This window comes from Heptranchias perlo, chromosome 43, assembly GCF_035084215.1.
Source record: "Heptranchias perlo isolate sHepPer1 chromosome 43, sHepPer1.hap1, whole genome shotgun sequence".
Classification (NCBI taxonomy): domain Eukaryota; kingdom Metazoa; phylum Chordata; class Chondrichthyes; order Hexanchiformes; family Hexanchidae; genus Heptranchias; species Heptranchias perlo.
Genome location: NC_090367.1, coordinates 7,915,663 through 7,986,770, shown reverse-complemented (window position 1 = coordinate 7,986,770; position 71,108 = coordinate 7,915,663). Strand labels below are relative to the sequence as shown.

Sequence of the window (71,108 nt, the reverse complement as noted above, 5' to 3'; positions counted from 1 at the left end):
CAAAAATGTATCCGCCTCCCACTCAAACTTGATAACCTTCTCCGCATCCCATGCTGCGCTGTCCCAGCCCCTGCCTCACCTCTCCTTGTTTCAGCTTGAATCTGATTCCCCTTGTCCTACAGCTTGTGCTAATCTTGGAATCTTCCAGCACAGAAGGAGGCCGTTTGGCCCATCGTGGCTGGGCCCGCTCTTTGAAAGAGCTCTCCCACTCCCCGCTGCTCTTTCCCCGTAGCCCTGCAAATTTCTTCCTTTTCAAGTATTTCTCCAATTCCCCTTTTGAAAGTTATTATTGAATCTGCTTCCACCGCCCTTTCAGGCAGCGCATTCCAGATCATCACAACTCGCTGCGTAAAAAAACATTCTCATCTCTCCCTCTCTGGTTGCTCAACCAATTATCTTAAATCTGTGTCCTCAGGTCACCGACCCTCCTGCCACTGGAAACAGTTTCTCCCTATCTACTCTATCAAAACCCCTCATGATTTTGAACACCTCGATTAAATCTCCCCTTAACCTTCTCTGCTCTAAGGAGAACAATCCCAGCTTCTCCAGTCTCTCCACATAACTGAAGTCCCTCATCCCTGGTCCCATTCTAGTAAATCTCCTCTGCACCCTCTCCAAGGCCTTGACATCCTTCCCTAAAGTGCGGTGCCCAGAATTGGACACAATACTCCAGCTGAGGCCTAACCAGTGATTTATAAAGGTTTAGCATAACTTCCTTGCTTTTGTACTCTGTGCCTCTATTAATAAAGCCCAGGATCCCAGATGCTTTTTTAACAGCCTTCTCAACTTGTCCTGCCACCTTCAAAGATTTGTGTACATACACCCCCAGGTCTCTCTGTTCCTGCACCCCCTTTAAAATTGTCCCATTTAGTTTATTTTGCCTCTCCTCATTCTTCCTACCAAAATGCATCACTTCACACTTCTCTGTGTTAAATTTCATCTGTCATGTGTCTGCCCATTTCACCAGTCTGTCTACGTCCTCCCGAAGTCTGTTACTATCCTCCTCATTGTTTACTACATTCCCGAGTTTCGTGTCATCTGCAAACTTTGAAATTCTACCCTCTGTACCCAAGTCCAGGTCGTTAATATATATCAAAAAGAGCAGTGGTCCTAATACTGACCCCTGGGGAACACCACTGTAAACTTCCCTCCAGTCTGAAAAACAACCGTTCACTACTCTCTGCTTTCTGCCCCTTAGCCAATTTTGTACCACTGTCCCTTTAATCCCATGGGCTTCTATTTTGCTAACAAGTCTATCATGTGGCACTTTATCAAACGCCTTTTGAAAGTCCATATACACAACATCAACTGCACTGCCCTCATCAACCCTCTCCGTTACTTCATCAAAGGACTAGAGCTTGTGCTAATGCATTTGCACAATGGGCTGAATGGCCTCCCTCTGTGCTATATGATTGGATGCTTAGAACCCTCCCCCCCGAGATTCCTTTTGTGTCACTTCCTTCTCAGCCCCCTTTGCACAGTTGAGCTACACTGCACTACACTCCCACTTGTCCGGCCCTGTGTGACTGGCCTGTATCTGCCCAGCAGTGCGTCTGGGAGAGGCTCCCAACAGAAGCCGTCCATTAATCGAGTCGATTAATGCTTCAAGAAGGAGCTGCGCAAATACCTGAGCACAGGTGCGTGCACGTGAGCGCATGAGAGATCAGGGCTGAGAGGTTCGGGCACGCCCATTTTTGGGCGCGTGGGGGAGGGGGTGGGCGCAGGGAACGATCCCTGTACCTGTGTGGTGAAGCCCGGGCTGCGGGCCTCATTTCCATCGCATAGACAACGTGTGTTGGAAGATCACAGCTGCCCTCAGGTAGGGGAAGGGATGACCGGACCAGGATTAATGGCGGCCTGCAGCAGTCCCTTTTCCGGATTTGGCACAGGAGGCCTCAAACAGGCCCCTAAATTGCATCCGCAAAGGGCCTGAGGCCTGTTTCAGGCGTGGGCGCTGCAGGCCGATTTTTTTTTTTTGTTGGGCCTTTACCAATATGGCGTGCGGCGCACTTCCGGCTGGTAACGAGCCTGTGCTTCCTGCCCGCCATATTGGAGGCTTAGGCGGCGGTTTAGCGCCTGAACAAAATGGCGCAGGGCTCCCGACTTTCTAGGCCTCGACAGTTTCGAGTACTTACGAGGTCTTCATCCTCTTTGAAGGAGCTTTCATCGGGGTCGGCCATTGACTGTAGGAAGGTGTAGGTGAAGAAGACGCAGATTATAGAGAGTCTCAGCATCGTGACAAAGCTCCAGACAGCACAAGAGAAAAAAACCTGGCATGGGAAACAAGGAACACAAGATGCTTTAGTAACACGAAAAGGGGCCCGGAGACCCAACGAACCTGCCCCTTCAGTTAAATCAACCCCAACTCCAGAATCGTCACCTGTGCTACATTGGGTATCTCTCTCTCTCTCTCTCTCTCTCGGAATCAGAAGGTCATGGGTTCGAGTCTCACTCCAGAGACTTGAGCCCATAATCTATGCAAGCCCCCACTAAGTGCACCGCTGAGGGAGTGCTGCACTGCCGGAGGTGCCATCTTTCAGGTGAGGCAGTTTAACATCTCATCTGAAAGGCGGCAACTCCGACGGTGCGGCACTCCCTCGGTACTGGCACCGGGAGTGTCGGCCTGGATTATGGGGCTCGAGGTTCTGGAACGGGGCTCGAACCCATGACCTTCTGACTCAGAGGAGAGAGAGAGAGAGCCACTCGGCCAAGGTGGCTATTATCTAGGTGCAACTCAATGAGGCATTTTGATCGTCAAGGGCGGCGAGGCAGTCCTCATCCGCTAGCCATACAGACCAATTGCCCGTTCTGTCTCCTCACTCTCCGCTCTCTCTCTCTCTCTCCCTTGCCCGTATGGACCTCAGGTCGCCAACTTACCAGTGTTCCTTCAGTCGGGTCCCAGGAGGTTCGATGGAGTTGGTGGAACTTACCGGATCTTTTATAGTCAAATGAGCACGCCCCTTCGCCCCGCCCTGTTCAGTCGAGTGACCAATGGAGGCATGAAGTCGCAGAAAGCATCGAACCCGGGGGAGGGGAGAGAAAGCCAAAAATTGCACCATCATTTTTCAAAAAAAAATGTGCGACCACCTTCCTCATTTTTTATCTGTACTTTCTCCAGGTTCGTTTGGACCTCTCGCTCCCTCTCGTGGCAAGACACGCATTCCCCTCAGAATTGCCTGCGTAAGTCGGACTTTGCCCCTCGTGCGATCGACTCCCCCTCAGGAAAGCGATCGGAAGGACATTCTCTCGGACCGTGGCTGAAGGATAAAACTAACAATAAGTGTTACGGAAGACGTCTTTACAGCCAATGAAGTGTAGTCACTGTTGTAATGTAGGAAACGCGGCAGCCAATTTGCGCACAGCAAGATCCCACAAACAGCAATGTGATAAATAACCAGGTAATCTGTTTTAGTGATGTTTTTTGAGGGATAAATATTGTCCAGGACTCCGGGGAGAACTCCCCCCTGCTCTTCTTCCAATAGTGGCCGTGGGATCTTTTACGTCCACCTGAGAGAGGGGCAGACGGGGCCCTCGGTTTAACGTCTCGTCCGAAAGACGGCACCTCTGACAGTGCGGCACTCCCTCAGTGCCGGCACTGGGAGTGTCGGCCTGGATTACGGGGCTCGAGTCTCTGGAGTGGGGGCTCGAACCCACGACCTTCTGACTCCGAGGCGAGAGAGAGAGAACCACTGAGCTATGTATTCAAACGGACCTGGGTAAGCCCAAGATGGTCCAGTTCAAACCATCCAATTGTCACCGATGTCCCTTTCAAGCTCCTATACGTGATGCAGGAGACTAACACCGATACAAGTGAGTGTCCCAGGCCCTCTGGTTCCTGCACATCAGCTAGACATAGGAACATAGGAACAGGAGTAGGCCATTCAGCCCCTCGTGCCTGCTCCGCCATTTGATAAGATCATGGCTGATCTGTGATCTAACTCCATATACCTGCCTTTGGCCCATATCCCTTAATACCTTTGGTTGCCAAAAAGCTATCTATCTCAGATTTAAATTTAGCAATTGAGCTAGTATCAATTGCCGTTTGCGGAAGAGAGTTCCAAACTTCTACAACCCTCTGTGTGTAGAAATGTTTTCTAATCTCGCTCCTGAAAGGTCTGGCTCTAATTTTTAGACTGTGCCCCCTACTCCTAGAATCCCCAACCAGCGGAAATAGTTTCTCTCTATCCACCCTATCTGTTCCCCTTAATATCTTATAAACTTCGATCAGATCACCCCTTAACCTTCGAAACTCCAGAGAATACAACTCCAATTTGTGTAATCTCTCCTCGTAACTTAACCCTTGAAGTCCGGGTATCATTCTAGTAAACCTACGCTGCACTCCCTCCAAGGCCAATATGTCCTTCCGAAGGTGCGGTGCCCAGAACTGCTCACAGTACTCCAGGTGCGGTCTAACCAGGGTTTTGTATAGCTGCAGCATAACTTCTGCCCCCTTGTACTCCAGTCCTCCAGATATAAAGGCCAGCGTTCCATTAGCCTTCTTGATTATTTTCTGCACCTGTTCATGACACTTCAATGATCGATGTACCTGAACCCCTAAGTCCCTTTGGACATTTCGAAAGTATCCTTTTTTGATCCAAAGTGGATGACCTCACATTTGTCTACATTGATGGGGTCATTTGTTTAATGAATCTGGCTTTAACCCTGGATGTACCGTCACAAGAAAGAAAGGAGATTGTAGCGAGGCTTTGGTGCTGGAAAAATGATGGTGGAACTCAGACTCAAAACCTACTGAGTGAGAGGGAGAAGTGCTAACCCCAGGACCGATGTGACAGCTGTGGCTCAGTGCCTGTCTCTCTCGCCTCTGAGCCAGAAGGTCGAGCCCCACTCCAGAGACTTGAGCCCATAATCCAGGCCGACACTCCCAGTACTGTCGGAGGTGCCGTTTTCCTGATGAGACGTTAAACCGAGGCCCCGTCTGCCCCTCTCGGGTGGATGTAAAAGATCCCACGGCCACTATTGGAAGAAGAGCAGGGGGGAGTTCTCCCCGGTGTCCTGGGGCCAATATTTATCCCTCAACCAACATCACTAAAAAAACAGATGATCTGGTCATTATCACATTGCTGTTTGTGGGATCTTGCTGTGCGCAAATTGGCTGCCACGTTTCCTACATTACAACAGTGACTACACTTCAAAAAGTACTTCATTGGCTGTAGGAATCATAGAACGGAAGGAGGCCATTTGGCCCATCGAGTCCGTGCTGACTCCATGTAAGAGCAATCCAGCTAGTCCCGTAGCCCTGCAAATTTTTTCCTTTCAAGTACTTATCCAGTTCCCTTTTGAAGGCCATGATTGAATCTGCCTCCACCACCCCCTCGGGCAGTGCATTCCAGATCCCAACCGCTCGCTGTGTTAAAAAAGGTTTTCCCTCATGTCACCTTGGGTTCTTTTGCCAATCACCTTAAATCTATGTCCTCTGGTTCTTGACCCTTCCACCAATGGGAACAGATTCTCTCTACCTACTCTGTCTAGACCCTTCATGATTTTGAACACCTCGATCAAATCTCCTCTCAACCTTCTCTGTTCCAAGGAGAACAATCCCAGCTTCTCCAGTCTGTCCACGTAACTAAAGTCCCTCATCCCTGGAATCATTCTCGTAAATCTCTTCTGCACCCTCTCTAAGGCCTTCACATCTTTCCTGTGAAGTAAAACGTCGTAAAGCGTTTTTGTGACGTCCGGAAGTTGTGAAAGGCGCTATATAAATGCAAGTTCTTTCTATCTTCATTTTGGCTTGCTGGATATACCACATGCCCTCATGTGATCACCGTGACCTGTGTTGCCTGGTTTCATGACTTCCTTCCTGTTCCCCAGATCTTTTATTGGGGGGGGGGGCGAAGATTCAGATGCAATGCCCCTCCATCTTCATTATTGCTCCGAGTATTAACTTGGAATCTTCCAGCCTGGAAGGAGGCCAATCGGCCCATCATGCCTCTTTGAAAGAGCTATCCCATTAGTCCCAATTCCCCCCTTGCTCTTTCCCCATTAGCCCTGCAAATTTTTCCTTTTCAAGTATTTCTCCAATTCCCCTTTCAGGCAGCGAATTCCAGATCACAACAACTCGCTGCGTAAAAAAATGTCTCCTCGTCTCCCCCCCCCCTCTGGTTCTTTTGCCAATTATCTTAAATCTGTGTCCTCTGGTCACCGACCCTCCTGCCACTGGAAGCAGTACCTCCCTATCTCCTCTATCCAAACCCCTCAGAATATTCAATATTTTTAGAGCCAGTATTGGCGGCTTCGTTCCATGCTCGTGATGCTGGAAATTCATTTGGAAGCTTTGCCAGTTCTTATAGTTCCAAGAATGGCTCAGATCAGCTCTGGATTTGGTATCTGACCGTTAAAAGCCCCACAAGATCAGGGCAATGAATGGACGCAAACTTCGTAGAAAACTGAATAACTCATTGGTTTGATTAAAAAGTCAAAACTGCGGCTCGTAAAACCACGACAGTCCTGTCAGCGATCCTATCCTTGTGTCAGAGGTCAACGTATGATGAGTTCGTAGAAGCGTAGAATCATAGAAAATAGGAGCAAGAGTAGGCCATTTGGCCCTTCGGGCCTGCTCCGCCATTCAAAACGATCATGGCTGATCGTCTAACTCAGTACCCTGTTCCCGCTTTTTCCCCATATCCCTTGATCCCTTTAGCATTAAGAAATATATCCATCTCCTTCTTGAATATATTTAATGACTTGGCCTCCACTGCCTACTGTGGTAGAGAATTCCACAGGTTCACCACCCTCTGAGTGAAGATATTTCTCCTCATCTCGGTTCTAAATGGCATACCCCGTATCCTGAGACTGTGACCCCTGGTTCTGGACTCCCCAGCCATCGGGAACATCCTCCCTGTATCTAGTCTGTCTAGTCCTGTTAGAATTGTATATGTTTCGATGAGATCACCTCTCATTCTTCTAAACTCTAGTTAACCTGTTGGGCTATAGTCAATCTCAGGATGTGGGTGTCGCTGGCAAGGCTGGCATTCATTGCCCAACTGAGTGGCTACTTCAGAGGGCAGTTGTCTTCGGTCCCTGCTACAAACTCCCTAGCCACCGACTCCATCCCTCTCCTTGGCCACTGTCTGAGGCTGCGCCAGACTGCTTGCAAACCTTGGCGTCCTGTTTGACCCCGAGATGAACTTCCAACCACATATCGTCTCCATCACTAAGACCGCCACCTTCATAACATCGCCCGTCTCCGCCCCTGCCTCAGCTCATCTGCTGCTGAAACCCTCCCGATCCGTGCTTTTGTTACCTCTAGCCTGGACTATTCCAATGCTCTCCTGGCCTGGCCTCCCAAATCCCACCCTCCATAAACTTGAGCTCGTCCAAAACTCTGCTGCCCGTATCCTAAGTCCTGTTTACCCATCACCCCACTGTGCTTGCTGACCTACATCGACACCTGGTCTGGGAACGCCTTGATTTAAAAATTCTCATCCTTGTTTTCAAATCCCTCCATGGCTCTCGCACCCCTCCCTATCTCTGTAACCTCCTCCAGCCCCTACAACCCCCCCGAGATCTCTGCGTTCCTCCAATTCTGGCCTCTTGCCCATCCCCGATTTTAATCGCTCCACCATTGGCGGCCGTGCCTTCAGCTGCCTGGGCCCTGAGCTCTGGAATTCCCTCCCTAAACCTCTCCGCCTCTTTCTCCTCCTTTAAGACGCTCCTTAAAACCTACCTCTTTGACCAAGCTTTTGGTCGCCTGTCCTAATATCTCCTTATGTTGAACTCACCATCTCTGGATTACTGGTCCCAGCAGCAGAACCACTAAATCTCCATACCCTGCGAACCTAGTCCCAATACAAGCATAGACAGTGCAACCCTGTCCTTGTAATTTAACTCGTTTAGCCCCGGTGTCATTCTGAGATCTGGGTCCTGGTTTTTAGACCTACAACATCCAGGGCGATAAGCCAACAAGCCTTTGGCACCATTTTGGATATTTATTTTGCCCGTATGTGTTTGTGAGACTTTATCTACTCTTTTTTTCAGTTTACCGCCTAAGTTCCTATCTTATCTTGTGGGCCGCTGGTCTTGCTGAGTCACAGGCATGCAAGATCGAAGAGTTCTATGCTGATTTGGTAGATAGGGAGGCTGGAATCATCTTAAAACTAAATCGCCTCATCGTAGGCCTGAAGGGACACTAGAAAATTCTCGAAGATTAGCAAACCCATGTTTGTTTGGGGTGGTGGGCTGGGGGGTGGGATTGAGAATTATGTCGCAGTTTAAGAAATAACGCTGAGGTGGCACACTTACTGACCTTTCACCCCCTGCCTCTCGCCACTGAGTCAGAAGGTCGTGGGTTCGAGCCCCACTCCAGGGGCTCGAGCGCAAAACCCAGGCCCTCCATGGCCCTCGCCCCCCTCTCCCTGTCTCTGTAACCTCCTCCAGCCCCTACGACCCTCCGAGATCTCTGCGCTCCTCCAATTCCGGCATTTTGCACATCCCCGATTTTAATCGCTCCCCCATTGGCGGCCGTGCCTTCAGCTGCCTGGGCCCTGAGCTCTGGAATTCCCTCCCTAAACCTCTCCGCCTCTCTCTCCTCCTTTAAGACGCTCCTTAAAACCTACCTCTTTGACCAAGCTTTTGGTCGCCTGTCCTAATATCTCCTTATGTGGCCCGGTGTCGAATTTTGGTTTGATAATCGCTCCTGTGAAGCGTCTTTGGACGTTTTACTGCGTTAAAGGCACTGACTCCTTTTTTTACTGTTATTTTTAACCTCTGCTGCTATGTTTTGACCTGGATCTCTTTGCACTTCCGATTAACCCTTTACCTTGTTTCTGTGTTATCTTGAGTCAGCCCTTTCTTGCTATTGGACGTATCGAGGTCATATTCTCCTCCTGTTGTAACACTTTAAATTAATTTGTGAACCCATTTTAGGACGACCTCCGGATGTCCCAAAATGCTTCACAGCCAATTAATAACTTTTTTTTTTGAAGTGTAGTCACTGTTGTAATGTAGGAAACGCGGCAGCCAATTTGCGCACAGCAAGATCCCACAAACAGCGATGAGATAAATGACCACATCATTAGTTTTGGTGATGTTGGTTGAGGGATAAATATTGGCCCCAGGACACCGGGGAGAACTCCCCCCTGCTCTTCTTCCAATAGTGGCCGTGGGATCTTTTACGTCCGCCCGAGAGGGGGCAGACGGGGCCTCGGTTTAACGTCTCATCCGAAAGTAGGGCCCCTCTGGGAATCCCGTTCCGTGTTCACAATGGGAATCGAGTCCCCAAACGTGCCGTGCGTGCCCCCCTTTTCCGATTGCGGCCTTGCTCTCCCCCCGATCTCTGGCTCCCTCCCTCCCAGTGGCCGGGGAACCCCCCCCTGCCAAGGATCTCCCTCTACGGCCTCCTGCCGCTGGTTTTCCCTCCTGGCAGCCGTTAAATTCGGCAGGCCCTCCCCATCCCCGGGGCCTTGCCGGGTTTCCAACACCCCTACGCAACGCGCTCCCGCCCCGCGCCCACCCTTAAATATCGGGGCCCTTGTCTCCAAGCTCCAATTGAGCAGCAAGGCAATGGCGGATAGGTACCACAGGTTGTAATCTGTCCTGAGCTGGGCAGGTCACCATCTCCCTTACTTCTTACGCCTCACATTCATCGCAGGCACGATGCACTACTGTCCACCCTCAGGCATCAAACAATGAAACCCACTCCCCCCCCTCACCCTGCCTCTTGTGTCCTGATACCTAGTTGGTGAAACAGGGGAATTGGTTGTAGGCCCACTCTGCCACTTGCTCACGAACTCTGGTTCCCAGTTCATGTCTCTCCTTTGGGCTTCCTTCCACCAAAATGTCTAGGGGCATTTTTTCCTCATCAACATCCTGCATTTATATAGCGCCTTTAACATAGTAAAACGTCCAGAGGCTCTTCACAGGAGACAAAATTTGACACCGAGCCACATAAGGAGATATTAGGACAGGTGACCAAAAGCTTGGTCAAAGAGGTAGGTTTTAAGGAGCGTCTTAAAGGAGGAGAGAGAGGCGGAGAGGTTTAGGGAGGGAATTCCAGAGCTTAGGGCCTAGGCAGCTAAAGGCACGGCCGCCAATGGTGGAGCGATGGAAATTGGGGATGGGCAAGAGGCCGGAATTGGAGGAAGGCAGAGATCTCGGAGGAGGTTACAGAGATAGGGAGGGGGGCGAGGGCCATGGATGGATTTGAAAACATGGATGAGAATTTTAAAATCGAGGCGTTCCCGGACCGGGAGCCGATGTAGGTCAGCGAGCGCAGGGGGTGATGGGGGAACGGGACTTGGCACGAGTTGGGATAGCCCTGGCAAAAGCTACCAATGGGTTAAAGCGCGACCTTTTCAAAAATCGTTTACCTCCCTGTGACTTACTTACCCTTAAGTAGCTACCCCTCTCCAGTCCCCCTTAGTAGGCCCCCTCACCCCTCCCCTTAGTAGGCCCCCTCTTTCCCCCCCCCCCCACTTATTTGGCCGAATCCCTGCAGAAGGCCAAGAAGCACTGGACATGGAGGTGACCATTGGGTGCGTTCAACACGCCAACCCCTCTGGCGAGATTTGCCCCATTCTCGGGGGGCTGGATAGTCTTCGCCTGTTCCTATCCTAGACAACTTAGCAGGACTCGGAAATCCACACTCAAGTGGATGAGCTAGTGAGCAGCAATGGAAAATTCACTGACAACACGCAGGTCTAATATGTGAGTGCTTTTTTGACAAGTGAGGTGGTCGTTGGTTGATTTCAACGCTACGAGCTATCAGATTCTCATTTCTGTGGTTGCGGTGGGAGACAGGAAACTATTTTCACAAATTAATGCTGAATCATAACGAACTGGCTGCATAATCTTTCTCAAAGATCATTACAAACCAGCACACTTGTAAAAGAGGAAGGAGTTCGGTTCTCGGACTCAGGCCTGTCTCCGTAGGCCCCGTTTGCACAGGCCTGGATTTTTGCTGCCGAAGTCAGGGCCCGTTTGACGGCACTCGCCGTTATTAATGCGAAAGTTAAGGCTGGTAATTAAGAGCGTAAGGTCACTCTTAGCGATGAGATCTACGGTCTTGCTATGCAACTCTCCGGCCCAGATAGGGAACATTTTAACCGGGGAGTCTCAGTCCTACAGGTAGTAAATTGTAAGAGATTTAACATTTTTTTTCTTACTTTTGCTGTCTGTCCCTTTTTTCTCTCTCACTCTCTCTTAATCCAATCTTTCTTTCACAGTGTGATACAGCACAGAAGGAGGCCATTCGGCCCATTGTGCCTGTGCTGGCTCTTTGAAAGAACTATCCAATTAGTCCCACTGCTCTTCTCCCATAGATTTTTTTCCCTTCAAGTATTTCTCCAATTCCCCTTTTGAAAGTTATTATTGAATCTGCTTCCACCGCCCTTTCAGGCAGCGCATTCCAGATCATTAGAACCATAGAATCATAGAAAATTTATGGCACAGAAGGAGGCCATTCGACCCATCGTGTCTGCGCTGCATAAAAAAATGTTTCCTCATCTCCCCCCTCTGGTTCTTTTGCCGATCACCTTAAATCTGTGTCCTCTGGTTACCGACCCTCCTGCCACTGGAAACTGTTTCTCCTTATTTATTCTATCAAAACCCCTCATGATTTTGAACACCTCGATTAAATCTCCCCTTAACCTTCTCTTCTCTAAGGAGAACAATCCCAGCTTCTCCAGTCTCTCCGCATAACTGAAGTCCCTCATCCCTGGTCCCATTCTAGTAAATCTCCTCTGCACCCTCTCCAAGGCCTTGACATCCTTCCTAAAGTGCGGTGCCCAGAATTGGACACAATACTCCAGCTGAGGCCTAACCAGTGATTTATAAAGGTTTAGATAACTTCCTTGCTTTTGTACTCTACGCCTCTATTAATAAAGCCCAGGATCCCCGATGCTTTTTTAACAGCCTTCTCAACTTGTCCTGCCACCTTCAAAGATTTGTGTACATACACCCCCAGGTCTCTCTGTTCCTGCGCCCCCTTTAAAATTGTACCATTTAGTTTATTTTGCCTCTCCTCGTTCTTCCTACCAAAATGTATCACTTCACACTTCTCTGTGTTAAATTTCATCTGCCATGTGTCTGCCCATTTCACCAGTCTGTCTACGTCCTCCCGAAGTCTGTTACTATCCTCCTCACTATTTACTACATTCCCGAGTTTCGTGTCATCTGCAAACTTTGAAATTCTACCCTCTGTACCCAAGTCCAGGTTGTTAATATATATCAAAAAGAGCAGTGGTCCTAATACTGACCCCTGGGGAACACCACTGTAAACTTCCCTCCAGTCTGAAAAACAACCCTTCACCACTACTCTCTGCTTTCTGCCCCTTAGCCAATTTTGTATCCACACTGCCACTGTCCCTTTAATCCCACGGTCTTTACTTTGGTAACAAGTCTATTATGTGGCACTTTATCAAACGCCTTTTGTAAGTCCATATACACAACATCAACCGCACTACCCTCATCAACCCTCTCCGTTACTTCATCAAAGAACTCAATCAAGTTAGTCAAACACAATTTTCCTTTAACAAATCCGCACTGACTTTCAGTTATTCTCCTATAGTTTTCCAAGCGCCAATTAATTTTGTCTCTGATTATTGTCTCTAAAAGTTTCCCCACCACCGACGTTAGGCTGACTGGCCTGTAATTGTCGGGTTTATCCCTCTCCCCTTTTATTGAACAGGGGTGTGACATTTTCAATCCTCCAGTCCTCCGACACTCCCCTATATCTAGTGGAAGATTGTGGCCAGATCCTCCGCAATTCCCACCCTTACTTCCCTCGGTAACCTCGGATGCATCCCATCCGGACCGGGTGGCTTTTCCACTTTGAGCACTGCCAATCTTTTAAGTGCCTCTTCTTTATCCAGATTGTATCAGACTGTAGATCTCCCAACCTTCCCTTACCATGTTCAACAATTGTCTCCCCCGGCCCTTCAAAACTGCCGCCATTCAAGAGTGTGCACTCAACCCCATCTCTAGCCTTCCTTTCCTCTCTGCGGTCCTTGTGCATGCCATTGCTGCCCAGATCCATGCGTGCGTCTCCCACATACCTCTGCTTCAACCACCTTGGTCTGGCCTCCACCCTACGCACTGAGGCCATGCTGGTTAAAGGAGAAAGAAAGAAAGAATTTTCATTTATATAGCGCCTTTCACGACCTCAGGACGCCCCAAAGCGCTTTACAGCCAATGAAGTACTTTTTGAAGTGTAGTCACTGTTGTGATATGGGAAACACAGCAGCCAAATTGCGCACAGCAAGATCCCACAAACAGCAATGTGATAAATAACCAGGTAATCTGTTTTAGTGATTTTTTTGAGGGATAAATATTGTCCAGGACTCCGGGGAGAACTCCCCCCTGCTCTTCTTCCAATAGTGGCCGTGGGATCTTTTACGTCCACCTGAGAGAGGGGCAGACGGGGCCTCGGTTTGACGTCTCATCCGAAAGACGGCACCTCCGACAGTGCAGCACTCCCTCAGTACTGGCAGTGGGAGTGTCGGCCTGGATTATGGGGCTCAAGTCTCTGGAGTGGGGCTCGACCTTCTGACTCAGAGGCGAGAGAGAGAGATACCCGCGGAGCCAAGCTGAGACAATAAGGTCATGGATGGCAAGTGTGTAATCAGGACCCATTTACAGTCTCTCTCCTCAACCAAAGAGACTTAAGGATTGAGAAAGAAACAGAGGAACGACGGATAAGGAAATGGGGTGAATTCAAGTCAAATAAAGTAGGAACATAGGAACATAGGAACAGGAGTAGGCCATTCAGCCCCTCGTGCCTGCTCCGCCATTTGATAAGATCATGGCTGATCTGTGATCTAACTCCATATACCTGCCTTTGGCCCATATCCCTTAATACCTTTGGTTGCCAAAAAGCTATCTATCTCAGATTTAAATTTAGCAATTGAGCTGGTATCAATTGCCGTTTGCGGAAGAGAGTTCCAAACTTCTACCACCCTTTGTGTGTAGAAATGTTTTCTAATCTCGCTCCTGAAAGGTCTGGCTCTAATTTTTAGACTGTGCCCCCTACTCCTAGAATCCCCAACCAGCGGAAATAGTTTCTCTCTATCCACCCTATCCGTTCCCCTTAATATCTTATAAACTTCGATCAGATCACCCCTTAACCTTCGAAACTCCAGAGAATACAACCCCAATTTGTGTAATCTCTCCTCGTAACTGAACCCTTGAAGTCCGGGTATCATTCTAGTAAACCTACGCTGCACTCCCTCCAAGGCCAATATGTCCTTCCGAAGGTACGGTGCCCAGAACTGCTCACAGTACTCCAGGTGCGGTCTAACCAGGGTTTTGTATAGCTGCAGCATAACTTCTGCCCCCTTGTACTCTAGTCCTCTAGATATAAAGGCCAGCGTTCCATTAGCCTTCTTGATTATTTTCTGCACCTGTTCATGACACTTCAATGATCGATGTACCTGAACCCCTAAGTCCCTTTGGACATCCACTGTTTTTAACTTTTTACCATTTAGAAAGTACCCTGTTCTATCCTTTTTTGATCCAAAGTGGATGACCTCACATTTGTCTACATTGAATTCCATTTGCCACAGTACAGAAAGAGAAGGAACGGGAGCCTGAATGCCTTTTATAAACATATAAATAGTAAACGGGATAGTCAAAGCAAGGGTGGGACCGATTGGGGAAAAAGAGGGAGATCTTGTGGAGGCAGAGGGTATGGTTGAGGTACTAAATGACTACTTCGCAATGGTCTTCACTAGAGAAGAGGATGCTACCAATGTAGCAGTAAAGGAGGAGATAGTAGCGATATTGGATATAATAAAAATATATAAAGAGGAGGTACTTAAAAGATTGGCAGTGCTCAAAGCGGAAAAGTGACCCGGTCTGGATGGGATGCATCCGAGGTTACCGAGGGAAGTAAGGGTGGGAATTGCGGAGGCTCTGGCCACAATCTTCCAATCCTCCTTAGATATAGGGGAGTGTCGGAGGACTGGAGGATTGCAAATGTCACACCCCTGTTCAATAAAAGGGGAGAGGGATAAACCTGGCAATTACAGGCCAGTCAGTCTAACGTCGGTGGTGGGGAAACTTTTAGAGACAATAATCAGAGACAAAATTAATCGTCAATTGGAAACATATGAGTTAACAACTGAAAGTCAGCACGGATTTGTTTAGGGAGAATTGTGTTTGACTAACTTGATTGAGTTCTTTGATGAAGTAACGGAGAGGGTTGATGAGGGCAGTGCGGTTGATGTTGTGTATATGGACTTTCAAAAGGCATTTGATAAAGTGCCACATGATAGACTTGTAAGGAAAATTAAAGCCCGTGGGATTAAAGGGACAGTGGCAGCATGGATATAAATTTGGCTAAGGGGCAGAAAGCAGAGAGTAGTGGTGAAGGGTTGTTTTTCAGACTGGAGGGAAGTTTACAGTGGTGTTCCCCAGGGGTCAGTATTAGGACCACTGCTCTTTTTGATACATATTAACGACCTGGACTTGGGTATAGAGGGCATAATTTCAAAGTTTGCAGATAACACAAAACTCGGGAATGCAGTAAACAATGTGGAGGATAGTAACAGACTTCAGGAGGACGTAGACAGACTGGTGAAATGGGCAGACACATGGCAGATGAAATTTAACACAGAGAAGTGTGAAGTGATACATTTTGGTAGGAAGAATGAGGAGAGGCAAAATAAACTAAATGGTAAATTTTAAAGGGGATGCAGGAACAGAGAGACCTGGGGGTGTATGTACACAAATCTTTGAAGGTGGCAGGACAAGTTGAGAAGGCTGTTAAAAAAGCATCTGGGATCCTGGGCTTTATTAATAGAGGCATAGAAATGCAAGGAAGTTATACTAAACTTTTATAAATCACCGGTCAGGCCTCAGCTGGAGTATCGTGTCCAATTCTGGGCACCACACTTTAGGAAGGATGTCAAGGCCTTGGAGAGGGTGCAGAGGAGATTTAATAGAATGGGACCAGGGATGAGGGACTTCAGTTATGTGGAGAGACTGGAGAAGCTGGGGTTGTTTCTCCTTAGAGCAGAGAAGGTTAAGGGGAGATTTGATAGAGGTGTTCAAAATCATGAGGGGTTTTGATAGAGTAAATAAGGAGAAACTGTTTCCAGTGGCAGAAGGGTCGGTGACCAGAGGACACAGATTTAAGTTGATCGGCAAAAGAGCCAGAGGGGGGGAGATGAGGAGAATTTTTTTTTACGCAGCGAGTTGTGATGATCTGGAACGCGCTGCCTGAAAGGGCGGTGGAAGCAGATTCAATAATAACTTTCAAAAGGGAACTGGAGAAATACTTGAAAAGGGAAAAATTTGCAGGGATACGGGGAAAGAGCAGGGGGGGAGTGGGACTAATCGGAGAGCTCTTTCAAAGAGCCAGCACAGGCACAGTGGGCCGAATGGCCTCCTTCCGTGCTGGAAGATTCGAAGATTCTATGATTGTACTGTGCACAGAAGCTGCAAAACTGGGTGCTGTAGATTCTATCTTACTTTATCTGAAAAACAGAATTGTTAGTTCCTTCTCAGTATCTTCTCTGCGGCCCTTGAGGGAACTATCTATGTCAGAACTAGTTCAAACGTTGCTTGTTTAATCTTGATTATTACACAGCTACACACATACACCCAGATTAATTTCCAGAACACTGTTACCAGCAAACGCAGGAGATAAATCAAAGATAGTGGCATTAAAAAAAAATGTTCTTTTATTTTCTTTGAAGACTTCTGTTTATTAATTATTCAAAATGTTGGGGTTGGAATAAAGGCTGTTTGACTGAGAGTCTAGACTCATCCAGTCGGGCAATAAAGAGTCTATTCGCTCTCCGATTGGGCGCGGGAAGGTGAGCCACCGTGATGGTGCGACAGAAGGAGGCCATTCGGCCCATTGCGTCCGTGCTGGCCGAAAAAGGGCTATCCGGCCCAATCCCACTTTCCAGCTCCTGGTCTGTAGCCCTGTAGGTTACGGCACCTCGAGTGCACATCCAGATACTTTTTAAATGAGTTGAGGGTTTCTGCCTCTCCCACCCTTTCAGGCAGTGAGTTCCAGGCCCCCCACCACCCTCTGGATGAAAGGATTTCGTATGGGTGACCAATGGCGGGTGGCGGGACGGTTGGACGCAGGAGGTCACATTGGCACCCTAATGCGGTCCTGTGAATGGCTTTCTGGCCTAGAAATTACTGTTGGTAATTGGTAAAGTTGGGAACTTTAGAGAGGGTGCAGAGGAGATTTACTAGAATGGTGCCAGGGATGAGGGACTTCAGTTATGCGGAGAGACTGGAGAAGCTGGGATTGTTCTCCTTAGAACAGAGAAGGTTAAGGGGAGATTTAACAGAGGTGTTCAAAATCATGAGGGGTTTTGATAGAGTAAATAAGGAGAAACTGTTTCCAGTGGCAGGAGGGTCGGTGACCAGAGGACACAGATTTAAGATAATTGGCATAAGAACCCGGGGGGAGATGAGGAGAATTTTCTTTACGCAGCGAGTTGTGATGATCTGGAATGCGCTGCCTGAAAGGGCGGTGGAAGCAGATTCAATAATAACTTTTAAAAGGGAATTGGAGAAATACTTGAAGGGGAAAAATTTGCAAGGCTACGGGGAGTGGGATCAATTGGATAACTCTTTCAAAGAGCCGGCACAGGCTTGATGGGCTGAAAGGCCTCCCTCTGTGCTGTAGGATTCTATGACTATTAACCGATGAATAATTAATGAGATTGTATGACTTTCCCTCGTCCGCTATTGTAATCGTGACGCAACCCCAGAAAATAACAGGCAGAGAAATGTCATGGAAAGTGATAGCCGCCATATTGCTCTCTCTGGTATCCAGGTAGATAAAGAGACCGACACACAGCAAATGAATGAGGGAGGGAAACACGCAAAGAAAGGGAGAAAAAATGCCAGAACTTCACACGAGAGCGAGCAATGCCCAGGAAAGCTGTCAGCTGTGGCTCAGTGGCCTCGCGAGCTGTCCCAGAGGAGGCTGCAGTGGAGACGAGACGCGCCTTTGCAAAGAAGGTCTGGAGAGAGATGCAGTGGTATCTGTCCAGGTTCGTCCCGAGCAGTTCCGTAACACAGGACTCTGTGCTCTACGGGCTGTTCCCGGGGACGCACACTGAGACGGACATCAACTGCTGCTGGAAGACCATCAACTCGGTGAAAGACGCCCTTTGGTCTGCCCGAAACTTGCTGGTCTTCCAGTGCAAGGAGCTGTCCTCGACCGAGTGTTGCAGACTGGCACATTCCAAGGTCCAGGACTACGTGCTCAGGGACGCACTGAGGACGGGTGCGGCCGCCGCAAAGGCCCTGTGGGGAAAGGCAACCGTTTAGAGCCTTCCCGCCATTGTATACCGAGGGGCTGAAATCAGGGAAAAACCCCCTCGGGCAGAATGTAAAATTCTAATTGATGTAATGTACCCGTAATAAATCTGTAATGAATCTGTAATGAATCACCTGTATTGATTGTAATGCAATGAGGCACCCAAGAGTGTCATGAACTGTAATTATGTCCAGTGTGTTTCATTGAACTGTACTTGATGTAACCTGAAAATTGCATAATCTGTATTGTGTACGTTTGGAATGTAATATGACAACTGTATTGTATGTACTGCTGCAAATTTTATGAATAAAGTATATTTTTTGAAAAAAAAGCTGTTTCTCTCTCGCTCTCTCCCTCGTCTCTCGAGTCAGAAGGTCGTGGGTTCGAGCCCCCACTCCAGAGACTCGAGCCCCCTAATCCAGGCCCGACACTCCCAGTACCGGTACTGAGGGAGTGCCGCACTGTCGGAGGTGCCGTCTTTCGGATGAGACGTTAAACCGAGGCCCCGTCTGCCCCTCTCAGGTGGACGCAAAAGATCCCACGGCCGCTATTGGAAGAAGAGCAGGGGGGAGTTCTCCCCGGTGTCCTGGGGCCAATATTTATCCCTCAACCAACAGCGAAAACAAATGATCTGCTCATTTAATCTCACTGCTGTTTGTGGGATCTTGCTGTGCGCAAATCGGCTGCCATGTGAATACTTCATTGGCTGTAAAGGACTTAATTGGCTGTAAAGCACTTCGGGACGTGCTGAGAACTTGTGCGACTAACTTGACGATTTCTTCCTGATGGCTGTTTGCCAATGTTTGTGCCATCTACAAATTTTGATACTGCTCTCCCAGTTCCACTAATCCAAATTATCGATTCATACCGAGAACGCATGCGGACCCTTAACTGACCCCTGGGGTCCACCACACACTCCCAACCCTCCTCTGAACAAGAATCATGGAATCCTACAGCACGGAAGGAGGCTATTCGGCCCATCGTGCCTGTGCCGGCTCTGTGGAAGAGCTGTCCAATTAGTCCCACTCCCCCCCGCTCTTTCCCTGTAGCCTTGCAAATTTTCCTTTTCAAGTATTTCTCCTTTTGAAAGTTATTATTGAATCTGCTTCCACCGCCCTTTCAGGCAGCGCGTTCCAGATCATCACAACTCGCTGCGTAAAAAAAATCCTCCTCATCTCCCCGCTCTGGTTCTTTTGCCAATTATCTTAAATCTGGTTCCTCTGGTCACCGACCCTCCTGCCACTGGAAACAGTTTCTCCTTATTTACTCTATCAAAACCCTTCATGATTTTGAACACCTCGATTAAATCTCCCCTTAACCTTCTCTGCTCTAAGGAGAAACAATCCCAGCTTCTCCAGTCTCTCCACATAACTGAAGTCCCTCATCCCTGGTACCATTTTGAAACATGGTCAATATTTCACAACGAAGGCCCGGCCAGGAGTAAGTGACGTGGAAAACACTACAGATGTTGAGGTAAGGATTTACCAGAAATTTGAGCCTTAAAATAATTCTATCTGGCAAAAAGTTTGTGGAAATACTCGGGAACAGAATTTAAGATGGACACACACACAAATTGTACAAACGTCATTGAAACTGAAACTTGAAATTTTGGTGTAATGCCTTTATAGACGTGATATGTTAACTAATGTGTCCCAAAATGCCATTAGGAGCCAAACTCCCATGAACCCGAACGAATTGTCTTCTGCCTGTTGGCCAACTTGCCCTCCGCCTGAAGTCTGGGACGAGCCCCCTGTGAGATGGCTGGTCAGACGCCTTTTCCAGAATCCGTGTTGACCAAATCCCGCCTCGGGGTCGAATGCTCGTGAAACCCTCCAGACCAGCAGTAGAGCAGGTGTAAAATGAGAGGCAAAACTGGCAGCTGCAACTCCAGGGACTGTACTTCAAAGTCGTTCACTATCTGTGAGACCATTTATCAAGCAGTTTCCAATAGATGTGATCACATCCCTGCGTCCCCTTCTTGCGACAGTCGACCGGGTCCATGACTGCACCTGATGCGTATCAGTTCGAGGATGCAATTACTCCACATGTGCTGGGACCTGATTAAATGTTACCAGATTGTCGAGTATTCACAGCATAAAAACTGACCGTTCGGCCCATCGAAGCAGCACTGCAGTTGTTGCTCATTGTGAGCCACCTGTCTAATCCCACTCTCCCGCTCACTCCCCGGACCCTTTAATATCCCACCCAGTCTAATCCCACTCTCCCCCTCACTCCCCGTACCCTTTAATATCCCCCCCAGTCTAATCCCACTCTCCCCTCACTCCCCGTACCCTTTAATATCCCACCCAGTCTAATCCCACTCTCCCCCTCACTCCCCGTACCCTTTAATATCCCCCCCAGTCTAATCCCACTCTCCCCTCACTCCCCGTACCCTTTAATATCCCACCCAGTCTAATCCCACTCTCCCCCTCACTCCCCGTACCCTTTAATATCCCACCCAGTCTAATCCCACTCTCCCCCTCACTCCCCGGACCCTTTAATATCCCACCCAGTCTAATCCCACTCTCCCCCTCACTCCCCGTACCCTTTAATATCCCACCCAGTCTAATCCCACTCTCCCCCTCACTCCCCGTACCCTTTAATATCCCCCCCAGTCTAATCCCACTCTCCCCCTCACTCCCCGTACCCTTTAATATCCCACCCAGTCTAATCCCACTCTCCCCCTCACTCTGTCCACCCCCAGAAAGCTCTGCTAATATTGACACAGTCACAGGGACCCCTGCAAACATCGTTACACTCACGGGATGCCCTGCAAATGTTGACACACTCCGAGACAATCCTGCAAATCTTGGCACATTCACAGGGAACGCTGTAAATATTGACACACGCACAGTAAACCCTGCAAATATTGACACACTCACTGTGAACGCTGTAAACATTGACACACACAAGAAACCCTGCAAATATCGATGCATTCACACAAACCCTGCAAATATTGACACACTCACCGGCAACCACTGCAAATATTGACACACTCCCAGGGAACCCAGCAAATATTGACACACTCCCACAAAACCCTGCAAATATTGACACACTCCCACAAAACCCTGCAAATATTGGCACACTCACTGGCAACCACTGCAAATATTGACACACTCACAGGGAACCACTGCAAATATTGACACATTCCCAGGGAACCCAGCAAATATTGACACACTCACAGGGAACCCTGCAAATATTGACACACTCCCAGGGAACCACTGCAAATATTGACACACTCCCAGGGAACCACTGCAAATATTGACACACTCACAGGGAACCCAGCAAATATTGACACACTTCCACAAAACCCTGCAAATATTGACACACTCACCGGCAACCACTGCAAATATTGACACACTCACAGGGAACCACTGCAAATATTGACACACTCACAGGGAACCACTGCAAATATTGACACATTCCCAGGGAACCCAGCAAATATTGACACACTCACAGGTAACCCTGCAAATATTGACACACTCACCGGCAACCACTGCAAATATTGACACACTCACAGTAATCCATGCAAATATTGACACACTCACAGGGAACCACTGCAAATATTGACACACTCACAGGAAACCCTGCAAATATTGACACACTCACTGGGAACCCTGCAAATATTGACACACTCACAGGGAACCCTGCAAATATTGACACACTCACCGGCAACCACTGCAAATATTGACACACTCACAGGGAACCCTGCAAATATTGACACACTCACAGGGAACCCTGCAAATATTGACACACTCACAGGGAACCCTGCAAATATTGACACACTCACAGGGAATCCTGCAAATATTGACACACTCACAGGGAACCCAGCAAATATTGACACACTCACAGGGAACCCTGCAAATATTGACACACTCCCAGGGAACCCTGCAAATATTGACACACTCACCCGCAACCACTGCAAATATTGACACACTCACAGGGAACCCAGCAAATATTGACACACTCACAGGGAACCACTGCAAATATTGACACACTCACAGGGAACCCAGCAAATATTGACACACTCACAGGTAACCCTGCAAATATTGACACACTCACCGGCAACCACTGCAAATATTGACACACTCACAGTAATCCATGCAAATATTGACACACTCACAGGGAACCACTGCAAATATTGACACACTCACAGGGAGCCCTGCAAATATTGACACACTCACAGGAAACCCTGCAAATATTGACACACTCACTGGGAACCCTGCAAATATTGACACACTCACAGGGAACCCTGCAAATATTGACACACTCACCGGCAACCACTGCAAATATTGACACACTCACAGTAATCCATGCAAATATTGACACACTCACAGGGAACCACTGCAAATATTGACACACTCACAGGGAGCCCTGCAAATATTGACACACTCACAGGGAACCCAGCAAATATTGACACACTCACAGGGAACCCTGAAAATATTGACACACTCACAGGGAACCCTGCAAATATTGACACACTCACAGGGAACCACTGCAAATATTGACACACACACAGGGAACCCTGCAAATATTGACACACTCACAGGGAACCACTGCAAATATTGACACACTCCTGGGGACCCCCTAGTGATTCTGAACTGACCAGTCTCGTTCTGTAACAGTCCGAACTTCCAAAACGCTGTGCACTCCTGACCACAGAAAATGGGCCAATATTTACCTCCCATTTGATGCACGATGTAGTGTGGAGGCAGGGAAGAGGAAAAGTGAGTTTGTGGTTCGGGCAGAGCAAGAATAACACCTGAAGGAGAGAAATTTTTTAAATATTGGCCCCAGGACACCGGGGAGAACTCCCCCCTGCTCTTCTTGCTACAGTCCGTGGGATCTTTTACACCCACCTGAGAGGGGCAGACGGGTCCTCGGTTTAACGTCTCATCCGGAAGACGGGCACCTCCGACAGTGCGGCGCTCCCTCAGCACCGAGTGTGTGTCGACCTGGATTATGGGCTCAGCTTTCCAGTGGAGTGAGAGCTCGAACCCACGGCCTGTGTGACTCAGGAGGGCGAAAGAGAGCATCACGCCCTCTGAGCCACTTACAACGGCCAAAGTAGCGGCGATAAGATAGAAAGAGGCTGCGACGAGGGGAGAGAGGAATTGCTCTCCAGATACGTGAGTGATATGCAAGCCGTGAACGTGAGGAACAGAGAGTTTGGAACTGCTGAAGGGATTAAGAGCATTTGGCTCACGGAGAAATGCTTTAAAAGCGAAACAGGGCAGGGAAGAGATGGCAGCCTTCACAAGTCAAAATGCCAGCAGGATCAGATTGTCTCGCTGGAAAACAGAAACAGAATTCAGTTGAAACCGCGTGTTGCAAAAACCTTGTTGCATTTCCGCATTGCGAGTTAGCTCATCCTTAACCCTTAGACTGCCAGCAAGCCCCGGGGATTCAGATTACAGTTCGAAAACTCCTCTGATATCAGGAACTCTGGTGCTGGAACACCGAGCCTACATTAACATATAGGGCTGGATTTTCCCAGGAGATTGCGGGTGCGTTGGGAAGCAGGGTGGGGGGCTCCGAAAATCGGGGCGGTCCCGCTCGAGCTCGGAAGCAGGCTCCTGTGGGCGTCCTGAACTTGGACGTCCCGCCAGCAATTAAAGCTGGCAGGGTGGTAGTTACAGAATCAAATGTGCCTCATTGGGGGTCTTTATTTGTGACGTATTAGGGAGTTAGGTCGATTTGTAACTTATCTGGGCCTCTTTCCCACGGCTTCTGATTCATGCCGATTGAAACCAGGGCCAGATCAGGCAAAAATAAACAAAGTGAATTAAATTAAAAAACATGACATAAAGTTAAAATACAAAATCAACCTACCTTCGATGTCCGATGTCTCGTTCTCCGATCTCCCCCCCCCGATCTTCCCCCCTCTGCCCCCGATCTTCCCCTCTCCCCCCTGATCTTCCCCTCTCTCCCCCCCCCTGATCTTCCCCTCTCTCCCCCCCCCTGATCTTCCCCACTCTCCCCCCCCCGATCTTCCCCTCTCTCCCCCTCCTGATCTTCCCCTCTCTCCCCCCCCCTGATCTTCCCCTCTCTCCCCCCCCTGATCTTCCCCTCTCTCCCCCCCTGATCTTCCCCTCTCTCCCCCCCCTGATCTTCCCCTCTCTCCCCCCCCCTGATCTTTCCCTCTCTCCCCCCCCCTGATCTTCCCCTCTCTCCCCCCCCTGATCTTCCCCTCTCCCCCCCCTGATCTTTCCCTCTCTCCCCCCCCCTGATCTTCCCCTCTCTCCCCCCCCCTGATCTTCCCCTCTCTCCCCCCCCCTGATCTTTCCCTCTCTCCCCCCCCCTGATCTTCCCCTCTCCCCCCCCCGATCTTCCCCTCTCTCCCCCCCCTGATCTTCCCCTCTCTCACCCCCCTGATCTTCCCCTCTCTCCCCCCCCCTGATCTTCCCCTCTCTCCCCCCCCCCTGATCTTCCCCTCTCTCCCCCCCTGATCTTCCCCTCTCTCCCCCCCTGATCTTCCCCTCTCTCCCCCCTCCTGATCTTCCCCTCTCTCCCCCCTCCTGATCTTCCCCTCTCTCCCCCTCGATCTTCCCCTCTCTCCCCCCCCGATCTTCCCCTCTCTCCCCCCCCCTGATCTTCCCCTCTCTCCCCCCCCCCTGATCTTCCCCTCTCTCCCCCCCTGATCTTCCCCTCTCTCCCCCTCGATCTTCCCCTCTCTCCCCCCCCGATCTTCCCCTCTCTCCCCCCCCCTGATCTTCCCCTCTCTCCCCCCCCCCTGATCTTCCCCTCTCTCCCCCCCTGATCTTCCCCTCTCTCCCCCCGATCTTCCCCTCTCTCCCCCCCCCTGATCTTCCCCTCTCTCCCCCCCCCCTGATCTTCCCCTCTCTCCCCCCCCGATCTTCCCCTCTCTCCCCCCCCTGATCTTCCCCTCTCTCCCCCCCCCGATCTTCCCCTCTCTCCCCCCCCTGATCTTCCCCTCTCTCCCCCCCCTGATCTTCCCCTCTCTCCCCCTCGATCTTCCCCTCTCTCCCCCCCCGATCTTCCCCTCTCTCCCCCCCCTGATCTTCCCCTCTCCCCCCTGATCTTCCCCTCTCTCCCCCCCCCTGATCTTCCCCTCTCTCCCCCCCCTGATCTTCCCCTCTCTCCCCCCCCTGATCTTCCCCTCTCTCCCCCCTGATCTTCCCCTCTCTCCCCCCGACCTTCCCCTCTCCCCCCGATCTTCCCCTCTCTCCCCCCCCGATCTTCCCCTCTCTCCCCCCCGATCTTCCCCTCTCTCCCCCCCGATCTTCCCCTCTCCCCTTGCGATCTTCCCCTCGCTCTCCCCCAATATTCCTCTCTCTCCCCCCGACCTTCCCCTCTCCCCCCGATCTTCCCCTCTCCCCCCCGATCTTTCCCTCTCTCCCCCCCGATCTTCCCCTCTCTCCCCCCGACCTTCCCCTCCCCCCCCCGATCTCCCCCTCTCCCCCCGACCTTCCCCTCTCTCCCCCCGACCTTCCCCTCTCCCCCCGACCTTCCCCTCTCCCCCCCGATCTTCCCCTCTCCCCCCGATCTTCCCCTCTCCCCCCTGATCTTCCCCTCTCTCCCCCTGATCTTCCCCTCTCCCTCCCGATCTCCCCCTCTCCCCCCGACCTTCCCCTCTCTCCCCCCAACCTTCCCCTCTCACCCCCCTCGACCTTCCCCTCTCTCCCCTCCTACCTTCCTCTCTCCCCCCCCTGATCTTCCCCTCTCCCCCCGATTATCCCTTCTCCCCCCTGATCTTCCCCTCTCCCCCCGATCTTCCCCTCTCTCCGCTGATCTTCCCCTCTCCCCCTGATCTTCCCCTCTCTCCCCCCAACCTTCCCCTCTCCCCCCTGATCTTCCCCTCTCCCCCTGATCTTCCCCCCTCTCCCCCCTGATCTTCCCCTCTCCCCCCCGATCTTCCCCTCTCCCTCCCGATCTCCCCCTCTCCCCCTGATCTTCCCCCCTCTCCCCCCTGATCTTCCCCTCTCCCCCCCGATCTTCCCCTCTCCCTCCCGATCTCCCCCTCTCCCCCCTGATCTTCCCCTCTCCCCTCCGACCTTCCTCTCTCCCCCCCCGATCTTCCCCTCTCCCCCTGATCTTCCCCTCTCTCCCCCCAACCTTCCCCTCTCCCCCCTGATCTTCCCCTCTCCCCCTGATCTTCCCCCCTCTCCCCCCTGATCTTCCCCTCTCCCCCCCGATCTTCCCCTCTCCCCCCTGATCTTCCCCTCTCCCCCGATCTTCCCCCCTCTCCCCCCTGATCTTCCCCTCTCCCCCCCGATCTTCCCCTCTCCCCCCCCAACCTTCCCCTCTCCCCCCTGATCGTCCCCTCTCCCCCCTGATCTTCCCCCCTCTCCCCCCTGATCTCCCCCTCTCCCCCCGATTTTCCCCTCTCCCCCCCGATCTTCCCCCCTCTCCCCCTGATCTTCCCCTCTCTCCCCCTGATCTTCCCCTCTCTCTCCCGATCTTCCCCTCTCCCCCCTGATCTTCCCCTCTCCCCTCCCACCCCGATCTTCCATTCTGGCACTGGATGACGTCTCCTTCTCTCTCTTTCTCTCCCCCCCCCACTTGCGTTCCATTCCTGACCGTCTGTCAATCAGTCTTGCTGCCGGGCGCGATACCCGGGGAGGACGTTAATCACCACCAATCAATGTGCGATCGCGTCGGAAACGGTAATTTTATTTATGCGGGTTTGCCACACATAAACCGTTACCCCCGACCTTGCTGCCAACCTGCCACCATTTAAAAATTGAGCCCATCGTGTCAGGCATGGCTCAGTGGTAGCTCCCTCGCTACAGGTGGATGTAAAAGATCCCACGGCCACTATTGGAAGAAGAGCAAGGGGGGAGTTCTCCCCGGTGTCCTGGGGCCAATATTTATCCCTCAACCAACAAAAAACAGATGATCTGGCCATTCTCACATTACTGTTTGTGGGATCTTGCTGTGCGCAAATTGGCTGCTGCGTTTCCTACATTACAACAGTGACTACACTTCGAAAAGTACTTTATTGGCTGTAAAACTCTTTGGGACATCCTGAGGTGGTGAAAGGCACGATAGAAATGGGAGTCTTTCTTTTATCTTTCTAAAAAACAAAGTTCGAGCTGTGTACAGTTCTGGTCACCCTATTATAGAAAGGATATTATTAAACTAGAAAGAGTGCAGAAAAGATTTACTAGGATGCTACCGGGACTTGATGGTTTGACTTATAGGGAGAGGTTGGATAGACTGAGACTTTTTTCCCTGGAGAGTAGGAGGTTTAGGGGTGATCTTATAGAAGTCTATAAAATAATGAGGGGCATAGATAAGGTAGATAGTCAAAATCTTTTCCCAAAGGTCGGGGAGTCTATAACGAGGGGGCATAGATTTAAGGTGAGAGGGGAGAGATACAAAAGGGTCCAGAGGGGCAATTTTTTCACTCAAACGGTGGTGAGTGTCTGGAACGAGCTGCCAGAGGCAGTAGTAGAGGCGGGTACAATTTTGTCTTTTATACACGATGGGCCGAAGGGCCTCTATCCGTGCTGTATAACTCTAAAAAGCATTTGGACAGATACATGGGTGAGATGGGTATAGAGGGATATGGGCCAAGTGCAGGCAATTGGGACTAGCTTAGTGGTATAAACTGGGCGACATGGACATGTTGGGCCGAAGGGCCTGTTTCCATGTTGTAACTTCTATGATTCTATGATTCTAACGCATCTTCGAGGGAGTTGTTAGAGGAGTGGAAAGTAGGTTGACATTATAAGCAAGAAAAATAAAATTTAACACAACAAACTAATTAAGTCTTAAAATGACTTCAACCTAAAACAACACCTCGTATTAATACAGTGCCTTTAACATAGTAAAACACCCCAAGGTGCTTCACAGGAGTCAAAATTTCACACCGAGCCACATGAGGAGATATTAGGACAAGTGACCAAAAGCTCGGTCAAAGAGGTAGGTTTTAAGGAGCGTCTTAAAGGAGGAGAGAGAGGCGGAGAGGTTTAGGGAGGGAATTCCAGAGCTTAGGGGCCCAGGCAGCTGAAGGCACGGCCGCCAATGGTGGAGCGACGGAAATCGGGGATGGGCAAGAGGCCGGAATTGGAGGAGCGCAGAGATCTCGGAGGAGGTTACAGAGATAGGGAGGGGGCGGAGGGATTTGAAGATGAGAATCTTAAAAATCGAGGCGTTGCCGGACTGGGAGCCGTGGACCTGAGAATGACTCGTGTGAAACGGTCAAGCAGTGAATGAAGCATAATTGGACGCTGGGGATATCTTGCTCGAATAGTAAGATGCAAATCTACGAGGGGTAAAAATGCGGAGATTTTCCAATGCACTAGCAGACATCACTCTGGTATTGAGTTCAGTTCTGGTTACAATACAACAAATAACAGCACTGGAGTGGGTAAAGTGAAGGCTTTTCCTCAAGTAAGATGGGCATGTGTGGTGATGAAAGATGAGATGATCTCAGGCTCTATGGCTTGAAGAGGAGGCAGTTAATGGAGGACTTTATTGACATATCAACTGTTGGGTGTCAGCTCTCTCTCAAAACCACTGAGTCAGAAGGTCGTAGAATCGAGCCCCACTCCGGAGACGTGAGCCCCATAATCCAGGCCGACACTCCCGGTGGAGGTGCTGCACTGTCGGAGACGCCGTCTTTCAGATCAGACGTTAAACCGCGGCCCTGTCTGCCCCTCTCAGGTGGATGTCGAAGCCATTATTTGAAGAAGAGCAGGGGGAGTTCTCCCTGGTGTCCTGGGGCCAATCTTTAGTCCCTCAACTGACATCACTAAAGTGATGAATCGTTCGCAGTAAATTACCCAGCTTTCAAGAGAACAGCGTCCACGACGCCACACAACCCTGCCACGGTAACCTCTGCAAGACATGCCAGATCATCGACACAGATACCACCATCACACGAGAGGACACCACCCACCAGGTGCATGGTTCATACTCCTGCGACTCGGCCAACGTTGTCTACCTCATACGTTGCAGGAAAGGATGCCCCGGAGCATGGTACATTGGCGAGACCATGCAGACGCTGCGACAACGGATGAACGGACACCGTGCCAGACAGGAGGGTTCCCTCCCAGTCGGGGAACACTTCAGCAGTCAAGGACATTCAGCCACCGACCTTCGGGTAAGCGTTCTCCAAGGCGGCCTTCGAGACACACGACAACGCAAAATCGTCGAGCAGAAATTGATAGCCAAGTTCCGCACCCATGAGGACGGCCTCAACCGGGATCTTGGGTTCATGTCACGCTACACGTAACCCCACCAGCGGGAAAAAAAGTTATCTGTTTTTAATACAACTGGTCATTCTCTCTCTCTCGCTCTCTCTCTCTCTCTCTCTCTCTGTCGTTGTGATCTGACCTCTTGTGTATTCAGTATTCTTGGATGTAATATTTCCCTGACTAACAGTCTGAACACCATTCACTCCTACATTACAACAGTGACTACACTTCAAAAAGTGCTCAGTTGGCTGTGAAGGGATTTGGGACGTCCTGAGGGTGTTAGGGGCACAATAAGGGGGCGATACTTTACATTGGCACCACTTGGCCATCCCTTGCCATGTTCCCATCTTTAACCAGTCGTGTTCCTGGTGTGGGGAGATGCCTCAGGCACACAGCTCCTCTGTGGCTGTTTCTCGCCCTCTGCAATTCTGATGGTGCAGCTTTAAACCCGCAGCACGTGGTCTGGATACCGTGCCTCGCTGGTTTTTGCTGTTCATCGAAGAAGCGATATAATCAAAGATTAAAAAAAAGTGGTTAGGGACAAATCGAGAACAAATTCTGCTGAGTTGGACCAACTAGCACCTGCGCTGGAACCACAAAAACCCCCTTCAGCCCCTCGCCACCCACGGGTTTTTCTCCTCCTCTCCCGAGGGTGCTGACTCCTTACTGGGGCTCGGTTCTACACGGTACCCTCCCTCTCCACCGCCTCCTTACCTCACCCTGGTAGCCACTCCACACACGCACGCAAAGCACCTTCAGACAGGAACGTGGGAACAGGAGGAGGCCATTTAGGCCCCTCGGGCCTGTTGCCATAGGAACAGGAGGAGGCCATTTAGGCCCCTCGGGCCTGTTGCCATAGGAACAGGAGGAGGCCATTTAGGCCCCTCGGGCCTGTTGCCATAGGAACAGGAGGAGGCCATTCAGGCCCCTCGGGCCTGTTGCCATAGGAACAGGAGGAGGCCATTCAGGCCCCTCGGGCCTGTTGCCATAGGAACAGGAGGAGGCCATTCAGCCCCCTCGGGCCTGTTGCCATAGGAACAGGAGGAGGTCATTCAGGCCCCTCGGGCCTGTTGCCATAGGAACAGGAGGAGGCCATTCAGGCCCCCTCGGGCCTGTTGCCATAGGAACAGGAGGAGGCCATTCAGCCCCTCGGGCCTGTTCCGCCATTCAATGAGCTCGTGCCTGCATTGAAAGGGGAAGCTGGATAAACACACGAGGGAGAAAGCAGTAGAAGGATCTGCTGATAGGGCGAGATGATGTAGGGAGGGAGGAGGCTCGTGGGGAGCATAAACGCCGGCATGGACCAGTTGGGCCGAATGGCCTGTTCCTGTGCTGTAAATTCGACGTAATTCAAGGCATAGGTTGCAATGCCGCAGATGTTTCCTGAATGCTGCGCCTCTTTCCATACTCATGCTTCTCCCTTTAAATAAAAGTCCGCCTTTCCCCCTTCCTTTCCCGTTCCCTCCTCCCATCTCCTTTCCCACCGATGCCAGCTTTTCAGATTTCTCCGGGCCTGCCCCTGTACCGTACTGCCCGATATTTAACAAGGTGCTTACAACTCCACCAAGTCATTCTGACGCAACAAAGTCCTTGAGGTTTCTTCTTATCAAATCCAGATATCTTGCACTTGATTAATCGAGCTTGTTATCAGTGTTCAGTGCGGAATTTATAAGACGCCCCCGTACCCGTATCTTAGCTCATACGTGAAGGTGATCGCATCGCGATGGGCAGTTTCGGCGTCTTGTGCACTCTCTTGATCCTCCTGCACTCCGAGGGTTATCTCTGCGGAGATGGGGACCAGAGCCGTGCCAAGGCCTTAGATGAGGTGAGTGATGCCTGTGTTGTGCTTAACGATGATCGTGGTCACGTCGCAGGGCCCCGCTTTGTCGGAGGTTCGAAACCCGCCTCGCCACGGACGCTGGCTGACGCTTTTACTGAGGTCGATGATTTTTGTTCGGTGAGGGGTGTCAAGGGCTACGGAACCAAGGCGGCAAAATGGAGTTAAGCTGCAGATCAGCCACGATCTAATTGAATGGCGGAACAGGCTCGAGAAGCTAAATGGCCTCCTCCTGTTCCTATGGTAACAGGCCCGAGGGGCTGAATGGCCTCCTCCTGTTCCCATTGGAAAAAGCTCGAGGGGCTGAATGGCTTTCTCCTGTTCTGTGGTAACAAGCTCGAGGGGCTGAATGGCCTTCTCCTGTTCCTGTGGTAACAGGCTCGAGGGGCTGAATGGCCTCCTCCTGTTCCTGTGGTAACAGGCTCGAGGGGCGGAATGGCCTCCTCCTGTTCCCATGGTAAAAAGCACGAGGGGCTGAATGGCCCCCTCCTGTTCCCGTGGTAAAAAGCACAAGGGGCTGAATGGCCTCCTCCTGTTCCTGTGGTAACAGGCTCGAGGGGCTGAATGGCCTCCTCCTGTTCCTGTGGTTCACAAGCTCGAGGGGCTGAATGGCCTTCTCCTGTTCCCGTGGTAACAAGCTCGAGGGGCTGAATGGCCTCCCCCTGTTTCTATGACTCCTTGCTGAAGTATCCCTCCACAGCAACCAGGTGCCCTCCAGTACTTTGCCCAACTGGCCATGACTGAAGTGTGAACCTTTGCAAGCCATTTACTGCGGGGGAAACATGGCCAATCACAATCCAACTTCTATCTAGCCTCGCTTAGCCGTGGCTCAGTCGGTCGCTCTCCCTCTCCTCTCGGGGTCAGAAGGTCGTGGGTTCGAGCCCCACTCCAGAGACTTGAGCCCCATAATCCAGGCCGACGCTCCCAGTGCCAGTACTGAGGGAGTGCTGCACTGTCGGAGGTGCCGTCTTTCAGATGAGACGTTAAACCGAGGCCCCGTCTGCCCCTCTCAGGCAGACGTAAAAGATCCAACGGCCACTATTGGAAGAAGAGCAGTGGGGGGGAGTTCTCCCCGGTGTCCTGGGGCCAATATTTATCCCTCAACCAACATCATGAGAAAACAGATGATCTGGTCATTATCACATTGCTGTTTGTGGGATCTTGCTGTGCGCAAATTGGCTGCCGCGTTTCCTACATTGCAACAGTGACTACACGTCAAAAAAGTGTTTCATTGGCTGTGAAGCACTTTGGGACGTCCTGAGGTCGTGGAAGGCGCTATATAAATGCAGGAATTACACGACCAATCAGTCAGCATCTGTGGAGAGAAAAGATAGGTTGAGATGCCTTGGGTGTGTATCCTGCATCCAAGCTGTCCAATAGGCCATCTCCCTCTCCCATCTCCGACCCCTCGCTGTCCGTTGCAACTTTTCTGATCGTGCTCTCCACTTATTCATCACAAGTTTAAGTTGATTGGCAAAAGAACCGAAGCCGGTGTGGGGACAAGCTTTTTTAACGTAGCGAGTGGTTAAGATCTGGAATGCTCTGCCTGAGGGGGTGGTGGAAGCTAAGTCAATTGTGGCTTTGAAAAAGCAATTTTTAAAAATTATTCGTTCATGGGATGTGGGCGTCGCTGGCGATTGTCCATCCCCTAATTGCCCCTTGAGAAGATGGTGGTGAGCTGCCTTCTTGAACCGCTGCAGTCCGTGTGGTGAAGGTTCTCCCACAGTGCTGTTAGGAAGGGAGTTCCAGGATTTTGACCCAGCGGCGATGAAGGAACGGCTGATATATTTCCAAGTCGGGATGGTGTGTGACTTGGAGGGGAACGTGCAGGTGGTGGTGTTCCCATGTACCTGCTGCTCTTGTCCTTCTAGGTGGTAGAGGTCGCGGGTTTGGGAGGTGCTGTCGCAGAAGCCTTGGTGAATTGCTGCAGTGCATCCTGTGGATGGTACACACTGCAGCTATGGTGCGCCGGTGGTGAAGGGAGTGAATGTTTAGGGTGGTGGATGGGGTGCCAATCGAGCAGGCTGCTTTATCTTGGATGATGTCGAGCTTCTTGAGTGTTGTTGGAGCTGCACTCATCCAGGCAAGTGGAGAGTATTCCATCACACTCCTGACTTGTGCCTTGTAGATCGTGGAAAGGCTTTGGGGAGTCAGGAGGTGAGTCACTCGCTGCAGAATAACCAGCCTCTGACCTGCTCTTGTAGCCACAGTATTTATATGGCTGGTCCAGTTCAGTTTCTGGTCAATGGTGACCCCCAGGATGTTGATGGTGGGGGATTCGGCGATGGTAATGCCGTTGAATGTCAAGGGGAGGTGGTTAGACTCTCTCTTGTTGGAGATGGTCATTGCCTGGCACTTATCTGGTGCGAATGTTACTTGCCACTTATCAGCCCAAGCCTGGATGTTGTCCAGGTCTTGCTGCATGCGGGCACGGACTGCTTCATTATCTGAGGGGTTGCGAACGGAACTGAACACTGTGCAATCATTAGCGAACATTCCCATTTCTGACCTTATGATGGAGGGAAGGTCATTGATGAAGCAGCTGAAGATGGTTGATGGTTTAGATAGGTTCCTGAAGGAGAAACATTTACAGGGCTACGGGGAAAGAGCGGGGGAGTGGGACTAGCTGGATTGCTCTTGCATAGAGCCGGTACAGGCTCGATGGGCTGAATGGCCTCCTTCTGCACCGTAACCATTCTATGATTCTATTTAATACGATCGGTGCATCTCTAAATTGTGAACACAGCGTCCCACAAACCATATTGTTGTCAAGATTCATATATGGTCCAGGGCGCCCCTGATATTGGACTTTGGACCTCATTGTCACACAGCTGACCTGGTGTGACCGTCCTCAGGTATGTGGGTCCGGTTGGGATAGGTGGAGGGGGGAGGTGAGACAACGCAGGGCCAGGGGGTCAAGATGGGATCGCAGGGGGGGGGCGGTGGTGGAGCAGCAGTGATCGGGAGGGTCCTTTAACATGGGATGGGATGAGTACTGATGCTCGTCCCATCTCCACATTAAGCTACGTTACAGACTGATTACCAGACTGACTCCTGGGATGGCAGGACTGACGCATGAGGAGAGATTGGGTCGACTCGGCCTGTATTCACTCGAGTTTAGAAGAATGAGAGGTGATCTCATCGAAACATATAAAATTCGAACAGGACTAGACGGACTAGACGCAGGGAGGATGTTCCCGATGGCTGGGGAGTCCAGAACCAGGGGGTCACAGTCTCAGGATACGGGGTAGGCCATTTAGGACTGAGATGAGGAGAAATTTCTTCACTCAGAGGGTGGTGAACCTGTGGAATTCTCTACCACAGTGGAGGCCAAGTCATTAAATATATTCAAGAAGGAGATCGATATATTTCTTAATGCTAAAGGGATCAAGGGATATGGGGAAAAAGCGGGAACAGGGTACTGAGTTAGACGATCAGCCATGATCGTTTTGAATGGCGGAGCAGGCCTGAAGGGCCGAATGGCCTACTCTTGCTCCTATTTTCTATGTTTCTACTTTCTTTGTTGCAGGCGATCCCCAGGGCTGCTTTCCCTTAGTGTAGCTGCCTCAGGGGAAACCAATGTTGAAGAGGGGCCCTACGGCCTGTTTCGGGCGTAGGCAAAGGACACCTCTTGTTTGTCTTTACCCATTTTGGGGTCTTAAGTGTCCGCTCAGTGCCCGAGAAACGGGAGTGAAATAAATGACCAAATCACAAGTTTTGGGTGTTGGTTGAGGGTTAAATATTGGCCCAGGACACCGGGGAGAACTCCCCCCTGCTCTTCTTCCAATAGCGGCCATGGGATCTTTTACGTCCGCCTGAGAGGGGCAGACGGGGCCTCGGTTTAACGTCTCGCCTGAAAGACGGCACCTGAGAGGCGATCATGTAAAGGGCTGGAGTCACGTGAAGGTCAAATCTGGACGTTAGGCTCCCTTCCCCTGAACTGAACCAGGTATTTTTACAGCAAAGGGCCATGCGTTTATGCAACTCATAGCTTGACCTGTTGGGATTTGAACTCAGGACCTCTGTAACCATGACCACTAGCCTATCATCCCATGGTGTGTATGAGCGTCAGTTCCTTCCGGATCTATCTGGAAGGCGTTACCATCCAGCAACTGTTTTCGGGGGGTGATTAATGAGTTGAGAGAGAAGGAGAGGCAAATTCAGACTTGAAACGTTGAAATGGCCAGAGAAGGTTTGCTGTGATTGTCTAGCTCCTGCAGTAAGAAAAGACTAGAGGAAGAGTAACTTATAAAAACGTTACTGACAACAGATTGGCCTAGCGTTTCATAGAATCATACAGTGCAGAAGGAGGCCATTTGGCCCATCGTGCCTGTGCTGGCTCTTTGGGAGAGCTATCTGGTTACCGACCCTCCTGCCACTGGAAACAGTCTCTCCTTATTTACTCTATCAAAACCCCTCATGATTTTGAACGCCTCGATTAAATCTCCCCCTTAACCTTCTCTGCTCTGAGGAGAACAATCCCAGCTTCTCCGGTCTCTCCGCATAACTGAAGTCGCTCATCCCTGGTTCAATCCTGGGCCTCACACTTTCGGAGGGACGTCAAGGCTTTGGAGAGGGTGCAGAGGAGATTTACTAGAATGCAGCTGAGGCCTAACCAGTACCACATATATCTACTAATTAGAGATTGATTCTCCAGTGGTTGTAATGGCTAGACAAGGCCAAGCCTGGAATATAGGCGTCGTTAACCCTCCATGAGAAGAGATAAGGTGTATCGTAAATCAGTCAAGAATACGGAGGCGAGTAATCTGATCTCAATAGAGGTTGTGTAATGAATGTACTGGGAAGAGATAAGACATCCTTGCTACTGAGAATATGTGGAATGTCCAGAGTGTAGCAAACAACCTGAAATATCAAAGGCCTACACAACAGATGATAGCAGCGGGAAACGCGCAGAACGTGATGAGATACGGGTCCCTCATTTGTCCGACGGAATTAAATACAACCCCGGAGCTCCCGGTAAACTCCCATCTAGTTTTGCTGAGGCGAGCGTCAGCAGTCAAGACGACAGGCTAGCGATCTCCCGAAGGAGTCCTTGGTACGTGAGTATAATTGGTGCCTCCAATCTCATACACGCGGCATTAAGGGGTCGTATGTTATTATCTCATTGATTTAATAAACAATTCACCAAATGTTTTCAGTGTTTTCCAGTCCTCGAACTTGTATTAGAGGCAATATCCTAGATAGGCCCAACAAATCAGACCATAGATATGAAAGAACAGTGCGATAACTGATTATATCCTCCAGTCCTCTGATATTTTCTTCAATAGATTGCCCAAATTCTTATTTCCTGTGCGTCCTATATACACCCGGTCCCAGTCTCCAACTGTCGTCTACACATCCTGTCCCGGCCTCTATATAACCCGTATAGACTGTGTCCCTATACGTCCTGTGTACTCTCGCTACGTTCCCCCTCTCCTATTTCCATTCCCCAATGTTTTCTCCTCCCTCAGCGTTGACCGCGGAGCACCAGGGCCAGAGGCCGGGTGAGAGGTCATTTCCCCACCCTGCTTCACTCAACACAGGGGGAAGCAAATACAGGGGAGGGAGGGCGGTATAGAGGATTGAGAGAGGAACAGGGATAAAGACGACAGGTTCATCCTTCAGGAAATACCAAATCAAGGTCACAATCGGCGACAGATTGATTTGGAGAAGGAAGCCCCACCAACTAGTCACTCAGGGCTCCGATTAAAATCCATTTCAATTTCTTCCTCCAGAGGTTTCACGATTTTATGAAAACCCACAACAGGACCTACGAGAATCAGGAAGGTAAGGGCTCTGGGCATGAGATGATTTTACTTGATGATGAATTTACTGCCCCGCCTTTAGTGACTCATAGCAACAAAGGAAGAGGAGGAGGCCATTCAGCCCCTCGAGCATGTTCCGCCATTCAATTGGATCACGGCTGATCTGTATCTTAACTCCATCTACCCGCCTTGCTTCTGTCACCCTTAATCCCCTCACCCGACAAAAATCGATCAATCTCAGTTTTGATATTTTCAATTGACCCCCGGCCTCGACAGCTTTTTGGGGGAGAGAGTTCCAGATTCCCACTCCCCCTTTGTGTGAAGAAGTGACCCCTGAATGGCCTGCCTCTAATTTTAAGGTTATGCCCCCTTGTTCTGGACTCCCCTCCACCAGAGGAAATAGTTTCTCTCTCTCGACCCTATCAAATCCTTTAATCATCTTAAACACCTCGATTAGATCATCCCTTAGTCTTCTATACTCGAGGGAATACAAGCCTCGTCTCTGCAACCTGTCCTCGTAATTTAACCCTTTTAGCCCCGGTATGATTAGTAGATTCTAGTGGGGAGAAAGCAAAGGGAACATTTGAGTTCCTTTTCAAAAAAAAAATTGATAACCTTGAGCGAGACTTGGGCCAATCATGTTGATGGGTTGAGATGTGGACAACAGTTAACAGCTGTAATATGAAAAGATCTCCACTGGCAACGGTTGATCCAAATTGCATTTATATAGCGCCTCAGCACGACATACAATGCTTTACAGCCAATGAAGCACGGAGGAGAGAGAGGTGAAGAGGCGGAGAGATTTAGGGAGGCAATTCCGGAGCTTAGGGCCTGGACGGCTGAAGGCACGGCCGCCAATGGTGGAGCGAAGGAAGTAAGGGATGGGCTAGAGGCTGGAATTGGAGAACTCGGAGGGTTGTAGGGATGGAGGAGGTTACAGAGATAAGTGGGGGTGGGGGAAGTGGGGGGGCCATTGAGGGATTTGAACACCGGGATGAGAATCCTAAGGTCGAGGACATGAATAAAGGCAAATCGGGTTCTCGGGATCAATGGTGGCGTGGGGTCTGACCTGCAGGAACTCAAAAAATGGGAAGGGTGGCCAGGGTCTTCGGGGACTTATTACAAAGAAAGACCCGAGGAACTGAACTTAGTTGTGCAGGAGGTACGAAGACGAAGGAGACCTGACCCAGGCCTGTAGATAATGAAAGGCAGGGCTGAGTTGGAAGCAACAAAGCGATATAATTCGAACTGGTAAGGCAAGGACTCGAGGACCTAGTACCAATCTCAGAAGCCTTGAGCAAGGTGTGAGATTAGAAAATAAAATCCTACAGGTTACTGTACACGTGGAACGGACTCCGAGAGAATGGAGCTGACTTGAGTCGCCCTCCATTACATAGAATTATTACATCGCGTGTACAGCATAGAAACAGGCCATTCGGCCCAACTGCTCCATGCTGGTGTTTCTGCTCCACACGAGCCTCCTCCCTCCCTACTTCATCTCACCCTATCAGCATATCCTTCTATTCCTTTCTCCCTCGTATGCTCACCTAGCTTTCCCTTAAATGCATCTATGCTATAGTCCGGCACGGACTCGATGGGCCAAATGGCCTCCTTCCATGCTGTAACCTTTCTATGATTCTATTCCCCTCGACTACTCCTTGTGGGAGCGAGTTCCACATTCTCACCACTCTCTGGGTAAAGAAGTTTCTCCTGAATTCCCTATTGGATTTATTAGTGACTATCTTATATTTATGGCCCCCTAGTTCTGGTCTCCCCCTCAAGTAGAAACATCTTCTCTACGTCTACCCTATCGAACCCTTTCATAATCTTAAAGACGCCAGTTAAAGAGAAGGATGAGAAGATTTTTTTTTAGTGATGTTGGTTGAGGGATAAATATTGGCCCCAGGACACCGGGGAGAACTCCCCCCCTGCTCTTCTTCCAATAGTGGCCGTGGGATCTTTTACGTCCACCTGAGAGGGGCAGACGGGGCCTCGGTTTAACGTCTCATCTGAAAGACGGCACCTCCGACAGTGCGGCACTCCCTCAGTACCGGCACTGGGAGCGTCGGCCTGGATTATGGGGTCGAGTCTCTGGAGTGGGGGCTCGAACCCACGACCTTCTGACTCAGAGGCGAGAGGGAGAGACGCACTGAGCCAGGGCTGACAGTGCTAAGAGGGGGCGGTGATAGACACCAGGTTTGAAAGGGATAAACTCTCCCTAAAAATGATGTTTCTTAACTCAGTCTCTCCAAATCTCTCCCCACCCCCTCTCCCCCCTCGACCAGATGTAAAGTATTAACATTCCCACAAACTTTCATGTCTATTTAGAAGCAAACCATCGTTTTAAGATCTTTGCGACGAACATGGAGAAATCAAGGAAGTTGCAGGAAGAGGAGAGAGGCACAGCAGAGTACGGAGTCACTAAATTCAGTGACATGTCAGGTACCAAGTGCACTTACACTGGCTTCGAACACCCAACACTCTGTATTGTTTACTTTTGGCTAAGTTTTCTTGATTGTGAAGGGTTGTGATGTTAGTACTGTTATTTTTAGTGACAATAGTAATACCAGTGATGTTACTGCTATTATTAATTGCGATAATATCACTAATAGCCTGTTACTGCTATTACTGATAATATTATTAGTGCTGTTAATGATTTATGGTGCTGTGAGTGAAATTAATTATATCGGTTCTATTATTTTATAATTATCAGTTGTGCGGAGAGACCGGAGAAGCTGGGATTGTTTCTCCTTAGAGCAGAGAAGGTTAAGGGGAGATTTAATCGAGGCGTTCAAAATCATGAGGGGTTTTGATAGAGTAAATAAGGAGAATCTGTTTCCAGTGGCAGGAGGGGTCGGTGACCAGATTTACGATAATTGGCAAAAGAGGGGGAGACGAGGAGAATTTTTTTTACGCAGCGAGTTGTGATGATCTGGAATGCGCTGCCTGAAAGGGCGGTGGAAGCAGATTCAATCGTAACTTTCAAAAGGGGAATTGGATAAATACTTGAAAAGGGAAAATTTGCAGGGCTAACGGGGAAAGAGCAGGGGAATGGGACTAATTGGAGAGCTCTTTCAAAGAGCCGGCACAGGCACAATGGGCCGAATGGCCTCCTTCTGTGCTGTACCGTGCCATGATACCGTGATTCTGTGATATTAATGACGATGAGGTGAGGTGAGGGTGACTGCCCTTGACATCAAGGCAGCATTTGACCGAGTGTGGCACCAAGGAGCCCGAGTAAAATTGAAGCCAATGGGAATCAGGGGGAAAACTCTCCAGTGGCTGGAGTCATACCTAGCACAAAGGAAGATGGTAGTGGTTGTTGGAGGCCAATCATCTCAGCCCCAGGGCATTGCTGCAGGAGTTCCTCAGGGCAGTGTCCTAGGCCCAACCATCTTCAGCTGCTTCATCAATGACCTTCCCTCCATCATAAGGTCAGAAATGGGGATGCTCGCTGATGATTGCACAGTGTTCAGTTCCATTCGCAACCCCTCAGCTAACTTAGGAGGGCACCAGGGAGAACTCGCCCCCCCTGCTCTTCTTCCAGTAGCGGCCGTGGGATCTTTTACATCCACCTGAGAGGGGCAGACGGGGCCTCGGTTTAACGTCTCATCCGAAAGACGGCACCCCCGACAGTGCGGCGCTCCCTCGGTACTGGCGCTGGGAGTGTCGGCCTGGTTTACGGGGCTTGAGTCTCGGGAGTGGGGGCTCGAACCCACGACCTTCTGACTCCGAGGCGGGGGAGCGTGACAGCGACCGAGCCATGGCTGACGCAGAAGGCCGTTGTCACGTGACGATCCCACAGCGTTGTAATCGGCAGCAGATTGTACAGAAAACTCGATAAAACGTCGTCAACAGGTCTCGCACTCAGTAAGGGATTCAACAGGAATTTGTTTTTGGTTCTTTCAGCGGATGAATTCATGAGCAGAAGCTTAAAGCCGACATTTAGCAGGAAATGTGAAAAACCGGACATCGATAACCTCACAACAAAGCATTCAAAAGGACTGGACTGGAGTAAAAGAAATGCAGTTACCCCAGTCAAAAACCAGGTACTACGTCCAGCTGACCACTCTCTGATAGAAATAGTACCGTCCAGTGTGGCCGGACTCCAGCGGGTGAATGGCGTTAGGACGCCATGACATCAGCCATGATCTCAGTGAATGGCGGAACAGACTCGAGGGGCCGAATGGCCTCCTGTCCCTATAAACCATACAAACGGTCAAGATGCTTGGACCTCAGAAAGATAGATCTGAGTATTTTCGAAATGGCAAGAAGCTAGGAACTGGAGAGGAGCAGGGAGATTTAGAGGGTCCAAGTACAGAAATCACTTCAAAAATTAATTCGAAAGGCCTTTATCTTGAGGGCTGGAATACAAGGGGGTGGAAGTTGTATTACAGTTATATAAAACTCTGGCCAGACCCCATCTGGAGACACTGCGTCCAGTTCTGGGCACCGTCCCCTCAGGAAGGATATATCAGCCTTGGAGGGGGTGCAGCCCAGATTCACCAGAATGACACCGGGGCTAAAAGGGTTAAATTACGAGGACAGGTTGCAGAGACGAGGCTTGTATTCCCTCGAGTGTAGAAGATTAAGGGGTGATCTAATCGAGGGGTTTAAGATGATTAAAGGATTTGAATACAGGAGTTGGGATGTCTTGTTGAAGTTGTACAAGACATTAGTAAGGCCACACTTGGAATACTGTGTACAGTTCTGGTCACCCTATTATAGAAAGGATATTATTAAACTAGAAAGAGTGCAGAAAAGATTTACTAGGATGCTACCGGGACTTGATGGTTTGACTTATAGGGAGAGGTTGGATAGACTGGGACTTTTTTCCCTGGAGAGTAGGAGGTTTAGGGGTGATCTTATAGAAGTCTATAAAATAATGAGGGGCATAGATAAGGTAGATCGTCAAAATCTTTTCCCAAAGGTCGGGGAGTCTATAAACGAGGGGGCATAGATTTAAGGTGAGAGGGGAGAGATACAAAAGGGTCCAGAGGGGCAATTTTTTCACTCAAACGGTGGTGAGTGTCTGGAACGAGCTGCCAGAGGAAGTAGTAGAGGCGGGTACAATTTTGTCTTTTAAAAAGCATTTGGACAGTTACATGGGTAAGATGGGTATAGAGGGATATGGGCCAAGTGCAGGCAATTGGGACTAGCTTAGTGGTATAAACTGGGCGACATGGACATGTTGGGCCGAAGGGCCTGTTTCCATGTTGTAAACTTCTATGATTCTATTCTATGAGTCGATCGGGCAGATAGAGAGAAACTATTTCCTCTGGTGGGGGGAGTCCAGAACAAGGGGGCATAACCTTAAAATTAGAGCCAGGCCGTTCAGGGGTGATGTCAGGAAGCACTTCTTCACACAAAGGGGAGTGGGAATCTGGAACTCTCTCCCCCAAAAAGCTGGGGATCAATTGGAGCTTTCAAGGCTGAGGTTTTTTTTTGGGTAAGGATATCAAGGGGATATAGAGCAAAGGCAGGTAAATGGATTTACGGTGCAGATCAGCCAAGAGCAGGCCCGAGGGGCTGAATGGCCTCCTCCTGTTCCGTATGTTCCTGATCACTAACCATGGTCAGCGTACCTACCTTACGTGTGTGTTCTGTTAATTTGAGAGCCCAGTGAACAGTCAAAACCAACAGTGCAGGGCCCCACCAAGGGCCTCAGTCTCGAAAGACAGTGCGTCACTCCCTCCGACCTGCACTGGAAGGTCAGCCTCGATAACATACAACATCGCTGTAACTGCGACTCTCAGGAAACATCAGCTCATCTGAAAATCTCCTGCGAAAACCGACAACAGGAGGACGTAATGTCTGATTGCTGGTTTTCAGGCCCGCCATTTCCCCCCCCCCCCCGATCTGATTAATGACAACCTCCGGTTCGAGCGAATTTTCTGGTCATTTTCTCTGCCGCCACATTACCTGCGACACTCTGTTCAGGTTTATAACTGGAGAGCGGCTGAGGGGCAGCCACACGGAGGGAACAAACGTCCCATCAAGGAGAGGAGAGGAGAGGGGCGATAATAGCCAAACACCCTCGCACTCATCCATGATTCAATCAGAATTTCAGTCTTGAGCCCATAATCATGGCTTCCTTGAGCAGGGACTCGAACGTGACAGATACGTTTAAAATTAATAAAATGTAAAGCTTCGACATTGGAAAAATGAAGGCATCTGGGATCCTGGGCTTTATTAATAGAGGCACAGAGTACAAAAGCAAGGAAGTTATGCTAAACCTTTATAAAACACTGGTCAGGCCTCAGCTGGGGTATTGTGTCCAATTCTGGGCACCGCACTTTAGGAAGGATGTCAAGGCCTTGGAGAGGGTGCAGAGGAGATTTACTAGAATGGGACCAGGGATGAGGGACTTCAGTTATGTGGAGAGACTGGAGAAGCTGGGATTGTTCTCCTTAGAGCAGAGAAGGTTAAGGGGAGATTTAATCGAGGTGTTCAAAATCATGAGGGGTTTTGATAGAGTAGATAGGGAGAAACTGTTTCCAGTGGCAGAAGGGTCGGTGACCAGAGGACACAGATTTAAGATAATTGGCAAAAAAACCAGAGGGGGGGAGATGAGGAGAATTTTTTTAACGCAGCGAGTTGTGATGATCTGGAACGCGCTGCCTGAAAGGGCGGTGGAAGCAGATTCAATAATAACTTTCAAAAGGGGAAATTGGAGAAATACTTGAAGGGGAAAAATTTGCAGGGCTACGGGGAAAGAGCAGGGGGGGAGTGGGACTGATTGGACAGCTCTTTCAAAGGGCCGGCACGGGCACGATGGGCCGAATGGCCTCCTTCTGTGCTCCAGGATTCGATGAACTGAGTGGGAAAAAGCAGAACTATCGTGCCTTTGTACCGAAGCACACTGAAGCAGGGGGTACGGTAGTGCAGTGGTCCTGTTACTGGGACTAGTAATCCCGAGAATGTGAGTTTAATCACGGTACAGCGGTCTGAAAATTTAAATTCAGTTTTTTTTTAAACTCTGGGAATTCAGTAAAAGAGATCATGAAGCTGTCAGATTGTCGTAAATAACCCAACTGGTTCATTAATGTCCTTTAGGGAGGGAAACCTGCCGTCCTTACCCGGCCTGGGCCTCCATGTGACTCCAGTCCCCACCCCAACCTGGTTGACCATTTATTGTCCTCTCAAGTGGTCTAGCGAGCCCCTCAGTTGTTTCAAACTGCTACACGGCAGATCAAGAAGAAGGCCCACCACCACCTTTCCAGGGCAACTGGGGACGGGCAGTAAATGCCAGCCTTGCCAGCGACGCCCACATCCCATGATAGGATAGAAAACAATACATGAGTCGTCACACGGCGACGATTCGTAAACCATTTGGCAAGGCCTCGATTTTAAAATTCTCACCCTCGTGTTCAAATCCCTCCATGGCCCTCGCCCCCCCTCCCTATCTCTGCAACCTCCTCCAGCCCCTACAACCCTCCGAGATCTCTGCGTTCCTCCAATTCCGGCCTCTTGCCCATCCCCCGATTTTAATCGCTCTGCCATTGGCGGCCGTGCCTTCAGCTGCCTGGGCCCTAAGCTCTGGAATTCCCTCCCTAAACCTCTCCGCCTCTCTCTCCTCCTTTAAGACGCTCCTTAAAACCCACCTCTTTGACCGAGCTTTCGGTCGCCTGTCCTAATATCTCCTTATGTGGCTCGGTGTCTGACTTGCGCTCCTGTGAAGCTTCTTGGGACGTTTTACTACGTTAAAGGCGCTATATAAATGCAGGGTGTTGTCGTAAACAACAGGTTTGTTGCTCGAGAAAAGACTGCAAGTCCTGCTGGGCGTTCGCTGTCGTTGGAAACATCGAGTCGCAGTGGTTTCTCAAACACGGAAGGCTGACATCGCTCGCTGAACAGGGTGAGTCAAGAGTCCACTTCGGACTTGGTAAGCGGACAGCACGCTCAATCCTACGCTTGATTGTGAGCGTCCCAGGAAAGACAACAGCGCAGGACCCCAGCGTAAAGAAAAAGGGCGAAAGAGAGAATGAGATGGAATTAAGAAATAGGGGTCACATCGAGCTCGCTTTCAAGAGTCTTACAAGTTATAGACTTGTTAGCAAAATTCAAGCCCATGGGATTAAAGGGACAGTGGCAGCATGGATACAAAATTGGCTAAGAGACAGAAAGCAGAGAGTAGTGGTGAAGGGTTGTTTTTCAGACTGGAGGGAAGTTTACAGTGGTGTTCCCCAGGGGTCAGTATTAGGACCACTGCTCTTTTTGATATATAGTAACGACCTGGACTTGGGTATAGAGGGGATAATTTCAAAGTTTGCAGATGACACGAAACTCGGGAATGTAGTAAACAATGAGGAGGATAGTAACAGACTTCAGGAGGACGTAGACAGACTGGTGAAATGGGCAGACACATGGCAGATGAAATTTAACGCAGAGAAGTGTGAAGTGATACATTTTGGTAGGAAGAATGAGGAGAGGCAAAATAAAATAAATGGTACAATTTTAAAGGGGGCGCAGGAACAGAGAGACCTGGGGGTGTATGTACACAAATCTTTGAAGGTGGCAGGACAGGTTGAGAAGGCTGTTAAAAAAGCATCGGGGATCCTGGGCTTTATTAATAGAGGCACAGAGTACAAAAGCAAGGAAGTTATGGTAAACCTTTATAAATCACTGGTCGGGCCTCAGCTGGAGTATTGTGTCCAATTCTGGGGCCCACACTTTAGGAAGGATGTCAAGGCCTTGGAGAGGGTGCAGAGGAGATTTACCAGAATGGGACCAGGGATGAGGGACTTCAGTTATGTGGAGAGACTGGAGAAGCTGGGGTTGTTCTCCTCAGAGCAGAGAAGGTTAAGGGGAGATTTAATCGAGGTGTTCAAAATCATGAAGGGTTTTGATAGAGTAAATAAGGAGAAACTGTTTCCAGTGGCAGGAGGGTCGGTGACCAGAGGACACAGATTTAAGGTAATTGGCTGAACAACCAGGAGGGGAGATGAGGAGAATGTTTTTTACACAGCGAGTTGTGACGATCTGGAACGCGCTGCCTGAAAGGGCGGTGGAAGCAGATTCAATAATAACTTTCAAAAGGGGAATTGGAGAAATACTTGAAAAGGGAAAAATTTACAGAGCAGGGGGGAGTGGGATTAATCGGATAACTCCGTCAAAGAGGCGGCACAGGCACGATGGGCCAAATGGCCTCCTTCTGCGCTGTACCTGCTGCGATACCATGATAGCAGGGAACGGGATGGCAAAGTAGCTTTGAGGTCCTCGGGGGTAAAGTGATCAATTATTGATTAAAACACAACAAGCATTCTTAAACAGGGTGTCTGACCTGCTTACATGTACTCCTGACTTCCCAGGCACAACTCCAGCAATTTGAACTTACGAAATGGTCCCGCAGGGAGGTCGCCCCTTTGGATCTTATAAGAAAGACAAGAGGAAGCTTTGTCTATCTTTGACAGTTGTGAACTACGATACCAGCACTGTTAAAAAAAGAACTCGCAATTTATATCGGGCTTTTCAGGATGTCCCAAAGCGCTTTACAGCCAATGAAGTACTTTTGAAGTGTAGTCACTGTTGTTATGTAGGAAACGTGGCAGCCAATTTGCGCACAGCAAGATCCCACAAACAGCAATGAGATAATAACTGGTTGGTGATGTTGGTTGAGAGATAAATAATCCCCCAGGACACCGGGGAGAACTCCCCCACTGCTCTTCTTCCAATAGCGGCCGTGGGATCTTTTACATTCACCTGAGAGGGGCAGACGGGGCCTCGGTTTAACGTCTCATCCGAAAGACGGCACCTCCGACAGTGCAGCACTCCCTCAGTACTGGCACTGGGAGTGTCGGCCTAGATTATGGGCTCAAGTCTCAAGAGGGAGCTTTACTCTGTATCTAACCTGTGCTGTACCTGCCCTGGGAGTGTTTGATGGGACAGTGTAGAGGGAGCTTTACTCTGTATCGAACCCGTGCTGTACCTGCCCTGGGAGTGTTTGGTGGGACAGTGTAGAGGGAGCTTTACTCTGTATCTAACCCGTGCTGTACCTGCCCTGAGAGTGTTTGATGGGACAGTGTAAAGGGAGCTTTACTCTGTATCTAACCCGTGCTGTACCTGCCCTGGGAGTGTTTGATGGGACAGTGTAGAGGGAGCTTTACTCTGTATCTAACCCTGTACCTGCCCTGGGAGTGTTTGATGGGACAGTGTAGAGGGAGCTTTACTCTGTATCTAACCCGTGCTGTACCTGCCCTGGGAGTGTTTGATGGGACAGTGTAGAGGGAGCTTTACTCTGTATCTAATCCTGTACCTGCCCTGGGAGTGTTTGATGGGACAGTGTAGAGGGAGCTTTACTCTGTATCTAACCCTGTACCTGCCCTGGGAGTGTTTGACGGGACGGTGTAGAGGGAGCTTTACTCTGTATCTAACCCTGTACCTGCCCTGGGAGTGTTTGACGGGACGGTGTGGAGGGAGCTTTACTCTGTATCTAACCCTGTACCTGCCCTGGGAGTGTTTGACGGGACGGTGTGGAGGGAGCTTTACTCTGTATCTAACCCTGTACCTGCCCTGGGACTGTTTGATGGGACGGTGTGGAGGGAGTTTTAGTCAAGACTGGGACCTCTTGCTTAGATAAATGTAACTTTCCCCTCCCCTCAAAAAAGGGACCTTTTATTTCACTGCATGATTTCTTTGAGGTGGACGAGATTGCTCGACCATATCTGCGACCTCCACTGACGTGGTCCTGTTTATACAGAGCTGATTGACTGCACAGAGACCAGCAATGGCTGTTCATCCGGTCACATCAATCTTGCTTTTGAGGACGTTATTAATTTGGGTGAGTATGATGCTGAACAAATATTTTGTTTCTGTCTTTACGGTAGAGGACACTAAGAACATCCCAACACTGGACAAACAGGGGGCTCTGGGGGGGAGGAGCTAAATACGATTAAAATCACTAAGGAATTGGTACTCAGTAAATTAATGGGACTCAAGGCGGATAAATCCCCAGGACCTGATGGCTTACATCCTAGGGTCTTGAGGGAAGTGGCAGGAGGGATTGTGGATGCTTTGGTAATCATTTTCCAAAATTCTCTGGACTCGGCAAAGGTCCCGGCAGATTGGAAAACTGCTAATGTAACACCCATATTTAAAAAGGGTAGTAGGCAGAAGGCTGGAAATTATAGACCAGTTAGCTTAACATCTGTGGTGGGTAAAATTTTGGAGTCTATTATTAAGGAGACAGTAGCGGAACATTTGGATAAACATAATTTAATAGGACAAAGTCAGCATGGCTTTATGAAGGGGAAGTCATGTCTGACAAATTTGCTTGAGTTCTTTGAGGACATAACGTACAGGGCGGATAAAGGGAAACCAGTGGACGTAGTGTATTTAGACTTCCAGAAGGCATTCGACAAGGTGCCACATAAAAGATTATTGCTCAAGATAAAGAATCACTGGATTGGGGGTAATATTCTGGCATGGGTGGAGGATTGGTTATCTAACAGGAAGCAGAGAGTTGGGATAAACGGTTCATTCTCGGACTGGCAACCAGTAGCCAGTGGTGTTCTGCAGGGGTCGGTGCTGGGTCCCCAACTCTTTACGATCCATATTAACGATTTGGAGGAGGGGACCGAGTGTAACATATCAAAGTTTGCAGATGATACAAAGATGGGAGGGAAAGTAGAGAGTGAAGAGGACATAAAAAACCTACAAGGGGATATAGACAGGCTGGGTGAGTGGGCAGAGATTTGGCAGATGCAATACAATATTGGAAAATGTGAGGTTATGCACTTTGGCAGGAAAAATCAGAGAGCAAGTTATTATCTTAATGGCGAGAAACTGGAAAGTACTGCAGTTCAAAGGGATCTGGGGGTCCTGGTGCAAGAAAATCAAAAAGTTAGTATGCAGGTGCAGCAGGTGATCATTGCTAGGGGGATAGAATATAAAAACAGGGAGGTATTGCTGCAGTTTTATAAGGTATTGGTGAGACTGCACCTGGAATACTGCATACAGTTTTGGTCTCCATACTTAAGAAAAGACATACTTGCTCTCGAGGCAGTACAAAGAAGGTTCACTCGGTTAATCCCGGGGATGAGGGGGCGGACATATGAGGAGAGGTTGAGTAGATTGGGACTCTACTCATTGGAGTTCAGAAGAATGAGAGGCGATCTTATTGAAACATATAAGATTGTGAAGGGGCTTGATCGGGTGGATGCGGTAAGGATGTTCCCAAGGATGGGTGAAACTAGAACTAGGGGGCATAATCTTAGAATAAGGGGCTGCTCTTTCAAAACTGAGATGAGGAGAAACTTCTTCACTCAGAGGGTAGTAGGTCTGTGGAATTTGCTGCCCCAGGAAGCTGTGGAAGCTACATCATTAAATAAATTTAAAACAGAAATAGACAGTTTCCTAGAAGTAAAGGGAATTAGGGGTTACGGGGAGCGGGCAGGAAATTGGACATGAATTTAGATTTGAGGTTAGGATCAGATCAGCCATGATCTTATTGAATGGCGGAGCAGGCTCGAGGGGCCGATTGGCCTACTCCTGCTCCTATTTCTTATGAACTCAATATAAAGGGAGCTTCTTGCTTGGAGCATAGAGGCATAGAGTACAAAAGCAAGGAAGTTATGCTGAACCTTTATAAATCACTGGTTAGGCCTCAGCTGGAGTATTGTGTCCAATTCTGGGCACCACACTTTAGGAAGGATGTCAAGGCCTTGGAGAGGGTGCAGAGGAGATTTACTAGAATGGGACCAGGGATGAGGGACTTCAGTTATGAGGAGAGACTGGAGAAGCTGGGATTGTTCTCCTTAGAGCAGAGAAGGTTAAGGGGAGATTTAATCGAGGTGTTCAAAATCATGAGGGGTTTTGATAGAGTAAATAAGGAGAAACCGTTTCCAGTGGCAGGAGGGTCGGTGACCAGAGGACACAGATTTAAGGTAATTGGCAAAAGAACCAGAGGAGGGAGATGAGGAGAATTTTTTTTACACAGCGAGTTGTGATGATCTGGAATGCGCTGCCTGAAAGGGCGGTGGAAGCAGATTCAATAATAACTTTCAAAAGGGGAATTGGAGAAATACTTGAAAAAGAAAAATTTGCAGGGCTACGGGGAAAGAGCAGAGGGGAGTGGGACTAATTGGAGAGCTCTTTCAAAGGGCTGGCGCGGGCACGACGGGCCGAATGGCCTCCTTCTGTGCTGTCGGATTCTACGATTCCAAGTCCTCCGCTTGCATTGGATTTCCTGGCGGCTCTGAAAGGCAAAAAAAAAAACGTCAGCTTAGATCCTCTCGGGTTCCGGGGCTTTGCGGCCCATGCCGCTCAGAGCCTCCATTCTCAGCCCCAGGAGTATGGCCCGGCCGCTGTGCTGAGGCCTCCTCCCCGAGGCAGTTACCCAGGAGAGTGAGGCAGGAGGCATGTCGTGAGCATCGCAAAGGCTCTGTGCCCTTTCTCCTCTGCCCAGCGGATGGAAATTGGCCCTGATTTATCAATGAGTGGTGAGGAATATCCAAAGGACTCTCCCCAAACCCAAACCCCTCAAACCATGCCTCTGTGTGCAGGATCAGTGGCCAATTAATGTCCACAATTAATTAATGCCCGCTCGAAATCTATGGCTCAGCACGATTAAATGACAGCAAGTTTCATTATGTCTAGGGGGACTCATGGCCGAGACTGACTACAGCTACACTGCAATGAAAGGCCGTTGTCAATTTAAATCCGACAGAACTGTGGCTAAGATCAGGAGCTTTGTCTGCCTGCCCAAAAATGAAACTGGTAAGTTTGGTGGGAGACGGGGGAGCCTCTCCTTTGGAAAGCCTCTTGACCAAATCTTGACCCCTGAGTTTCCCTCCATTTCAAGCCGTCTTCTACCCCGAAAACCGCATCGCAAAAAAAACACCTCGGACTCTCGCTGCCCATCGGTATATTTAAGGTATATTGAGACCCGTGTATTGAAGTGAGGTGATTGATACTCAGACCCGTGTAGGTGTGAGATTCCATCACCAGGACCAGCTATCGGAGAAAGTGGGAGCAGTGGTTATGATCTGATGTTGGTGAATTCAATGTTGAGGCCGGACGATCGTAAAGTGCCTTATCGCAAGGTGAGGGACCGTTCCTCGAGCATGATCTGAGCTTTGTTGGAATAGTGCCGCGAGGTATAATTGGGAGCGAGACGGAGAATTAAAGTCGAGGTAACTTTCAAAATGGAGTTGGATCAATACTTGACGGAGAAAAATTTACAGGGCTATGAGGAACGAACAGGGGAGTGGGACTGATTGGATTAGCTCTTTCAAAGAGCCAGCATAGGCACAATGGGCTGAATGGCCTCATTCTACACTGCATCATTCTCTGATTCTTATAAGACAAAATGGGCGCTAAATTGGGTCGTGTGGCGCCCGTTGTTTCGGCACTACACGGCCTCTCCGACATCCAAGATGGCGTCTTGGATGCGCACGCACGTTTCCTGTGTGACGTGCGCCAGGCGCCATCTTGGTATAGGAGTTAGCGCAGGCGTAGATAACGAACGCCGGACTCGTGTAAAGTAGAGAGAAAATGGCTTCAATCAGTGTGCAACGCTGATTTAAAGTGATAGACACCATTTTGGGACTTAACGCTCAACTCAACACACAGTCTTAACCCCGACCATCTGAACGTGTCTTAGAGTGCCTGGAGGACACTCCACCAGCGCTATTTAAAGGGACCATGCAGGATTTACAGGTTAGTTGCTGGATTATTGCTTCTGGATGCTGAGACATTTGTAACTGTTTTTGGAGGTCTCCTAGACTTGAATACTAGGACGCGGGGACATTGCCTAACATTTAGAGCCTGGACGTGCAGGAGTGAAATTAGAAAATGCTTCCACAGACAAAGGGTGGGAGAAGTTTGGAACGCTCTTCTGCAAAAGGCAGTTGATGCTAGCTCAATTGTGAATTCCAAACCTGAGATTGATAGATTTCTGTGAACCAAAGGTATTAAGGGATATGGGGCTAGGGCAGGTATATGGAGTTAGGTCACAGGTCCACCATGATCTCATTGAATGGCGGAACAGGCTCGAGGGGCTAAATGCCACTGCCATTTGCTGCCTCCTGATATGCGCCTGCAAGAAAGTGGGACGTGTGTTATGGTGATGTGCCTGTCATGGTCGAATAGCTGCCGGTGTGTGCGGCCTGTGAGTTTTGGTGGGCGGCTTGAAACAGTGGTAATGTGTAAGGGTGAGAGGAAGCATCCGGCTGGAAGAGTTGAGTACTGATGGAAAGAGTTTGTTTGTATGTGGAGGATGGGGGTGTAGTGTGTGGTGCAGTTGGTTGGAGACGCCACTTGACAGTTGACCTCACTCACCTTGACCACTCGTGTCAAAGCACTGAACTTCTTCCTGCACTGCATCCATATTCCATGATGCTGTACGCCTGGCATTGACTTCATCCCCCGCTGCCTCCCACTGCCTCTTGAGCATATGTCTGGAGGGCCTCTTACACCACTGTGGATATAGGATGTCCCTTCTTCTGTCCACCTCTTGCTCCAAGGTCTCTAGTGCATCAGCAGAGAACCTTGGTGCACACACTCTCGCAGGCCTGGTACCAACTCAGATCGGCAGATTGGTGAGGTCTCGCGTGCAGATTGGAGGATGTGGGATTTAGCAGTGCGCAACCTTTATTCAATGTTTTAATCTAACTCATCAGTGTGTAAACACAGGGACGGGACCTGCATCTGTGTGTTACGTGTGCGATGTCTGATCTCCGTTCAGACAGTAGCCTGTTATTTTCAGCAAATAACAGGTACCAGCTACCTTTAAGAGATTTCTACGAAACATCCTCCCTTTAAGAGATTGGGCTCCCCTGGTGGTGGAAAGTGAAAATTGCATTGATTGCAAGGCCCCGATTCCTCGGGCCGGCCAAAACTTGGGTCCTGGCTGCGCAGGGGCCATTGGGCGCGGGAGTATTGGGGACAACGTTACCCGCGCCCAAAAATGGCCCTTATCCAAAAAGAATTTCCCCCCCCCCCAATCTCTCTCTTTTCAGGACGCTGTGACTGTCTGATCTCATTGTTTCTTTTCAGTAATGCAACAGTATATAGCAACCAATGGACCACTCACAGCCCTGGTAAATGCAGTGATGTTACAGGTAAGGCACGTTCCATGGTCGAGTGTCTGGTTTTTCAATTAGAGGTAAATCCAACCCCATACCGCATAGCCTCGTTCGGTTAAAAGGGAAACTAACTTCAGAGGCCCGCTGTTTAACTGTCTACTGGCTGCCCTTGGATCTCCACATCGTTCCCGTAGTCTTGGAATCATAGAATGACACAGAAGGAGGCTGTTCGGCCCATCGCGCCTCTGCCGGCTCTTTGAAAGAGCTATCAAGTTAGTCCCACTTCCTCTCCCTTTCCCCGTAGCCCTGCAAAATTTTTCCTTTTCTAGCATTTCTCCAATTCCCCTTTTGAAAGTTATTATTGAATCTGCTTCCACCGCCCTTTCAGGCAGCGCATTCCAGATCATCACAACTCGCTGCGTTAAAAAAATTCTCCTCATCTCCCCACTCTGGTTTGTTTGCCAATTACCGTAAATCTGTGTCCTCTGGTTACCGACCCTCCTGCCACTGGAAACAGTTTCTCCTTATTTACTCTCATCAAAACCCCTCGTAATTTTGAACGCCTCGATTAAACCTCCCCCTTAACCTTCTCTGCTCTAAGGAGGACAATCCCATCTTCTCTGTGGCTTTCAGAGACAGAAACCATTGGCGAACTCTCGAGCCTGAATCTGGAGGAAGTATTCCCTTGATAGTATCCTGCTGGTAGGGTGGAGGTCATGGGTCATGGGTCATGATTTTGACCCCGAGCCGGGAAGGGGGCGGGCGGGTCAAATTGTGGGACGGGCAACTCGGAAATACGGAGGGGCTTGGGTGGGCATGGAGGCATAGGTGGGTATGGGGCATAGGTTGGCACAGGGGGTCGTCAGCCATGGGGGGAGGGATCGGGGGTCATCGCGGGGGGTCGGTGATCATTGGGAGGGGTCAGGGTCGGGGCTCCCCTGTACCCAACCCCACCCGTTTTACACTGTTGAAATCGTGTCCCTGGTGTCAGAAAATAAAAGCTTGGCATTTAGCCATGGAGTCAACGCAGGATGGAACCTGTTAGTTTAAGAGAATTTCTACCTTTGAATATTGTTTCTCAAGGTCATGGTGAACTTGTTTAGTCGTTGAGACCCCTTCCATTACACTCCTGTTCTAGCATTACGAAAATGGAATCCTGCGATCCAACTGTGCTGCCAAAGATTGGGACCATGCAATATTAATTGTTGGCTACGGTGTAGGTAAGTGTCTCTTTGTAATCTCTTACCACATACGGAGTGAATTCCACCTTTACGTCGGAGCAAGGCTGTCTTACTGCAGTTATACAGGGCCTTGGTGAGACCACGCCTGGAGTATTGTGTGCACTTCTGGTCTCCTTACCTAAGAAAGGATATACTTGTCCATGGAGGGCATGCAGCGAAGGTTCACCAGACTGATTCCTGGGATGGCAGGACTGTCGTATGAGGAGAGATTGGGTCGACTCGGCCTGTATTCACTCGACTTTAGAAGAATGAGAGGGGGGTCTCATTGAAACATATCAAATTCTGACAGGGCGAGACAGACTGGATGCAGGGAGGATGTCTCCCCTGGCTGGGGGGGTCCAGAACGAGGGGTCACACAGTCTCAGGATAAGGGGTACTGAGATGAGGAGAAATTTCTTCACTCAGAGGGTGGGTGAACCTGTGGAATTCTCTACCGCAGAAGTCAGTGGAGGCCAAGTCACTGAATACATTTAAGAAGGAGCGGGATAGATTTCGAGACAGAAAAGGCATCTCGGGGAATGGGGAGAGAGCGGGAGCATGGTATTGAGATGGAGGATCGGCCATGATCATATTGAATGGCGGAGCAGGCTCGAGGGGCCGAATGGCCTACTCCTGCTCCTGTTTTCTATGTTTCATCCAGTCTGCAGCACAGAAACAGGCCATTCGGCCCAACTGGTCCATGCTGGCGTTTATGCTGCACACAAGCCTCCTCCCACCCCTCTTCATCTCACCCGATTTTGCAAGGAGTAGGTGGCCACCTTATTCTTCCTACCAAAACTGTACCTTCCTCACACTGAAATGGTTACCAAAAGCTCGAGCAGCCGTTATCGTCTTGTAGTTGCTTCTACTGATTCTCTTTTCCCCTTGAGTGCTTTGCTGTCTTGATTTCTGTTCTAGTCTTGTTGGCAGGGACACATCTCCTACGGTTAAGAGGATGAATCATCTCACCACAAAACAAAAGGGGCCAGAAAACACCAGAGCAACGATCCCAAGTTAATGCTTTGGAGAGATAAGCTCCCATGTGCCATTTCTTCGACTTGGCTATTCCTACAACAGTTCACCATGTGTGTTATGGTCATGTGGGAATCCTCATCCGTGCCTCTGTCACCTCCAGACTCCACTATTCCAACGCTCTCCTGGCCCGGCCTCCCATCTCCCACCCTCCGTAAACTCCAGCTCATCCAAAACTCTGCTGCCCCCCGCCCCGTATCCCAACTCGCACCGAGTCCCGTTCACCCATCACCCCTTGCGCTCGCTGACCGACATTGGCTCCCGGTCCGGGAACGCCTCGATTATAAAATTCTCACCCTCGTATTGAAATCCCTCCACGGCCTCGCTCTCTGTAACCTCCTCCAGCCCCTACAACCCTCCGAGATCTCTGCGCTCCTCCAATTCTGGCCTCTTGCCCATCCCCGATTTCCATCGCTCCACCATTGGCGGCCGTGCCTTCAGCTGCCCGGGCCCTAAGCTCTGGAATTCCCTCCCTAAACCTCTCCGCCTCTCTCTCTCCTCCTTTAAGACGCTCCTTAAAACCTACCTCTTTGACCAAGCTTTTGGTCTCCTGTCCTAATATCTCCTTAGGTGGTTCGGTGTCAGATTTTGTCTGATAATCGCTCTTGCGAAGCAGAATGAAGGGACTCTGCTGGATCATTTAACATTTTGAGTCTTATTTTCAACAGAGGGTGACATTCCGTACTGGATTGTGAAGAACAGTTGGGGAGAAAACTGGGGTGAGAATGTGAGTGGATTCTGGATATAGGACCCCAATATTTATGGGGGTGCGGGTGGGGGGTCGTAGCAGCCGGAAATGGGGGTGGACCCGGAGGTCTTGCTGAATTTAACCATCTTTGCTTCCTGGCCCGATTGAGAGGAGGGTGCAAGGGTTGATGGGAAGAGGTCGCTCTGGGAGGATATCGGAGGGGAAGGGAGGCCGATCGTTGAGGGGGAGGTGGTGGGGGTTTCTGATCGCGGGGAGGAGCCGGAGCAGGGTTGCGGTGGGGGCGGAAACACTCCTGCTCCTCCTGGCCCACCAGCAGTGCTGGAAAGGCCACTCACCCGCTGGATTTGGTCTTTTCCCAGCTCCCTTCAGTTGCCGTCATTCCCGAGCTCCGGTTCTAGCGGAAAGAGTCACACATCCGTGGCGGGTTTCAGATTTTTGAAATTTTACACCCCAACCCCTCTCCCGCCCGTCGGGAGGGGTTTAAAACGCCCCTCTGGAGTTTAATGTGAGCTACGAGGGAAGGCAAGTGAATATAAAATGGAGGGACCTTGCGGTTTAATTACAAACAAAAATGCTAAAAATGTAAATCTCATGATTTGTGACGACCTCTTCTCTCAATTTGATCGATACAATGTTAAACTTTGCTCAGTCCTTCCTGAAGTCCATACGCATCAAAATAACGCCTGCTGTAAGCTCATTCAAAGAATAGAATCAGACCCAGGTCACAACATGGAGGGACATAGGAACAGGAGTAGGCCATTCAGCCCCTCGTGCCTGCTCCGCCATTTGATGGCTGATCTGTGATCTAACTCCATTTGGCCCATATCCCTTAATACCTTTGGTTGCCAAAAGGCTATCTCTCTCAGATTTAAATTTAGCAATTGAGCTAGTATCAATTGCCATTTGCGGAAGAGAGTTCCAAACTTCTACCACCCTTTGTGTGTAGAAATGTTTTCTAATCTCACTCCTGAAAGGTCTGGCTCTAATTTTTAGACTGTGCCCCCTACTCCTAGAATCCCCAACCAGCGGAAATAGTTTCTCTCTATCCACCCTATCCGTTCCCCTTAATATCTTATAAACTTCGATCAGATCACCCCTTAACCTTCGAAACTCTACAGAATACAACCCCAATTTGTGTAATCTCTCCTCGTAACTTAACCCTTGAAGTCCGTCCTTTCATCAACTTTCAAACCCTGGAGCGCCATATCTCATGTTGTTCTTCACCCAGTGCTAGAATCCATCTCCCAAAACCAATAATAAGATTTCGGTACCGTTTGGCCTGGAACGATTTTGTGTAAAACCCAGAATTGGTACTTTCTCCCCCTGACAGGGATACTTCCGATTATACCGAGGAGAGAACACGTGCGGGATTAAAAATTTCTCGATGTCGGCTGTGGTATAGAGGAGATGCTCGGGAGAAGGACAGCCCCCTCGCTAGCTTTGCGGCTTTGATCTTTTGGCCGGCCGGAAGCAACTTGCCACTCGAGGGAAAGGTGGGGGATTTCTGCGCAAGAAGCAAAAAGAGGACTGTCATTTGGTTCGAGGGAGTCGTTCCCTCGTGTCATCCTTTGACCAGGGAGCTTCAGTCAGCATGAACGCCGATCGGAAATTGGCAGAATCTTGCAGCAGAGGCCAATCGGCCCATCGTACCTGTGCCGGCTCTGTGAAAGAGCTCTCCAATCAGTCCCATTCCCCCCCTGCTCTTTCCCCGTATCCCTGCAAATTTGTCCCCTTCAAGTATTTCTCTTTTGAAAGTTATTATTGAATCTGCTTCCTTTCAGGCAGCGCATTCCAGATCATCACAACTCACTGCGTAAAAAAAATTCTCCTCATCTCCCCCCCTCTGGTTCTTTTATCTTAAATCTGTGTCCTCTGGTCACCAACCCTCCTGCCACTGGAAACAGTTTCTCCTTATTTACTCTATCAAAACCCCTCATGATTTCGAACGCCTCGATTAAATCTCCCCTTAACCTTCTCTGCTCTGAGGAGAACAATCCCAGCTTCTCCAGTCTCTCCACATAACTGAAGTCCCTCATCCCTGGTCCCATTCTAGTAAATCTCCTCTGCACCCTCTCCAAGGCCGTTATGAAAAATTATGTTAACGATTGGAAAATTGAGCCAATGCATGTTCAAATTTTCAGGTGACTGGAACTCCCTGTTCACTAAGCAAGGGTGAAAATTGTTCATTGTACTATTGTCCTCCATTAGAAAACCTTTGATAGCCCTGATAACATCGATCAAGTCCCCCCTCAACCTTCTCTGTAGCACTGGGGATAGCAAAGCCCCAGTGTTTCAGCTTCCTTAGTACTTTTTATCTCGTGGGTCTTCTTTCCCTGAACTGCGTGCAAATTTAGCACCCTGTACAGACCAGCAAATCCACCAGGCTTAATCCCTTGTTCTGTACTGAGTGAGCAGATCAGAGCTACACTTGGTCCATCTGCCCTGGGGCAGCCTTACGCTACTGCTGGGTGCCCATATTGGCTCCTGCTCTGGCAAAGCCTCGCTTTTAAAATTCTCATCCTGGTTTTCAAATCCCTCCATGGCCCTCGCCCCCCCCTCCCTCCCTATCTCTGTAACCTCCTCCAGCCCCTACAACCCTCCGAGATCTCTGCACTCCTCCAATTCTGGCCTCTTGCGCATCCCCCCGATTTTAATCGGCTCCGCCATTGGCGGCCGTGCCTTCAGCTGCCTGGGCCCTAAGCTCTGGAATTCCCTCCCTAAACCTCTCCGCCTCTCTCTCCTCCTTTAAGACGCTCCTTAAAACCTATCCCTTTGACCAAGCTTTTGGTCGCCTGTCCTAATATCTCCTTATGTGGCTCGGTGTCAAATTTTGTCTGATAATCGCTGCTGTGAAGCGCCTTGGGACGTTTTACTACGTTAAAGGCGCTATATAAATGCAGGTGGTTGTTGTTGTTGCTTGTATTGGCGAAAGTCCAAAGATTTTCGTACTAGCTTGACAGTTGTGCGATTTGCATATTGTTCAATAAATTGGCTAATCATTCAAATCATTGTCTTTCACTCTCATTATCATCTTATACCCATGGCAGCCCTCCAAAAGCTGAATAGGGTAAACCATAGAAGTTACAGCACAGAAAGAGGCCATTCGGCCCTTCGCGCCCATGCTGGTGCTAGTCCTTCAACTGTAGTTACTGCTCTAATCTACAGTTTCCTTTATTATTCTTCCCTTTCAAACTCTTGCTTAATGGTGTCAGCTGTGGCTCAGTGAGTCTCTCTCTCACACGCGACTCTGAGTCAGAAGGTCGTGGGTTCGAGCCCCACTCCGGAGACTTGAGCCCCGTAATCCAGGCCGACGCTCCCAGTGCCGATACTGAGGGAGTGCTGCACTGTCGGAGGTGCCGTCTTTCGGGTGAGACGTTAAACCGAGGCCCCGTCTGCCCCTCTCAGGTGGACGTAAAAGATTCCACGGCCACTATTGGAAGAAGAGCAGTGACTACATTTCAAAAGTACTTCATTGGCTATGAAGTACTTTGGGGTGTCCTGGGATTGTGATCGAAAGGCAAGTCTTTTAATCATATTTCTTAGAGCTGTCACCAACCAAGATATTCTAAGTGATATTTCCAATGCAACAGGCTCGAGGGGCTGAATGGCCTCCTCCTGTTCCTATGAAACAGGCTCGAGGGGCTGAATGGCCTCCTCCTATTCCTATGAAACAGGCTCGAGGGGCTGAACGGCCTTCTCCTGTTCCTGTGTAGCAGGCTCGAGGGGCTGAACGGCCTTCTCCTGTTCCTGTGTAGCAGGCTCGAGGGGCTGAACGGCCTTCTCCTGTTCCTGTGTAGCAGGCTCGAGGGGCTGAACGGCCTTCTCCTGTTCCTATGAAACAGGCTCGAGGGGCTGAACGGCCTTCTCCTGTTCCTGTGTAGCAGGCTTGAGGGGCTGAATGGCCTCCTCCTGTTCCTGTGTAGCAGGCTCGAGGGGCTGAACGGCCTTCTCCTGTTCCTGTGTCGCAGGCTCGAGGGGCTGAACGGCCTCCTCCTGTTCCTGTGTAGCAGGCTCGAGGGGCTGAATGGCCTCCTCCTGTTCCTACGAAACAGGCTCGAGGGGCTGAATGGCCTCCTCCTGTTCCTACGAAACATGGCATCACGATTCTGATTCTGCTGCTTCAAACTGGTAACCTCGGTAACCTCCCCCAATCAGTCCAGCCTCCCACTGACATTATCAGCATTAAAATTATAATCTTTTACTCAAACAAAATATAATAAAACCTCTTTTTACAAGAAAAACCCACATTTCTAGCGTGCCTTTCATGACCTCAGCACTTTACAGCCAATAAACTCTGCTCACTGATGTAACGTAGGAAACACGGCAGCCAATTTGCGCACAGCAAGATCCCACAAACAGCAGTGGGATAAAGACCAGATCATCTGTTTTTTTTTAGTGACGTTGGTTGAGGGATAAATATTAACCAGGACACCCCGGGGAGAGCTCTTCTTCCAATCGCGGCCCGTGGGATCTTTCACGTCCACCTGGGAGGGGCAGACGGGGCCTCGGTTTAACGTCTCGTCCCAAAGGCGGCGCCTCCGACCGTGCGGCGCTCCCTCAGCGCCGGCGCTGGGAGCGTCGGGCCTGGGTTATGGGGCTCGAGTCTCTGGAGTGGGGCTCGAACCCACGACCTTCTGACTCGGGGGGCGAGAGAGGCCCACCGAGCCAGCGTTGGAGGGTTCCTGCTTTAGCCAGATATTGCTTGGTGCTGCCACCTGGTGGGTGGAAGGAGCAGACCTATGGCCGGTTGCCAAGGGGACGGCAATGCAATTTAGGAAGTCGCTGGAGGAAGCAAATGGAGCACCGTATTTGGTAGCGAGCCATCGCTCGGTGGGAGGCCCTCTCGGCCTGTGCTTCCTCTGGGTGGGACACATGCTTTACCGTCACCTATTACGGTGCCACGCCTAGGTGCCACCCGAGTGCCAGTCTCGCTGGAGGCCCTACTCTGCTCTACCGACAGGTCACGGGACTGAGACGCCCCTGATCTCGCGGCGGGGTTGGGGGGGCGGCAGCTTACTCCTGGTCGGGTTGGCTGCATCGCCAGAATTCGTTCCAAACACCCTTTCTGCCCCCCCCCCCGTATCCTAACTCGCACCGAGTCCCGTTCACCCATCACCCGCCCTGTGCTGGCTGACCTACATTGGGACACGGTCCGGGAACACCTCGAATTTAAAATTCCCATCCTGGTGTTCAAATCCGTCCATGGCCCTCGCCCCCCCCCTCCCTATCTCTGCAACTTCCTACAACCCTCCGAGATCTCTGCGCTCCTCCAATTCTGGCCTCTTGCACATCCCCTGATTTCCATCGCTCCACCATTGGCGGCCGTGCCTTCAGCTGCCTGGGCCCCTAAGCTCTGGAATTCCCTCCCTAAACCTCTCCGCCTCTCTCTCCTCCTTTAAGACGCTCCTTAAAACCTCCCTCTTTGACCAAGCTTTTGGTCACCTGTCCTAATATCTCCTTATGTGGCTGGGTGTCAAATTTTGATTGATAATCGCTCCTGGGATGGTATTGTAGTTCCTGGACAGCCTGGTGTCGCCTCTCGTGTCTGACTGACCTGGTGCTCTGAGGAGGCGGGGAGGTGGGGGAAGAGTCCTGAATCCTGGCATATAGTGCTGTCCTGAGAGAGTGTGGGATCAGGCTGGCCTATCAGGCCCTGGATCTGTGTCCCCACTGATTACACGGGTGGGACTCTTTTCTCTAGAAAGGAGAAGGCTGAGGTGTGACCTGATCGAGGTCTTTAAGATTATGAAAGGGTTCAGTAGGGTAGACGTAGAGAAGATGTTTCTACTTGTGGGGGAGACCAGAACTAGGGGGCCATAAATATAAGATAGTCACTAATAAATCCAATAGGGAATTCAGGAGAAGACTCTTTACCCAGAGAGTGGTGAGAATGTGGAACTTGCTACCATCCCTGGCTGGTCTAACGGGAGGTCCCTGAGAGACAGCCGCAGGATTCACACCGCCGGGGTCAGGAAGTGGCTGGGCAGACGGCTCCCTATCCTCTCCCTCTCTTGTCGCTACATCTTGCGCTCCCCTGGAGCTGGGGCAACCAGCCGGTGCCTGGCCCACTCCTAAGCCGGGGACCTGCTGCAAGTCCCCAGTGAGTTACATCGAGACTACAGCACAGAAACAGGCCATTCGGCCCAACTGGTCCATGCTGGTGTTTCTACTCCACACGAGCCTCCTCCCTCCCTACTTCATCTCACCCTATCAGCCTATCCTTCTATTCCTTTCTCCCTCATGTGTTTATCCAGCTTCCCCTTAAATGTATCTATTCTATTCGCCTCAACTACTCCTTGTGGGAGTGAGTTCCACATTCTCACCACTCTCTGGGGAAAGAAGTTTCTCCTGAATTCCCTATTGGATTTATTAGTGACTATCTTATATTTATGGCCCCCTAGTTCTGGTCTCCCCCACAATTGGAAACATCTTCTCTACATCTACCCTATCGAACCCCTTCATAATCTTAAAGGCCTCCATCAGGTCACCCCTCAGTCTTCTCTTTTCTAGAGAAAAGAGTCCCAGCCTGTTCAATCTTTCCTGATAGTTATAACCTCTCAGTTCTGGTATCATCCTTGTAAATCTTTTTTTGCACCTTCTCCAGTGTCTCTGTATCCTTTTTATAATATGGAGACCAGAGCTCACTCCATTGGTATTCGCAAACCCTTCTCATGATTTTGCCACAAATGAGAGCTGTAGACTCCAGAGTCATGCCCCTCAGTTGCCCCACATCCTCGGAGACTGACCTCAGAGCCTGCACGTAGCTACGATGTCCCACCAACGTCCTTCTTATCAGGGGCGTACCCATGACTTCTGCGTCACATGACTCCAAAGCCATTGGCAGACTTCGCCTCAGCCTCTGCAGGGAGAGAGCCCCCACCTCACTCCCTCCCCCACTCCCTCGTGCTCTGTGAATCACCCAGTGCCCCCTCCTCACCTACTCGCTGCTCCCTCCTCATTCACTGAGGGAGCGCTGCACTGTCGGAGGGTCAGTACTGAGGGAGCGCTGCACTGTCGGAGGGTCAGTACTGAGGGAGCGCTGCACTGTCGGAGGGTCAGTACTGAGGGAGTGCCGCACTGTCGGAGGGTCAGTACTGAGGGAGCGCCGCACTGTCGGAGGGTCAGTACTGAGGGAGCGCTGCACTGTCGGAGGGTCAGTACTGAGGGAGCGCCGCACTGTCGGAGGGTCAGTACTGAGGGAGCGCTGCACTGTCGGAGGGTCAGTACTGAGGGAGCGCTGCACTGTCGGAGGGGCAGTACAGAGGGAGCCCTGCACTGTCAGATGGTCAGTACAGAGGGAGCCCTGCACTGTCAGATGGTCAGTACTGAGGGAGCGTTGCACTGTCGGAGGGTCAGTACTGAGGGAGCGCTGCACTGTCGGAGGGGCAGTACTGAGGGAGCGCTGCACTGTCGGAGGGTCAGTACAGAGGGAGCGCTGCACTGTCGGAGGGGCAGTACTGAGGGAGCGCTGCACTGTCGGAAGGGCAGTACAGAGGGAGCCCTGCACTGTTGGAGGGTCAGTACTGAGGGAGCGCTGCACTGTCGGAGGGTCAGTACTGAGGGAGTGCTGCACTGTCAGAGGGTCAGTACTGAGGGAGCGCTGCACTGTCGGAGGGGCAGTACTGAGGGAGCCCTGCACTGTCGGAGGGGCAGTACAGAGGGAGCCCTGCACTGTCGGAGGGTCAGTACTGAGGGAGCGCTGCACTGTCGGAGGGGCAGTACAGAGGGAGCCCTGCACTGTTGGAGGGGCAGTACTGAGGGAGCGCTGCACTGTCGGAGGGGCAGTACAGAGTGAGCCCTGCACTGTCGGAGGGTCAGTACAGAGGGAGCCCTGCACTGTCGGAGGGTCAGTACTGAGGGAGCGCTGCACTGTCGGAGGGGCAGTACAGAGGGAGCCCTGCACTGTTGGAGGGTCAGTACTGAGGGAGCGCTGCACTGTCGGAGGGGCAGTACAGAGGGAGCCCTGCACTGTTGGAGGGTCAGTACTGAGGGAGCGCTGCACTGTCGGAGGGGCAGTACAGAGGGAGCCCTGCACTGTTGGAGGGTCAGTACTGAGGGAGCGCTGCACTGTCGGAGGGGCAGTACAGAGGGAGCCCTGCACTGTCAGATGGTCAGTACAGAGGGAGCCCTGCACTGTCAGATGGTCAGTACTGAGGGAGCGCTGCACTGTCGGAGGGGCAGTACTGAGGGAGCGCTGCACTGTCGGAGGGGCAGTACTGAGGGAACGCTGCACTGTCGGAGGGGCAGTACAGAGGGAGCCCTGCACTGTCAGATGGTCAGTACAGAGGGAGCCCTGCACTGTCAGATGGTCAGTACTGAGGGAGCGTTGCACTGTCGGAGGGTCAGTACTGAGGGAGCGCTGCACTGTCGGAGGGGCAGTACTGAGGGAGCGCTGCACTGTCGGAGGGTCAGTACAGAGGGAGCGCTGCACTGTCGGAGGGGCAGTACTGAGGGAGCGCTGCACTGTCGGAAGGGCAGTACAGAGGGAGCCCTGCACTGTCGGAGGGTCAGTACTGAGGGAGCGCTGCACTGTCGGAGGGGCAGTACAGAGGGAGCCCTGCACTGTCGGAGGGTCAGTACAGAGGGAGCGCTGCACTGTCGGAGGGGCAGTACAGAGGGAGCCCTGCACTGTCGGAAGGGCAGTACAGAGGGAGCCCTGCACTGTCGGAGGGTCAGTACTGAGGGAGCGCTGCACTGTCGGAGGGGCAGTACAGAGGGAGCCCTGCACTGTCGGAGGGTCAGTACAGAGGGAGCGCTGCACTGTCGGAGGGGCAGTACAGAGGGAGCCCTGCACTGTCGGAGGGGCAGTACAGAGGGAGCCCTGCACTGTCTGAGGGGCAGTACTAAGGGAGCGCTGCACTGTCGGAGGGTCAGTACTGAGGGAGCGCTGCACTGTCGGAGGGTCAGTACTGAGGGAGCCCTGCACTGTCGGAGGGGCAGTACAGAGGGAGCGCTGCACTGTCGGAGGGTCAGTACTGAGGGAGCCCTGCACTGGGAGACTGGAGAATGGCCAGTGTCAAACCCTTTTTAAATAGTGAGGCTGAGGTAATCTGGGTAATTACAGGCCAGTTCATTTAACGGCTGCGGTGGGGAAAATTCCGATGTCTTTAATTCGGGATGAAATGGCCGCACTTATTAAAACAAAGAGACAATCAAGTTTGACAAACCTGAGAGAAGAGTTAAGGGGCAGTTTCTCAGACTGGCTGGAAGTCAGGACGGGCGTCCCACAGGTTACAGTTCTGGCAATATAACGCTAGAGGGAGTGGTGTCCAGATAAAGGGCACACTTAATTCTTTATAACACCGAAGGAAGATGCAATGGGATATTGCAGCAGGTAAAATTGACGGTCACTGAGTGTGAGCTGGTGTATTTTACCAATGAAAGTTTGATTCGGAGCAGGTCCAGGTCTGTGGGCAAGCAGAGAGTATTGGGGAGAGGTTCTTGGAGCATTAAAGCCAGAACCTCAGCTTAATTTGGCTTAAAAATAAAACGAATGGACTTCGAGCTTTTATATCAAGAGTGTATAAAAGCCTAGAAGTCTTGATGAGCCTGTTTAGAACATTAATAAGATCTCGGTTTGAGAACTGCATGCCCTGTCAGACCCCACACTAATAAAGAAAGAACTCCCATCTATATAGCCCCCTTCACAACCTCAGGATGTCCCAAAGCATCTCATAGCCAATTCCGTTTCAAAGTGTGGTCACTGTTGTAATGTAGGAAACGCGGCAGCCAATTTGCGCACAGCAAGATCCCACAAACAGCAATGTGATAATGACCAGATCGCGCGTTTTTTAGTGATGTTGGTTGAGGGATAAATATTGGCCCCAGGACACCCGGGGAGAGCTCTTCTTCCAATAGTGGCCGTGGGATACTTCACATGCACCTGAGAGGGGCAGATAGGGCCTTGGTTTAACGTCTTATCTGAAAGACGGCACCTCCGACAGCGCGGCACTCCCTCGGTACCGGCACTGGGAGTGTCGGCCTGGATTATGGGGCTCGAGTCTCCGGAGCGGGGCTCGAACCCACGACCTTCTGACTCCAGAGCGTGAATACTACCCACCGAGCCATACGAAGGAGATCGAGGCTTTGGAAAGGATGCAACACAGATGCACTACAGTGCTGCTCGGTACGGGGACAGAGGAGATATGGAGAACGCAGAATACGGGATGATATGGGAGGAGTGTTTAAAATTCTGGAAGGTTGGGACAGGGTAGATAAAAGCTGTTTCCAGTGGTTGAGGCAGAAACTCTGTCAAGATTCCCGATTAGGTTGGATCGGTGGATGGATTTCGGCCGGCACGGACACGATGGGCCGAATAGCCTCCTTCTGTGCCGTAAATTCAATCCTTCACCACATGGCTATCCAATTTTGACATTTGGTCATGTGGGAGAGTAAACGCCAATTGGGGCTGTTTGGGCCGAATGGCCTGTTTGCATTTTGTGACCTCGATGTATCTGTTGGCGTCGATAACAGGCGCTCAGTGCTAGATTGGAGAGATGCTACAATGGTCTTCCAGTGCTGTTTGAGGGGGTGGGGGTGAGGCTGATCCCTGGGGGTGCGATCGGTCGGAGGGGTGGGTGAGGGGCCTGTCGGGACAGGTCTCCGCCCATTGTAAGCTTTGCTCTCGTTGGGTCAGAATTGGGGTCGGTTTCTGTTTTTTGGCAAGTGTGGGGTCTGCGGTGGGGGGAATTGGGGGGGAAACACTGAGAAGGGGGAGTGGGGGGAGAGGGTAAAGCTGAGGGAAAGAAAGAAGGAGATAGAAAGAAAAGAGAGAGGGAGAAAGAGAGAGATGGAGAGACAGAGGGAGGAAAATAGAAAGAGAGGGTGGGAAAGAGAGAGGGAGAAAGAGAGAGAGGGAGAGAGAGGGAGAAAGAGAGTGAGAGAGAGAGGGAGAAAGAGACGGAGAAAGAGACGGAGAGAGAGAGAGAGGGAGAAAGAGAGTGAGAGAGGGAGAAAGAGAGTGAGAGAGAGAGAGAAAGAGAGAGAGGGAGAAAGAGAGTGAGAGAGAGAGGGAGAAAGAGAGGGAGAGAGAGAGAGAGGGAGAAAGAGAGTGAGAGAGAGCGAGACAGAGAGAGAGAAAGAAAGAGAGGGAGAAAGAGAGTGAGAGAGAGAGAGGGAGAAAGAGAGTGAGAGAGGGAGAGAGAGAAAGAGGGAGAAAGAGAGTGAGAGTGAGAGAGAGGGAGAAAGAGAGTGAGAGTGAGAGCGAGGGAGAAAGAGAGTGAGAGAGAGGGAGAAAGAGAGGGAGAGAGAGAGGGAGAAAGAGAGTGAGAGAGAGAGGGAGAAAGAGAGTGAGAGAGAGGGAGAAAGAGAGAGAGAAAGAAAGAGATGTAGAAAGAGAGTGAGAGAGAGAGGGAGAAAGAGGAGTGAGAGAGAGAGAGGGAGAAAGAGAGTGAGAGAGAAAGAGAGAAAGAGAGAGAGGGAGAAAGAGAGGGAGAGAGAGAGGGAGAAAGAGAGTGAGAGAGAGAGAGGGAGAAAGAGAGTGAGAGAGAGAAAGAGAGAGAGAAAGAGAGTGAGAGAGAGAGAGAGAAAGAGAGGGAGAAAGTGAGTGAGAGAAAGAGAGTGAGAAAGAAAGAGAAGGAGAAAGAGAGTGAGAGACAGAGAAAGAGAGGGAGAAAGAAAGAGAGAGAGGGAGGAAAATAGAAAGACAGGGTGGGAAAGAGAGAGGGAGAAAGAGAGTGAGAGAGAGAGAGAGAAAGAGAGAGAGAAAGAGAGAGAGAGGGAGAAAGAGAGTGAGAGAGAGAGAGGAAAATAGAAAGACAGAGTGAGAGACAGGCAGACAGAGAGGGAGAAAGAGAGAGTGAGACAGACAGAGAGAGAGAAAGAAAGAAAGGGAGAAAGAGAGAAAGAAAGAGAGGGAGAAAGAGAGTGAGAGAGAGAGAAAGAAAGAGAGGGAGAAAGAGAGCGAGAGAGAGAAAGAAAGAGAGTGAGAGAGAGAGAGAAATAAAGAGAGGGAGAAAGAGAGAGAGGGAGGAAAATAGAAAATCAGAGTGAGAGACAGGCAGACAGAGAGAGTGAGACAGACATTAACTCGGGTGTGGCTAGTTCAGGCGGGGGAGGGGTGGGGCAAGTGGGCAATTGCCATGACGACAGCTGCATGAGGCCCAGGCTATATTAACTCCTGGGCCTCGCTTTAGCACGATCTGACCGGCTGCCCGCCTATTGGTTCCCGCGGGGAGGCCTGGGGCCTAGGTAAAGGGAGGTCTCGCCCCCCTGGTCCCACACTGGGTGACGGTGGTGTCTGGGCATGGATTGGACAGAACACCAGCCTCACCCCAGGACCGGGCTTCGATGCAGGAGGAGAATCAATGGCCTCACAGTACAGCTCTTCATCTCTCTCAACAGCACCTTTCACCCACTCCCACCCCTCCTTCCATCGCAAGGACACACCTCTCTATCTCACCCCAAACTCACTCACCTCATCCTTTTCTCTCTCCACACCAACACCATTCTCTCCTCACACCCACCCGAGAGGGGGCAGACGGGGCCCTCGGTTCAGCGTCTCATCCGAAAGACGGCACCTCCGACAGTGCGGCACTCCCTCGGTACCGGCACCGGGAGTGTCGGGCCTGGATTATGGGGCTCGAGTCTCTGGAGAGGGGGCTCGAACCCACGACCTCCTGACTCAGAGGCGAGAGAGAGAGAGGGAGAGGCCCACTGAGCCATGACTGACATTTTGGGTCTGGGGCTAGTTCATTTATTGGGGTTCGCCCCCCCAGTTTTGCCGAGCCTAGGGGCGACTTGCCACAAGAGCAGCCTCAAACCTCTAGGCCCCCCCTCTGGTGTTGTACCTTATCATTCGGATGTAATCTCCTCCCCCTCACCTCCTCTCAGCATCGACTCTTACCGAGGTACAAATTCTACAGGCCTGAAGCAGCCTTCAATAGCTCATCCACCTTACCATTCCCAAAGTGTGAGCCTGTTGGTGGTGAGCACCACCGGGCTATTTGACTGCGGAGGGAATCGCCGCCCAGTCCTCGTCCCAGCCCTTGACGCACCTGCTCTTTTTTTTTAGTGTTCTATTTGGCCTCAGGATGGCTGACAAGGCCGGCAATCATTGCCCGTCCTTCGCGGCCCTGGGGTTTTGATAGAGTAGACGGAGAGATATTGTTCCCACTGGCAGGAGGGTCGGTAACCAGGGGACACAGATTTAAGATAATTGGTGAAAGAGCCAGACGGGGAGACGAGGAGAATGTTTTTTTACGCAGCGAGTTGTGATGATCTGGAATGCGCTGCCTGAGAGGGCGGTGGAAGCAGATTCAATAATAACTTTCAAGAGGGGAATTGGAAAAATACTTGAAGGGGAAAAATTTGCTGAGGCGACGGGGACTAATTGGAGATCTCTTTCAAAGGGCCGGCACGGGCATGATGGGCCGAATGGCCTCCTCCTGTGCTGTGTGATTCCACGATACGACTGATTGGCCACTTCACGGGGGTAGTTAAGAGTCAACCACGTTGGTGTGGCGACTGGAGTCACATGTAGGCCCAGACCGGGCAAGGACGGCAGGTGTCCTTCCCGAAAAGGACGTTAGGGAACCAGATCGGGATTTTACAACAATCCGACATCATGTTTACTGATATTTTATTCTCCAAATTTCTTTCCTAAACTGAATTCCAATTCCCAAACTGCCCCCGGTGGGATTTGAACTCATGTTCTCCTGGACATGATCACTACACCATTGTATTCCTAACCATTCAACAGTGGTGGGAGTGGGGGTTGGGTGTGAGTTTGTCGTAGGTTACAGTGAGGGAGTGGGATCCCTGGCCGAGTGGTCCCCTCCTTTCCCCCAGCAGCGACACTGAGCCCAGTTGTGGACGAAATGCTGGCGGCTCCCAGTGAGGCCAGCAGGTGGCAGACATCGCTTAACAATGATATGTCGACAGCCGAGCAAGATTCCATCCTCTCACTGGGGTACAGTTCCACAGGCACTGACTCTCACTGGGGTACAGTTCCACAGGCACTGACTCTCACTGGGGTACAGTTCCACATACACTGACTCTCACTGGAGTACAGTTCCACATACACTGACTCTCACTGGGGTACAGTTCCACAGACACTGACTCTCACTGGGGTACAGTTCCACAGACACTGACTCTCACTGGGGTACAGTTCCACAGACACTGACTCTCACTGGGGTACAGTTCCACACAAACTGACTCTCACTGGGGTACAGTTCCACAGACACTGACTCTCACTGGGGTACAGCTCCACAGAAACTGACTCTCACTGGGGTACAGTTCCACAGACACTGACTCTCACTGGGGTACAGTTCCACAGACACTGACTCTCACTGGGGTACAGTTCCACACAAACTGACTCTCACCGGGGTACAGTTCCACAGACACTGACTCTCACTGGGGTACAGCTCCACAGACACTGGCTCTCACTGGGCTACGGGTCCCACAGACACTGACTCTCACTGGGGTACAGTTCCACAGACACTGACTCTCACTGGGGTACAGTTCCACATACACTGACTCTCACTGGGGTACAGTTCCACACAAACTGACTCTCACCGGGGTACAGTTCCACAGACACTGACTCTCACTGGGGTACAGTTCCACAGACACTGGCTCTCACTGGGGTACAGTTCCACAGACACTGACTCTCACTGGGGTACAGTTCCACAGGCACTGACTCTCACTGGGGTACAGTTCCACAGACACTGACTCTCACTGGGGTACAGTTCCACAGACACTGACTCTCACTGGGGTACAGTTCCACAGACACTGACTCTCACTGGGGGACAGTTCCACAGACACTGATTCTCTCTGGGGTACAGTTCCACAGACACTGACTCTCACTGGGGTACAGTTCCACAGACACTGACTCTCACTGGGGGACAGTTCCACAGACACTGATTCTCTCTGGGGTACAGTTCCACAGACACTGACTCTCACTGGGGTACAGTTCCACAGGCTCTGACTCTCACTGGGGTACAGTTCCACATACACTGACTCTCACTGGGGTACAGTTCCACAGACACTCACTCTCACTGGGGTACAGTTCCACAGACACTGACTCTCACTGGGGTACAGTTCCACAGACACTCACTCTCACTGGGGTACAGTTCCACAGACACAGACTCTCACTGGGGTACAGTTCCACAGGCA

The 71,108-nt window shown here is 50.6% G+C and overlaps 2 protein-coding genes across 2 annotated transcripts in view; one reads left to right on the top strand and one right to left on the bottom strand.

Annotated features, from left to right (window-relative positions):
* Positions 1-2,933, bottom strand: part of LOC137306479 (cathepsin F-like) — a 33,284-nt gene extending 30,351 nt beyond the window's left edge. Inside the window, exons 1-2 of the mRNA XM_067975737.1 lie at positions 2,878-2,933; positions 2,136-2,270 (exon numbers count right to left, since the gene is read on the bottom strand). Coding sequence (XP_067831838.1) covers positions 2,136-2,234 — 99 coding nt within the window. The 5' untranslated portion in view covers positions 2,235-2,270; positions 2,878-2,933. The remainder of the gene's footprint in view (positions 1-2,135; positions 2,271-2,877) is intronic.
* Positions 2,934-31,116: 28,183 nt separating this feature from the next.
* Positions 31,117-59,002, top strand: LOC137306524 (cathepsin F-like). Its single transcript, XM_067975791.1, has 11 exons — positions 31,117-31,234; positions 36,982-37,033; positions 39,340-39,453; positions 40,921-41,060; positions 44,758-44,869; positions 47,711-47,791; positions 50,608-50,727; positions 53,008-53,072; positions 54,175-54,256; positions 55,957-56,015; positions 57,328-59,002. Exons 1-11 carry the CDS (start codon positions 31,133-31,135, stop codon positions 57,397-57,399), a joined length of 999 nt encoding a protein of 332 aa, XP_067831892.1. The 5' UTR covers positions 31,117-31,132; the 3' UTR covers positions 57,400-59,002.
* The last annotated feature ends 12,106 nt before the right edge of the window (positions 59,003-71,108 follow it).

Excerpts from the sequence above, each read along its gene's own strand:
- LOC137306524 (XM_067975791.1), top strand. The coding sequence starts at position 31,133 with ATGGGCAGTTTCGGCGTCTTGTGCACTCTCTTGATCCTCCTGCACTCC. Across the intron at positions 44,870-47,710 it reads GACATCGCTCGCTGAACAGG|AGCTGATTGACTGCACAGAG; the intron begins GTGAGTCAAGAG and ends CTGTTTATACAG. Across the intron at positions 47,792-50,607 it reads TGAGGACGTTATTAATTTGG|GGGGACTCATGGCCGAGACT; the intron begins GTGAGTATGATG and ends CATTATGTCTAG.